The sequence below is a fragment of the Pristis pectinata genome, chromosome 6, assembly GCF_009764475.1.
Source record: "Pristis pectinata isolate sPriPec2 chromosome 6, sPriPec2.1.pri, whole genome shotgun sequence".
Taxonomy (NCBI): domain Eukaryota; kingdom Metazoa; phylum Chordata; class Chondrichthyes; order Rhinopristiformes; family Pristidae; genus Pristis; species Pristis pectinata.
In genome coordinates this window covers 109,421,127-109,493,215 of record NC_067410.1, presented here as the reverse complement: position 1 = coordinate 109,493,215, position 72,089 = coordinate 109,421,127, and the positions used below count along the sequence as shown (strand labels likewise).

Here is a 72,089-nt window from a genome sequence, read left to right as displayed (position 1 = left end):
GGTGTTGGGTGTGTGGGAGTCCTGGCTGTGTGGTGGATTTGGGGTACAGTGGGTTGGTAGGGATGTTTTGGCGTTGTGGGTAGGGGTGCGTGGGAATGTGTTTGTGAGTATGAGGGTGTGTGAGAGTGAGCTGTAGGGTCGTGTGGGAGTGTGTGGGGTGATTGGGAGGGTAGGTCTGTGAGTAATGGGTGGGTTGGTGTATGTGTGGGGCCAGAGGTGTGACTAGGGAGTGTGCGTGGATAGGTGTGTGCATGGGGTGTGTGGGTGTGTAGGGGAGTGTGTGGGGTGTTTCGGTGGGTAAGGGTGTGTGGGGGGTATGTGCGTGAGTAGGGGTGTGAGCGGGACTTGAGTGGCTAGGGTTCTCTGTGTGGGGCGTGGGTGGATATGGGTGTGTGTGTGTGGGTAGGTGTGTGGGGTGTTGTGGGAGGGGTGTCTGGGAGAGCGGATGGGTAGATGTGAGTTGGAGTGTATTGGCGTTCTCACGATGGGTGGTGCGATTGTGTGTGTATGAAGATAGGTATGGGAGGTGGGGGACGGGTGTGTGGGGTATTATGGGGTTGTAGGTGTGTGATGGGCTTGTATTGGGGTGTGTATGGGGTGTGTGGGGGATCGGTATGTCGGTGGGGGGCGGGGGGGAAGAGCTGTGCTGTTTCGCCGGTGGTGCCTGTCAAGTGACCGAAGGTAGACGAACATCATCAGAATAAAGATGCAGTCAAACATTTGACACATTACCAGCGGAATCCCGAAGGATCCGATTGTCCTTGCCGTCACCATGGAGTTTGTGGATATATCGCAGCCAACAATGGCCGCGACGTTGGTGGAACCTCGACATTCCGGGTATTCAATTAATTCTTCTTCTCCGTTGATCAAAGCCAGCGCTGTTTTCGAGGAAATCGCGGAGGACGAGCAGTCATCATGGATCTGATACCCGAGTGTGATCCCCGGCAGGAGGTTTTCATTCTGGTTTATTTCTTCAATGGCAAAAATCATGGTCTGCGCCAATCGGAAGGATGAAAACTCAAAACTGTTGGACAGAACGGCGGGCACTTAATTCATCACTCAATCAGATATTTCACATTTTATTAAAACAGTACTTTCCATATTGTACACAAACCGCAGTCAAATATATACATCCGATACTCTCCGCTGCTTCTCACGCTCACTCTTATTCGAATTGCCGGACCACCGTGATACAATCAGTCAGTGCACTTTCAATAGCAACATCTGTGGATAGTTGTTTGAGTGTTAAGCGACAAGCCGAAACTTCTTAAGCTCCGAAGAAAGTAAAGAAGCGCTGCCTCAAGAAGGCAGCATCCATCATTAAAGAAGCCCACCATCTGAGACATGCCATTTTCGCGTAGCTACCATCGGGCAGGAGGTGCAGAAGCCTGTAGTCCCACACCACCAAGTTCAAGACCAGCTACTTCCCTTCAACCATTCAGTTCTTGAACCAACCACAGAAACCTGATCACTGCAGTTTAGCAAAACTATGACCACCTAGTAACTTTTCACAGAAGTGGACTTTGAATTTTTGTTCCAATTGTGTTGTTTCTTGTAAAAAAAAGTGTATAATTTATGTTTAATTGAAATTTTCCCAGAGAATGCTGCTTAAATGATGCTATGTGCCTGTGATGCTGCTCCAAGTAGGTTTTTGAGTGCAACTGTGCTGACATGTACTTGTGAATATGGCAATATACTCGACTTTGAATTTGACATTGACTTTGATATTCAGACAATAGCTCCCACAGCCTTATGCACTTCTGATTGGGACATCCTAGGGTCATGAGATGCGCTGCATTGATGCAGGTCCAGTCATTATAGAGAAGGACGGTGGGAAACAACATTCCATAAAACAACTTTCTCTTGGAATCATGATACACGCGAACTGTCTGGGACACTGTGTATATATAACCATGGATAGTTTTCAAAGGTTTCACCATTCACATTCAATAAAGTCATAATTTGAATTTGCTCAAGTTGTATGATAGACATGTGAGATATCATTTAAGTTGAAATACATGTTGCCAGAATTAAAGCACTAATGTAAATCGCGATCAAATGTTTTGGATTTCTAGGTAAGATTGGCGCTATTTACTGTTGCTTGTCACTTTCGATCGGACAAAGTAATTTTATAAATCAAGTGTCAGCGTCCATCGTCTGGTTCTCTGTAGCTCATGGTGAAATCGCACGTTTTGACCAAAAGACACAATTATACCTTTTCCCAACAATAATTACATTCCCTAATTGTTACAGCGAAGGAGCTGAGAATAAAACAAGGCATACAAAAAGTGACAAAGTTATCATCACCAAGTAGTTGAGAAGTTAGTGACATGTTCGAAGACACATCTTTGTCATTTATTTTCAAGTCATTGATTTAAATGTCAGCTTAATGTCAACGAACAACCTGTATTTCTATACATTTTACGCAAGATGTCACAGCCAAGACAGGTCATTCACCACATACATGGTTTTATTACAACAGGACCAATTTCATCACATGTTAGAAACATAGAAATATAGAAAAACCTAGAGAACAATTCAGGCCCTTCGGCCCACAAATGTGTGCCAAACATGTCCCTACCCTAGAAATTGACAGGCTTACCCATAGCCCTCTATTTTTTGTTAATATATCCTTGCCAAAAGGTGTCCAATTATTTTCATAAAGACTCACATACAACTGGTATTCAGCATTGGAAAGATGTTATTTAACTGGAAAGAGTGCAGAAAAGATTTACAAAGATGTAGCCAGAACTTTGAGACTGACTTAGAGGGTGAGGTCGTACAGGATAGGACATCTTTCCCCCGGAGCCCAGGAGACTGAGAGTGTTGCGATAGAAGTGGGTGGGGCATCTTGGTTAGCACGGACCAGTGGAGCCGAAGGGTCTGATTCCTTACTGTATGACTCACCTCTAGTTATCTCCGTTAACATAATGCCTGCTGTCCAAGAGGCAATTGCACCTGTAACATAACTGGTCGCTTTACATTTACATCTGCAGTGCATCGCACAACCATCTTATCCAGGAGCCGCTGTCCGTGTCATCCTGTCGTACAGGCATCCGGAGTATCGAGAAGTAACTGAAGAACAGTATTACCTGAAACCACACGATGAGGAGGAGTCCATCTCTCCCCATAGTAACATCCGATTCGGTGTGCTCTACAGCAGGACACTGCTCTCTGACGTGTCAAATAAATCTGCATGACAAGTCTGTTGAAGTCCGAGGGAACTCTATTACTATCACTGATATTTCACCGACAATCTAATCACTCTTTGTGAAGTACAGCCTGAGGGGGATACGTCAGTTAGCAAAGACCTGCCATCCAGGGCAAGTTGAACAACCACCACCGGTAAATACAGGCTATTGAAAAACATCAGCAATCTCTTCACAGACTGGATAACAGAATGTATCTTGTTGGAGGAACATGCCCACAACAAATTGATTTCTTACAAGTGCAACCTGAAGCATTGAACGTTCTCCACAAATGGTGGACAGCCTTAGTTGCTTCATAATCTTCTCTGAGGGGTACTTTCTCCAATGATTAAAGTGCAAAATATCTCCTATAGGATTCAAGATTTTTCTGATCTTTGACTTCAATAAGGTGGGTCGTGCACATACTCCTGTTTACAACAAAGATGCTGAGGCCGAGAGGGTTGAAAGCTTCAAATTCCCAAGTGAACTTCACTAATACCCTGTCCTGATTATACCACGTGGACGCCACAATCAAGAAAGAGCAACTGCACCTCTACTCGCTCAGGAGGCTGAAGAAGTTTCGCATGTCCCCTTTCAAAATCACCTATTTTTATCGATGCACTGTCGAAAGCATCCTATGCGGATGCACCAGGGCTTGGTGTGGCAACTGCTCTGCTCGTGACTGCATGAAACTGCAGAGAGTTGTGGAGACACAAGAAATTCTGCAGATGCTGGAATCTGGAGCAATACACAAAGAGTCCTGGAGGAAGTCCGCAGGTCAGGCAGCATCCATAGAGGGAAATAAACAGTCTGAGTTGTGGACACAGCTCCGCACATCACGGAAACCAGCCTCCGTCGACTCTGTCTACACTTCTCGCTGCCTTGGTAAAGTAGCCTACATAATCAAAGATCCCACTCAACCCGGCCATTTTCTCTTCTCCACCCTCCCATCGGGCAGAAGATACAAAACCCTCAAAACACAAACCAGCAGGCTCAAGGACAGCTTCTATCCCGCTGTTAGTAGACTACTGAATGGTCCCGTAGTACAATAAGCTGGATTATTGACCTCACAATCTTCCTCGCTATGGCGATGCACCTTCTCGTCTCCCTGCACTGCACTTTCTCTGTAACTGTAACACTGGATTCGGCATGCATTCTGTTATTCTATTCCCTTGTACTACCTCATTGTACTGTTGTAGTGAACTGACCTGCATGGATAGCATGCAAAACAAGTTTTTCACTGTACCTCGGTACATGTGACAACAATAAACTTATTCAATTCGAATAATAACAGATTGAAGTAGATCATCGAGCAGTGCTCTCAACAGGGATTCGCGGGAAAACTATGGGATGCACATCGGATTGTATCGCAAACTCTGGCCATTGCTGTTTGATCTACTACATTGAAACCATCTGGAAAATGCAGATAACGTTTATCTATTTGAGTATCTCACAAATAATCAGTGTCGAATACACCATGATATTCCAGAGAGAGGGACATGAGAATGCAGATGCTGGAATATGTAGCAACAAAGAACCTGCAAGAGGAACACAGCGGGTCGAACAACATCTGTGGGAAGAAAGGATTTGTTGACATTTCGACATGGTCATAATGCAAGGATTCGAAACGAAACGTCGACAATTCCTTTCCTCCCAAAGATGCCGCTCGACCTGCCGAGTTCCTCCAGCGGATTGTTTGTTAACCCTAAGAGTGTCTCAAGAAATAACAATATAGTAGCTCAATCACAACTTCCTAAGTTTAATCAGACGTTTTATGTTTCTGTCTATTCTTCAAATTAACTGATCATTCCACGGGGAAATATCTTCCAAATCAAATCATCTACAAATCCAATCACAATGATAAAACTACATATTTTCAGATAATAATTAAGCACCCACTTCCTCCCTTCAAACAAAATTCTGATCTTGGCAAAAGGATGAAATAACCTTCGACCACCTTATACAAGAAATGAAGGGACTGCAGTCTAGCTCTGGAAATGGACTCACCTTTCACACACTGCGTCGGTCGGAGTCAAAGTAAAGGAATGAAAGTCGTGAATTGCATCTTCATGTACTGTAAATATTCCACCAAGAATGATATCCCCATCCTTGGCTAAATCAGCTGAACTGACCTTTGCTCGCCGCTTGCAGAGGACGCCATGAGTTTCCCGCATAACAGTTAGCCACAGGAAGAGCAGCAAATTATACATTGCCTTGGGTAAGAGGTCTGTCGATAGCTTATGGATCAGGAGAAAGAATCTGGGCTTATATAGTCTCCGCCTTCACGTGAAGTCGTCCATAGCGGTTTACAACCGATTAATTAATTTACAGACACAGTGACAGCAGACTTTCCTTGGAGCATCTGTGGAGATCCTCCACACCATCTGTGGAGCACATCTGTTGATGAGGTCGCACCTGACGTGTGGCTGGGGATTTCGTCAGTAAATAGAATTCATAAAAATAACCAAGATTTCACTCCCAAAAGAATTTGAACTTTTTCCAGTCAAAGCAAGAAGCCAGGGAGACGATTAAACATGTGAAGTCGCCAATGATCGGGCAATTTACATCTGTTTCATCTCTCGTGTCAATTGTATATATTTTTTAGAAATGGTAAATTGTCTTATTATTCTCACATTTACCGAGGTACAGCGAAAAACTTTGTTTTGCGTACCATCCATACAGATCTATTCATCACAGCAGTACATTGAGTTAGTACAAACGAATGGCAATGAAAGAATACAGTGTTACAGTTTCAAAGAACCTGCAGTGAGACAAACAATAAGGCGCAAGGCCATAACGAGGTAGACTGTTCGGTCAAGAGTCCATCTTGTCGTACTTGGGGACTGTTCAATAGTCTAATACCAGTGGGACTGAATCCGTCTTTCAGCCTTATGGTACGTGCTTTGGTATCTTCTAGCTAATGGGAGAAACGGGGATGGTGGAGGCGGACGGGAAGTGGGAAGAGAGAATGCAAAGTTTCGGTGGGGTCTTTGTGTATGCTGGCTGCTTTACCGAGGCAGGGCGAAGTGTAAAGCGCTCGGTATGCCATAGAGGGCTTGATATGCTCACTGATCTGCAGTTTCTTGCGGTCACGGGCAGAGCAGTTTCTATGCCAAGCCGGGGTGAATCTTGATAGGATTCATTCTGTGCTGCATCTTGAAAAACTGGTGAGGGTCAACAGGGAAATGGCGGATTTCTTTAGCATCCTGAGGAAGTAGAGGCAATGCTTCCCAATTGCACGTGCATTTGAAATAATTCCAACCTGAATCAGTGTTTCCCAGGCTTCAACTGAGTTACTCAGCATCCACAGCTCGCTGTCATAGAGATTTCCAAAGGTTCACTGTGCTCTGAAAGAAGTAATTTCTTCCAAGCTCTAAACATGAGACCGTGCTGCTTAGCTCTAGATTCCACAACCAGGGGAACATCCCCTCAGTATATATTTGTCAAGTCCCCTCAGGATCTTTTTGTTTCAATGTGTTCAGCTTTCATCCTCTGACTACAGAGAAGAACAAGACCATTCTGCTCAATCTTCGTTCAAGGCCAAATCTTCATCCCAGGATTAAATCTCGTGAAACTTTGTTGCATGCTTCAAAGGCAACATATATTTCCTGAAACAGAATCCACCATAGATGTCCTGCTGTGCCCTCACTGTATTACCGAACTCTGCACAGCCCCCAGCCTCAACAAAACTTTGTTTCTCTTGTGCTTTATCCCCTTTTAATAAAGGACAGCGAGACGTTTTTCTTCTTAATTACGTCCAACATCTGTTGGCTGACATGTTATGATCCTTGCACGAAGGCAGCCCATTCTCTCTAGCCACTATATAAATATTGCACTGCTAGCAAAGTGTATATATATGATAGAGATCATCAGGTACACAGCAGGGAAACAGGCTCCCTGACTCACCAAGGTCCATGTGGCCTTCAAGTATCCATTTACATTAGTCACACCCGAATCCTAATTTGTTCTCCCCACATTCCCATCAATTTCTTCCAGAGCTGCCATCCACCCTCATACCAGGAAGTTTACAGCGGCCAATTAACCTACCAACCCCTATGGCTTTGAAACGTGGGAGGAAACTGGAAACATGTGGGAGAAAATGCAGCGCCCATGCAGACAGAGCCCAAGGTGAGGATCAAACCGGGTTCACTGGAGCTTTGAGCAAGTGGTTCTGCCAACGGCATCACCATGCCACCCATATATCTCACAATTTCTCACAATTGATGGTGAAGATGGTCGTTACTTACCTCAGCTAAGGAACATAATGAAAACCTATATGAAGTGAGACATGTTACCTACGTTAACATGGGTAAAATTAGGCAGGTCCTGAATGATCTTGATCAAAATCTAATTGCTCCATTATCTCTCTCAACCATCTTTCAGCCCTGGGATTCGAAAATAAGCTCCAAAATTAGGTCTACAATTTCTTTTGTCTGTCTTGTTAACTGACCCTCTCACCAAGCTATGTCAATAAACATTGTCTCTCACGAGCACAATGGGATTCTTTTCACACCCCCTCCCATTCCAGCCATGCTTTCATGACTCTTGGAGAATATGACAGAGATGGTGGGTAAGAAATACAGATGGCATGGGAAGAAGAGAAGAAATGAGATCAGACATTTTGGCCAAGAAGGCTGTTTCAACATTCAACTGAGCCACATCCTCCCCTGAAATCCTTTCAAACACCTTCCTTTCACCTAACCAAAAATCCATCAACGTCACTATTGATTGTTTCAATTATCCAAGCAGCCGAAGGGGTGCAATCCCAGATTTTCATTGCCCATTTTGCTTTCACTCCTTAATGATCAAGGTCTCACTTAAAGACAGCGCCCCTTTTTTCCAGCTTGCCCAACTGAAACTAAACAACACTTCAAATAACAGCAGTCAAAATGGCGAAGGAGAAGTATCTGATAGGAATTTGCAGAGAATTGCATAGAGAACAGTCTTGTGTAATCAACTGGATTACCCGTACATAGAGGCAATATGGACTCGATAGACCAAATGGCCTCCTTCCATACTGTAACCATTGCGATTTGGTTTCCTGATTACACTTGACATCTCAGAACAGGTTACTGGGTTTAAAACTGTGAAACAGCATTCTATGCATTAAGAATGCCAATTGTATGTTATTTTACATTTTGATGTCTTTTTATAAAATATGGTGGAAATTGCAGTCGGAAACATTTTATTCACGTATTCCTGAATAAGTAGAAGAACAAGTTTTCGGGTTGTACACCTTTAATGCTTGCACATCAATAGACACCAGGGCCGAGGATGTGGAGTGCACATTCAGGATGGAAATGCATCGGAAGCAGTGCAGCAGCCGTTATGAGACAAATGCCTGGAAAGGGTGAATTGGCTTTTGTTGAAAGGTTAGCCAGACTGGGCTGTGTCCACCAGAGTTTGGAAGAGTGAAACGTTACTTGGTTGAAACATATAAGAACACGAGGAGTCGTGACAAGGTGGAGGTTGAGAGTCTATTATATTGTTGAGAGGTCCTGATGTCTGGTCCCGATCCGAAACGTCAAACATCCCTTTGCCTCCACAGATGCTGCTAGACTCGCTGAGATCCTCGAGCAGGTTGAGTGATTTTCTGACCAACTTGCCGCCTTCCGCTTTAATTATCTATCACACTCTCACTCTGATCGATCTTTCTATCCCCTCTTGAGATGCTACAACCAACCCCAATGCAAGTTTCAGGACTAACGGCTTATAGAACCATAGAACTACAGAACAATACAGGCCCTTCGGCCCACCATGTTGTGCCGCCCTTCAAGCCACACCTAAGACTATCTAACCCTTCCTCCCACAGATCCTCCTATTTTAAATTCCTCCATACGCTTATCTAACAATCTCTTGAACGACCAGCGTATCAGCCTCCACCACCATACCAGGCACCGCATTCCATGCACCAACCACCCACTGGGTGAAAAACCTTCCTCTGACATCTCCCTTGAACTTCTCACCATTCCCTTAAAGCCATGTCTTCTTGTTTTGAGCATTGGTGCCCTGGGTAAGAGGGGCCGGCTGTCCACTCTATTCCTCTTAATATCTTGTATACCTTTATCATGTCTCCCCTCATCCTCCTTCTCTCCAATGAGTAAAGCCCTAGCTCCTTTAGTCTCTCCTCATAATCCATACACTCTAATCTAGACAGCATCCTGGTAAATCTCCTCTGCACCTTTTCCAACGCCTCCACATCCTTTCTATAATGAGGCGAGCAGAAAAACACAGTACTGTAAGTGTGGCCTAACAAGAGTATTGTAAAGCTGCATCATTACTTCGCGGTTCTTAAACTCCATCCCACGTTTTATGAAAGCTAACATCCCATAAGCTTTCTTAACTACCCTATCCACCTGTGAGGCCACTTTCAGGGATCTGTGGATATGAACCCCCAGATCCCTCTGCTCCTCTACATTGACCAGAATCGTGCCATTTACCTTTTACTCCGCCTTGGAGTTTGTCCTTCCAAAGTGTACCGCCTCACACTTCTCCGGATTTTGCTTCATCTGCCACTTGTCAGCCCAGCTCTGCATCCTATCAATATCCCTCTGTAAGCTTCAACAGCCCTCCATACTATCCACAACACCACCGATCTTTCTGTCATCTGAAAACTTGCTAACCCACCCTCCCACCCCTTCATCTAAGTCATTAATAAATATCACAGAAAGTAGAGGTCCCAGAACCGATACCTGTGGGACACCACTAGTCACAGCCCTCCAATTTGAATGCACTCCCTCCACCACAACCCTTTGTCTGCTACAGGCAAGCCAATTCTGAATCCACACGGCGAGGCCTCCCTGGATCCCTTGGCCTCTGACCTTCTGAAGAAACCCACCATGCGGAACATCGTCAAACGCCTTACTAAAATCCATGTAGACCACATCCACTGCACTACCCTCATCAAACTTCCTGGTCACCTCCTCAAAGCACCCTATCAGGCTTGTGAGGCAAGATCTTCCCTTCACAAAGCCAAGCTTGCGCCTGAACACATGGCAGCCTTCTGAACTCAAAAGCGATTTATCCAAATTGAGGTAACATTTCTTTCTTTCTCTCTTCTGCCTCTTTCCTCCCTTCTCTCTCTATCTATCTCTCTTCCCCTCCTTCTCTTTCTTTCTCCCTCTCTCTCTTTCGCTCCATCTCAGTCTTTTCTTTCTTTCTCCCGCCACCCACCCGCTCTGTCTCTCTGTCTCTGTCTGTCTCTCTCTCTCTCTTTTCTCTCTTTCCTCCTTCCCTCCTCTCTCTCTCTCTCTATCTATCTCTCTTCCTCTCTTTTTCTATCTCTCAGAACTGGTCACCTTTGCCAGACATACATCTGCGATTTTGGTTCAATTTCTTTCTATCTATTAATTTCCTACAGCCCAGATATTATCAACGGTTAACAGAGACAAAGAAGCATAATGTGCTTCTAACTGCATGTTTGACATATTTGGTCTCAGCCTGCCTTTGCTTTTGTTCTACTCATCCCGCCACCACTTTCACTCCGAAGGAAAACTTTTCCGGTTCTGAAGAGACTTGGACCTGAAACTTGAATTCGGTTTCTCTTTCCACAGATGCCCTCTGACCTTTTGAGTGTTTCCAGCATTTTCAGTTTTTATTTCAGATTTCCAGAATCTGAAGTTATTGCTTCTTGTTCATTTTTCATGGAATTAGACGAGATAGCTGCAAGATGACAAGCATGGACGAGGTGGGCCGAAGGGGCTGTTCCTCTGGTGTTTGGACCTGTGATCTAAATTTGTTTCGAGTACATCTACTCACTGAATAGATTTCTGATATCATGGCTTCAAGTTTTATCTTGCTACACTGTCCCTGGGTGACCTATCAGTTGATTCTGTTTGGGAGTACCCTGGAATTCTACAACATGCTTCCTCTGGGAAAATCGCATTCCCAAAGGGAGCAGTGAACGACGAATCAGCAAAATTAAACTGTTTCCTTTGGCCATGGCTACGTTTTACATTTATCGAACAGTTCAGCACAGGAACTCGTCCTTCAGACCAACATGTCTGCATCGATCATGATGCCAACTTTAACTAATCCCATCTGCCTGAACTTGATCTGCATCCCTCTATTTCCTGCCTGTTCATGTGCCTGTCTAAATGCCTCTCAAACGTTGCTGTCGTATCTGCTTCCACCACTACCCTTAATAGCGTGTTCCGGGCACTGACCACTCTCTGTATACAAACCTTGCTTCGCACATCTCCTTTAAACTTTCCCCCTCTCACCTTAAACCTATGTCCTTTAGTACTTAACATTTACACCCTGTGAAAAAGACCCTATCTGCCTTATTTGTAGCTCTATTAACTTTATATACCTCAATCAGGTCGCCCCCTCAGCTCCTGACGTCCAAGAGTAAACATTTGTTTAACCTCACCTTATAGATGATACACTATCAACATCTAACTGTCCATCAGCTGTAACTGTGTTCAGCTGATACACAGGCAAAATCCTCCTTTAGGATCTCAGCCATTTCCTCTGGCTCCATGCATTAATTCCCTACTTTGTCCGTGAGTGGATCTCCCCTTTCCCGTGCTACCCCTTGCTCTTGTATATGTATAAAATGTCCTGAGGTTCTTTTTATCCCACTTGGCAAGGACATTTCATGGCACCTTTTAGCCATCCTCATGGCTGGCTTAAATTCTTTCCTGTTTCCGTTATGTTCCTCAAGAGCCTTGTCTATTCGAATTATCCGAAACCTTATATCTGCTTCCTTTTCCTTTGCAACTAAGGTTTGCAATATCGCTTTTCGCACAGGTTTCCTGTACCTTGCCATACTTACCTTTCATCTTCACAGGTATATGCTGTTCCTGAACTCTAATCAACTGGCCTCTAAAACACTCTCTCATCCTAGATGTGGATTTACCATCAAATAGCCACACCTCAATTTACTCTCCCCATTTCCTGTCTAATGCTATTAAAATCATACTTTCCCCAATTTTGCACTTTCCCCTGAGCTATTGTCTTATCTTTCCCCTTAGCTATCTTAAAACTTACAGAATTATGGTCAATGGTCCTTAAATGCTCGCCGACTGAAACTTTATTCACCTGAACAACCCCAGTTGGACAATCTACATATTGTTTAAAGAAACCGTCCTGGATGCACCTAACAAATTCTGCCAATGAGGTCGTCCCAGTCGATACTGGGGAAGATAAAATCACTCACTACAATAACCCTGAAGTTCTTAACTCTTTCCATAATCTGCCTGCATTTCTGTTCCTCCAGCTGTTGATTATTGGGAAGCCTATGTCATAACCCCATTATAGTAATTTCAACTTTCTTATTCCTGAGCTCTACCCATATGGCCTCACTGATTGCGTTCCAAGATGTTCTCTCTAGGTGCAGTTGTGTCATTCTCCGTGATCAGCAGTTCAACTCCCCCACCTCTTATATACGCCTCTCTGTCACATCTGTCAATCAAAAACATCTATACACTGGACAGTTGAGCTGCCAGTCCTGCCTTTCTCGTAGGTAAGTTTCCGTAATAGCTACAATATTGTAGTTCCGTGTACTAATGCATGCTCTAAGCTCATGTGTCTTATCCGTTATTCATCCTGGATTAAAATAAATAAACTACATTTCTGTCATGTTCGTCATCCAGGCCCAATCTGTTTTTGCTACTGGACTTACTTGACTTAATCGCTGCGTTTGCCTTCCCTCTGCTCCAGTTCCCACCCCTTCCTACACTAATTTAAACGCTCTCGAATAGCACTGTCAAACTTCCCTGCGAGGATATTGGTTCCCCTTCAGTTTAGATGTAACATGTCCTCCTTGTACAGGTCCAACCTGTCCTGGAAGAGATTCCGATGATTCAGGTATCTGAATCCTTCCCTCCTAGAGCTCTTTGGCCACACATTGTACCATAGCGTCTTAGTATTTCTGGGCTCACTAGCATATGTTTCTTCTGAGGGCTACATTGTGGCAATGGCAATTGTCATGTTTTATTACAACAATCGAAGGCCATACCGCCCTTCTATTCTTTGCCTCCTCTCGGAGCAATCCTATACTCCTACCCATTTCCCTGTGACCTACTCTCTCCTGCCCGTGCTTATACATTCCACCCTGATTTTTCCTGTGCTGCAGGCAATTTACAGTAGCCAATTAACCTACCAACTCACAGATTGTGGAGATGCGGCAGGAAACTGGATCACTCGGAGGAAACCAAGGCAGTAACAGGAAGAAACCGCAACCTCTGCACAGACAGCATCCGAGGTCGGGATCGAACCTGCATCACTGGAGTTCTGAGGCAATCTAGGTCAGCTGCACCATTGTGGGATTTGGGGAACAAATAAAGGTGGAGATGCTGGACTATGAAACAAAAAATGGAAAAAGCTGGAAGTATCTGCATGAAGAAAACTTTCTGTGTCACGGAAACTTCCACAGAACTGGGGGAAGAGCAGAAGGGTTGGAGTTTTCAAAATAGCGCCGGGAGAATGAGTGAGGTGTGTCACAAACCAGCAACAAAAGAAACACACTGAGCATGATTCAGTGTTAAAAACTATTTTATTAATCACTACTATTGATAATACGTAAAATAAAAGTAAAAATGTTAGTATGTTAGAATTCAAGAATGTTAAACCTCGAACGTTAACCCCAAAACTAAACTCTTCGTGTGTGTGTGTGTGACAAAGTCCAAAACTCCCAGTTCCTGAATGGTTCTTAAAGTTCAGTTCCGCAAGCCATAAGGTGAAACATGAGCAAGGGCTTCTTCAACAACCACCGTTGTCTGAAGATAAGATGTAGATGTAGAAAAACTTAGAGAGAGTACACGAAATCCAAATGTTCCACGATGGAACCCAAACGACACTCCAGTGTTTACTCGGTAGTGACTTCCTCACCCCGAAAAGCATCCGAACCGTGGTCGTCCACACACAAATACCTGTTTCCTTCTACAGGTCAGCAACAAAGTGAACTCCACCGGATTACTTCCAACTTCCATACATGGATTTCAGTGGCAAACACAGTTATTGTTTCTCATCCATCGATAGAGAAAACAAGCAGGCTGGTGTCTCTCTCCCTTCTCTCTCTCTCCTTCTTCTTCTTCTGCCTTCTTCAACAACGTCATTACGTCCTTTATCTTCTATTGACGTAAGCACGCCCCACACACACATACACACACACTCTCTATCTTAAAGGGACTTTCACTGAGTCCATAACACCTCCCACCTAAAAAAAGATTTTCCCAAGAAAATTTTAACCGCGCATAGAGTTAGTAATGTTAATAATTATCATGCTACACAACTACAGACTATCAGATTAGTACAGATACATGTTTCCCATTTAACATCGGGAAAGACAATCAGCAATCACATTATCTTTGCCTTTAATGTGAGTTATCATGAGATCAAACTCTTGCAAAATTAAACTCCAGTTTAACAGCCTTCTGTTCTTGTTTTTGACTCGGCTCAGAAACACCAATGGGTTATGATCTGTATACACAGTCAATGGTTTCTGAGCGGTGCAAACATATACACTGAAATGTTGCAAGGCTAAAACAAGCGACAGTAATTCTTTCTCTATGGTGGAATAATTCTTTTGATGCTCATTAAATTTCTTTGAAAAGTAAGCTACAGGATGGTCAATATCATCAAGGTCACCCTTCTGCAACAACACAGCTCCTGCAGCTTCATCACTGGCATCTACTGCTAATAAAAATGGCTTTTCAAAGTCAGGTGTTTTGAGCACAGGATGGTAGTATAAAATGGCTTTCAGCTTCTCAAATGCTTCTTGACAAGAATCTGTCCAAACAAACTTTACTCCCTTCTTCAGAAGATTAGTTAGGGGAAGAGCAATATCAGCAAAATTTTTACAAAATTTTCGATAATATCGAACCATTCCCAAAAATCTTCTAACAGTCCTCGTACCTGTGGGAATAGGGAACTCAGATATTGCTTGAACTTTTGCCTGAACAGGAGCTTGCTTGCCTTGACCTACAACATAACCAAGATACGTCACAGTGGCATGGCCAAATTCACTTTCAGCCAAGTTAACTGTAAGGTTAGCCCTGGAAAGTCCCTCAAACAACCTCTCTAACGCAGAGATGTGATCTTCCCAAGTATCATTCCCAGTCACTAAGTCGTCAATGTAGGCATCTGTATGTTTTAACCCATGAATCACTGAATTAATCATTCTTTGAAATGTTGCCGGAGCATTTTTCATTCCAAATGGCAAAACATTGTATTCATACAATCCAGAAGGGGTTACAAAGGCTGAAATCTCCCTTCCTCTATCTGTTAATGGAACACACCAGTACCCTTTTAATAGGTCAATCTTTGTAAGAAATTTTGGCCTTTCCCACTCTGTCTATGCAATCATCCACTCTAGGAATAGGGTAAGCATCTGACTTTGTTACAGCATTCACTTCCTGTAATCTGTGCAAAATCTAACAGTTCCATCAGGTTTAGGTACAATAACACAGGGCGAACTCCAATTTGAAGTAGAATGTCTAATAATATCATTTTCCAACATGTATTTTATTTCCTGATCAACAAGTTTACTTTTTTCCACATTCATTCGATATGGGTGTTGTTTGATTGGTTTTGCATCCCCAACATCAACATCATGGGTAATTATCGATGTTCTGTTTGGAACATCTGGGAACAGATTTTTAAATTTTAAAATTAATTCTCTCATCTGTTGTTTTTGTGAAACTTGTAAATGGTCCAACTTCGTTTCAAGGTTCTCCATGATATTTTGGTTTTTCAGTTTCCAGGGAACAATATTTGGTCTAAATTGGCCTTCCTCAACATCAACATCAGGCATTCTAGAAACAACCTTTTCACCATCCACCAAGGCCACAACTGAATCCCTCTCATAATAAGGTTTTAGCATGTTTACGTGACAGAGTTGTGTTTTCTTGCGTCTATCTGGTGTTTTGATTATATATGTTAGATCAGTCACTCGAGATTCAATAACATAGGGTCCAGAAAAACGAGCTTGCAAGGGATTATTTTGGCTAGGGAAAAATACCAACACCTTTTGCCCCACTGCGAATGTCCTAGGCCGAGCACGTCTATCAAAATATGTCTTCATTCTTATCTGGCTTGTTTTCAGATTCTCTCTCGCTAGCTGGCAGACTCTCTCCAACCGAGTTTTAAATTTTTGGACATAGTCCAACAGACTCAAGTGAACTTCCTCATTAACCCATTGCTCTCTTAACAACTCCAAAGGTCCTCTCACCCTATGTCCAAACACAAGCTCAAACGGACTAAATCCGATTGACTCCTGGATCGATTCTCTAACGGCAAACAAAAGTAAATGGATACCTTCGTCCCAATCCTTGGTGTTTTCAAAGCAATAAGTCTTCAGCATATTTTTGAGAGTAGAATGAAATCTCTCCAGAGCTCCTTGAGATTCTGGGTGATATGCAGATGATACAATCTGCTTTGCTCCCAGCTCATAGACTATTTGTTGAAAAATGTTTGACATAAAATTACTACCTTGATCAGATTGGATTTCTTTTGGCAAACCAAACAAGGTAAAAAAATTTACAAGAGCCTTTGACACCGTCTTGGCCTTAATATTTCTAAGGGGTATTGCCTCTGGAAATCTAGAAGTGTCACACATGATGGTTAACAAATACTGATTTCCAGTCTTAGACTTTGGTAATGGAACAACACAGTCCACAATCACCTTCGAAAAGGGCTCCCCAAAAGCAGGAATTGGTTTCAAAGGAGCCACAGGGGGTTTTTGATTTGGTTTACCTACCATCTGACATGTGTGGCAGGTTCGACAAAACATCACCACATCTTTTCTCAAACCAGGCCAATAGAATTGTTTCAAGATCTTCCCTACAGTTTTATTCACCCCAAAATGACCACCCAAAGGCATACTGTGGGCCAGGTTTAAAATCTCATCCCTATAAACCTTTGGAACAACAACCTGATGAATAACTTCCCATTCCTCATTAACAGGAACATGAGGAGGTCTCCATTTCCTCATTAACACTCCATTTTTGACATAGTATCCAGTTGGCACTTTTTAAATCTCCTCACATGAGAGAGCTTTTTCTTTCAATTCTGTCAACTCAGGGTCCTTTGTCTGTTCCACCATAAAATCCTTCCTCGACAAAGACAAATCTTTAAATTCAGGCTCACTGTAAGGATGTTGATCCTCCAGTGAAGACAGAAAAGTCTCAGATAAGGCATCAAAATTTTCTTCCTGTTTAGGACTGTCACAAGGAACCACATCAGACTGCACCGGACTGTCTGTCTTGGCTAATTCTTTAGCTCTAGCTCGAGTCACCGCATATGATGGGTAAACATCTGAATCATCCTCAGACTCATCAATCCTTGGTTTGGTTGTTAACCGTACCACAGGATCACTTTCTCCATTTGCAAGGTCATTTCCCAATAACAAAGAAACTCCTTCCACTGGCAAATTAGGTCTTATCCCTATCTCGACTGGTCCTTCTACGAACTTTGACTTTAAAATCACCCTGTGAAAAGGGACAGACATGGTCTCACCTGTAACGCCTCGTATTAGATTTACCTCACCAGTGTCACTTTCTTCACCAAAATTTAAAACACTGTCCAGCAAGAGAGATTGACTAGCCCCAGTATCTCTAAGAATTTTCACTGGCACCTGGGGTGACTCATCATTCAGTGAAACAAAACCCTCTGATACATACGAACGGAATTCTTTTCTCACCTCCTCCAACTTTTCCGCTTTTCCCTCTTGCAAGGACTGATCTTTAACAGCATCTCCTAAACCCTTTTGATTTTTAATTGCCTGAAAGCAAGCATTGGGCCCAGCATCCTTCTTTTTCTTCAAATGGGCACAATTAGATATCACGTGGCCAGGTTTCCTACAGTAATAACAAGTACGCTCAACAGGTTTCTCCAGCCCTGGCTTCTTTTCATCCTTTCCTTTTTGATTACCTCCCAATTTAATCTCTGGTTTACCTGGATTGTCTTTGTAACTCTTTTGAAAGGTTTTAGGTTGTCCCCATTTGGATTTATGGGTTAAAGCATAATCATCTGCCAACCTAGCAGTTTCTTGTAAAGTTTCCACTGCCTTTTCATTTAAATATGTTGTTAATTCAGCTGGAACACATCTTTTAAAGTCTTCCACCAGTATCAATTCTGTCAATTTATCGTAATCCCCATCTACATTTTTAGCCAGGCACCATCGTTCAAAACATATTCTCTTTCCATTGGCAAATTCCATATAAGTCTGATCTGCAGATTTCCTCAAGTCTCTGAATTGTTGTCTATAAGCCTCAGGGACCAATTCATAGGCCTTCAAAATAGCTTGTTTTACCTTGGTATAATCAGCTGCATCCTCAACAGACAAAGCAGAATAAGCTTTTTGAGCTTTACCTTTAATCACACTCTGTACCATAAGAGCCCATCCTTTCCTTGGCCAGTTTGAACTCACAGCAACCTTTTCAAAATGTTGGAAATACTGATCAACCTGATCGTCTTCAAACGGAAGGACTAATCGAACCTCCCTGCTGGCTGAAAAACCATCATCAGAATCAGATTCCGAACTCCTACGCTTCATTTGTAACTCATGCTGCCTCTGTTTCTCCTTCTCCTCACTATCCAGCTCCATCCTCTTCAATTCCATCTGCTTCATTGCTAGATCAGCCTCTATCTTCATCTGAGTTAGCTTTTGCTCGGCCTCTAATTTCTCTCGCTCGGCCTCTATCTTTAACTGGGTTTGCTCTCGTTCGGCCTCTAATCTCTTTTGTTCTCGTTCAGCTTCTATCTTTAACTGGGTTTGCTCTCGTTCAGCCTCTATCTTTGCCAGCTGCACCTGTGCCTCAGAAATTGCTATTTCACTGCCAGGAAACTGTTTTAACACTTCCTTCTCAAACACCTTCTTTTCCACATAATGGCCAGCTATCAGTCTCTGAATATCTGCCTTTCTCATAGACTGCTTTACTTCTGTAAGGTTTAGCCTTGTAGCAATCTTTATCAGATCATCCTTTTTCGCCACCTCCAATCCCTTTTGGGTTGGTGACTCCAAAAATGCCTTAATATCCATTGCTGCTGGTTTCCACACACACAAGCCAATTAAAAAGAATTTATCAGACCTCCCTCAAAAATCTTTGGATTGAATCTCGAACAAATCTCTTCAATCTGGGGTACAATCCCAGACGACACTCATTAACCTTGGGAACTATCCCGGACGAGCCCCCAATTTTGTCACAAACCAGCAACAAAAGAAACACACTGAGCATGATTCAGTGTTAAAAACTATTTTATTAATCACTACTATTGATAATACGTAAAATAAAAGTAAAAATGTTAGTATGTTAGAATTCAAGAATGTTAAACCTCGAACGTTAACCCCAAAACTAAACTCTTCGTGTGTGTGTGTGACAAAGTCCAAAACTCCCAGTTCCTGAATGGTTCTTAAAGTTCAGTTCCGCAAGCCATAAGGTGAAACATGAGCAAGGGCTTCTTCAACAACCACCGTTGTCTGAAGATAAGATGTAGATGTAGAAAAACTTAGAGAGAGTACATACGAAATCCAAATGTTCCACGATGGAACCCAAACGACACTTCAGTGTTTACTCGGTAGTGACTTCCTCACCCCGAAAAGCATCCGAACCGTGGTCGTCCACACACAAATACCTGTTTCCTTCTACAGGTCAGCAACAAAGTGAACTCCACCGGATTACTTCCAACTTCCATACATGGATTTCAGTGGCAAACACAGTTATTGTTTCTCATCCATCGATAGAGAAAACAAGCAGGCTGGTGTCTCTCTCCCTTCTCTCTCTCTCTTTCTTCTTCTTCTGACTTCTTCAACAACGTCATTACGTCCTTTATCTTCTATTGACGTAAGCACGCCCCACACACACATACACACACACTCTCTATCTTAAAGGGACTTTCACTGAGTCCATAACAGGTGTCAGACAAAAGGCTATATGGCGATTGGGTAAGACAGAACAGGTGATAGGAACATGAGTACTGACTACGAGGGAGGCAGTTTGTCGAAAAAAGGTGAGAAAAGAACCGAAGGATAATGGGAAATGAGAGAGCAGTTTCCGTTAATTCAGTGTTCATTGCAGAAGGTTGCAAAGTGTCAAGATGAAAGATAAGACGTTGTTCTTCTTGTTTACAGAATAGGAGTAGAACTGAGAATTTACCACTTTAAACATCATTCCTGTACCGCCCTTCTGTCGGCGGCCTCCTCCACTGCGATCGTGAGGCGCATCGTTAACTGGAGAAACAGCATCTTATCTTAGTTCTGGGTACTTTGCAAGCCTCTGCAATGAACACTTAATTTTCCACCTGCATGTAAACTGCTGTCGCGTCGTTTCCCATTATCCTGCTTTTTTATTACTTCTTTCTCGTCCTTTTATTAAAATGTCTCCCGAAACGTCAGGGTTCTTAAACCTTATCGTATGAATGTCTTAAACAATCTTCCAGTAGTCTTTCTGTCTCACACCTCACTCCTCCCACCGCTCTGTCATGCAAACTGTAACCCATCCACTCTTGCAGTTCTGAGGAAGGGATGCTGACCCAGAACGTTGACTGCTGTCTCCTTCCACAGATGTTGCTTGACTGTGACTGAGATTTCCAGAATTACCTGGTTTTTTTTGTATTATCTGAGGTGTGTGAGGAAACCCACGGAGGCGCAGTTTGTACTAGCTGCGTTACATTTCTTTCAAGGAATCGTCGGCCACGCTCTTGTGTAACCAGATCTGAGCCAGGTTAATAGGGCGTGGTGTCATCATACACTAGATTAGCCAACAGCGGATTGTCACATGAGGAGTATGGACGTTCTATGTGGAGCTCAGGTCGGAGTTATTGAAATTCAGATGCCACACGATAACCAAATGTGAAAATTGCTCACGCAGCCCCCACCCCTCCCCAAAGAAAAAGCAAACGCAATCCAGTCACTTTAATAAAATATCCAACACCCACCGAAAAGGAAATCAGAATAATGAAAACTGCGGAAAGCCAGCAATACGTTTATAATGGAAGGAAATAGTAGCATGGTGATTGTGGAATGAGTTGCAGTAAACATAAGAAAATCCATTCCTTTCCCTCCATAGCTGTTGCTCGACCACCTGAGTTCCTCCAGCGGTTTAGTTGTTTTGCTCCAGATTCCAGCATCTTCAGTCTCTTGTGCTGAACACGAAGGCGCTGGAGGAACTCAGCGGGTCAGGCAGCATCTGTGGAGGGAAATGGACAGTCGATATTTTGGGGCGAGACAAACGTTTCTGCAGTCGCGTGTGTCTCCTTCTAGTTAACGCAGTTGCTCTGAACCGGGGCCGTCTGTAGGGGGATCTTTAGTTCCCGCCGCCACGGACAAGCCGCCACTGACTACGGCTCCGGTTCGCTCAAAAGTCGTGGTATCAGCGCCGGTAGTGCATTTGGAGCGGCGGGGAACAGCGTCAGAAGCGACCAGGACAATATTAGAGTGATCTGAGCCATTAAAGAATGGTAGAAATTAGAACCCGTTTGTCTTGATTTAACAAAAAGTGATACATAAAAAGTGAAACAAAGCTTCTTTAATAAACAAGGATTACACACACTGACATGACAATGATACAAAGGGACGCGAGTGCTTATAGAGAAGTCGCCTTCGCCATCATATGTTTCTTCGTGTTACTCTCCGGCTTCAGTAAGATAATGTAACATTTCGGTGCAAAAATACAGACGAGCAAACCAAAGCTTGATGCCCAGATAGCAAACACTTCTACAGCCACGGTGTACTTCCCTGGAGAGCTCACATAAACCGGAATAAAAGTTATCCAGACGGCACAAAAGATCAGCATGCTGAAGGTGATGTACTTGGCGTCGTTGAAACTGTCCGGAAGTTTCCGGGCAAGGAAAGCAAGTACTAAACACACAATGGACAACAGGGCAATATAGGCCGACACGAAGTAAAAGGCGGTCAATGAGCCCACGTCACATTCCAGAATGATGATGTCTCTGTAATAGCTCATGTTTTTCAGGGGGTAGGGAGGTGACACACTAAGCCAGACAACGCAAACTACACCTTGCAAAAAGGTAAGGATGAACACGCCCAGGCGTTGCTGCGCGGGTCCAAACCAGTTCATCACGCTGCTGTTGGGGAGAGTTGCTTTAAAGGCAACCACGACAAGAATGGTTTTGCCCAAAATGCAGGAAATGCAGAGGACGAAGACAACTCCGAAAACCGTGCGGCGCAACATGCAAGACCAGCCGGATGGTTCTCCAATGAAGGTGAGCGAGCAGATGAAGCAAAGCATCAGTGCGAAAAGGAGCAGGAAGCTGAGCTCGGAGTTGTTCGCTTTGACCATGGGAGTTTCTCGATACCGGTAGAAAATCGCAGCGGTGGCCAATGTAAAACACACTCCCACTGCAGCAAGAGTCACTAATACAAAGCCCAGAACTTCTCCAAAGGAAAGAAACTCAACCTTCTTGAGAACACATTTGGTTTTCGGCTGATTGGACCAGTATTCGGAAGGACACTTGATACAATCCGTAGAATCTGAAAAATAACCATTTCTAATGTTGAATACACAGTAGTGTTCATCAAATGTAAACTATCAATGACAAGACCCTTAACAGTGTTCATGTGCAGAGCATCTTGGGGTCCAAGTCCATAGCTCCCTGAAAATGGCTGTGCAATTTGATAGAGTGTGAAAGAAGTTATATGGCACACTTGCATTGATTCGTGCAGACATTGAGTTTAAGAGTCAGGACTTTTTGTTGCAGCTTTATCAAACTCTAGTTAGACTGCATCCAGAGTATTGCATATAATTCTAGTTACCTGTTATTGGAAGTATGTGTAGGCTTTCGGGAGGCTATAGAGGAGATTTACCACAGTGCTGCCTGGATTGGAGGTCATGTGCCATAAGGCGATTTTGAACAAACTTAGATTGTTTTCTCTGGAATCGTGGAGGCTATGGGGAGACCTGATGGAGGGTTATAAGATAATGAGAGGTATAGAAAAAGTAAGCAGCCGGTATATTTGCCCAAAGTCGAAATATCCAATACTGGCGGGCGTTAATTGAAGGTGAGGGGGTGAGTTCGAAGGAGATGTGCGGAATAAAGTTTTCTTTACACTGAGAGTAGTGGATGCCTGGAATGCGCTGCCAAGGGTGGTGGTGGAGTCAGGTATGATAGAGGCGTTTACGATGGTTTTGGACAGTCACATGAATGTGCAGGGAATGGATGGATGCGGACATTGAGTCGGCGGAAGGGATTAGCTTAGTTAGGCATTTAATTCCTCGTTTAATTAATTCAGCAAAATATCGTTGGCCGAGCGGTCTGTTCCTGTGTTGTACTGTTCCGTGTCTAATTCAAAAATTCGCGTGCCCACAGAACTGCGGAATTCAGAGACACTGCGGTACATCTGTGTACTTACCAGTGGTGTTGCTGATCTCACCATCGGCGCACTCTGTACAGTCAAAACAACAAATCGGTTGCCCTTTCCGGCTTACTTTTCTTGTTCCAGGAAGACAGGGTTCTGAGCAAAGTGCTCGTGGAATCTGAGGCATATCACAGTCATAGTCACAGAGACACACAGCATGGAGACTGGCATCAGCCACCCATTTGCACTAATCCTGCACGAATCCCGTGTTTATTCACCCCGCTTTCTTCATCAACTCTCCCTAAAGTTTACCACTCGCCTGCTTGGGCAGCTCATGGTCTAAAATACCACACCCAATTCTCCTTTACATCGTTGCTATACAGCACATTAAATAGGGAAACATCTCCCCTGAAATGGATTGAACGAGGGTATCTAGTGATAGGCAGTAGATCACTGCCTCGCCATTGACTCTCGCAGCTCAGGACGGACACCTGCATTTATTTTCCATTTTGACCTCTTCCCATGTTTTCCAGTGAACATCCGAAGGAACATACCTCACTTCCAATGCCATTCCACTCGATCTCCCCAATGTCCAGCACCAACTCACGTCCGAAGGGCGCTGAGCCATCATAATAGCCAATGGTTACAACGTCAACTCCACCCTTCAAATTCGTTTTCAAATTCACTAAATCGTATTTTGGCACCGGATCACCCTTTTCGTCAAAATACACCATTTCTCCAGTCTTGGTAGTAAAGTTGACAGCGTGTAGATAGTGAAGCAGCTACGGAACAATAATACAAGAGACGTTGATCTTTAACTGTGGTGGGGATTCGGTGCACAGAAAAATAGGCATTCAGATTCACTGATCCGAATGGAAACGCAAATGCTTGAAATGCTCGACAACAATAAAGACCTGAAGAAATCCACTTAACATGAGAGGTGGCCCACTGTAAATTATTAAGTTTTAACAGACAGAGATGACAGATACACTTTCCCAGGATCATTGCTGATCATTTCCCTCCTGTGCCACTTTCATGCATTAACCTCACATCCCCCGATAACCTTAATCTCGAACATTCATTCATTTCCATCTTGAAGAGACCGAATCACTGAGTCTCCGCCACTCTTTTGGGGAGAACATTCCAAAGATTCACTGCCCTCTGCATGAAGACACCTCTTCTCGCCTCAGTACCTCATGGTCTAGCCCTTGACACTTTGACCCCCAGTTATAAACACCCCAACAACATCATTCCGACATCTCTCATCTCTGAATCATCTAATCTCTTTGGAGTTTAGGTCCAATCTGTATAAGATCTCCTCATAGGACGAGTCCCTCATTCCAGAGTCGTTTGGTGAACCTGCTATGCCATGCCTCAATTAAATGTAGATCCTTCTTTGGGTACGGAGACTCGACCATTGTATAATATCCTATGCGCAAGCACATCAGTGCCCTATACAAGTAAGATGTCTTATTTTCATATTCAGATCTTCTTGCAATAAGCCACCATATAGTTTGCGTTCTTAAAAGGCACTGATCCCGCGCGCTCACTTTCGGTGATCCTTGTCCAAGGACTCCCAGGTCCGTCTGAACACCAATACTATTCAAACACTCGCCATTTTAAAGAATTCTCTGCATTTCTGTTTACTTTCCACCAAGGTGGATCATCTCACATTTTCCGACATTACATGCCATCATGTCTTCAGCCTCTCTATACGCCATTAAAGCCTCTCTGCATTGCCCTCACTACTCCCACTGCCACCCAGCTCTGTGTCATCACCAAACCTGCATATATCACCAACAACAACTGAGGTAGCCAGCACTGACTTTAACTGATTGAGAGAAATGGTATTTGAAGATCAAGCCATCAGACCTGGCACCAAATTTATGTTCTATATGGCAGTACGCATCCCTGACACTCCATGTACTTCTGAGAGCCGGTGGCGTCTCAAGGCACTGGAAAATAACACCAACTCTTGGCTCAGCAATACCCGCCCAATTCACTGCAAGATCGGCAAAGCAATGTCAGTGCACTTTCCCAGGCTACGAACCCCCAGTCATAGTCCGTTGGTTACACTGGGCAGGCTACATTGTTTGCATATCCATACCAGGTCCTGGTATGGCCATAGCTCAGAGGTTGCAGGATATTACCAGATCGACAAAGCATAAGATTCAAGGATGCCTACATATCTTCCTGAAAGAAATGCAACGTACCTGTTGACTCTTGGGAATCTCTAGCCCATGAGAGTTCAAAATGGAAAAAAAAGTATTCGAGGTCGAAGTAAGAACCTTGAGTCCAGGCACTTAGAGCCTGTTTGTGCACACAGGCCCTGGGTAAGCTCCAGAATATCCCAACTCACAAACTCACCACTTACGTGCCTCATCAACCTCCATCTGTGCTATTTGTGGAGAGGTCTGCAGTTTCTTCATTGGCTTGATCAGCTACCTCATTAAAACCACAGTGAAAGCAAGTCATCCTCCCTCATGATGGGCTGCTTAAGAAGAAGAAGACATTGAACATTTGGTGCCTCATCTAGATCATTCATATCGATAGGGAACAATGAGGGACAAAACACCCCTACTTTTCACAGTCTCCAAACCAGACAATGTACATTGTTTCCTTCTCTCTGTTTTCTCCTCATTGACCAATTCGCAGTCCATGCCAGCATACTGCCCCCATTCCAGTGTGTGTCAGATTTGTGAGACATCACTTCTCTTTCATCACTCCATCCTGACTGCCCCATTCCACTGTATTTCTAAGTGCCCTGTTACCATTTCCTTTCAGAGCAGAATCCTACATCTTACCGATAGCTTACGTCACGTTAACTGGTCTGCCATTTCCATTATTTACTCTTCCTTCTTTTGGAAGTTGTGAGGTTATCTTTGCGACCATTGAGTCTGTGGAATTTTGTAAGATGACAACAAGTGTATCCACTGACTCCGTAGAGACCTCCTTCAATACCTTTGAAAGCAGGTGATCTTGGTCTGGCATTTATTGTCTTTAAAACCCCACTAATTTCTCCAATAAACTTTTCCTGATGTTAATATCTTTTATCTACATATTCACTCCAGAACTGCTATTTTCCACTATATCTTATCTTTAAATGTCAGCCATTTCTTAGCATTATACCTTTTAATGTAGTTTCACAATCTAGCACAGATATCTCCTGCCTTGTACCTTTATATTTGTTCTTTAAGACCCTGGATTTGGATTGAATTGTGTTAGTGGAGATGGAAAAGGGGTGAATTCTTGATTTAACTTTAGGAAGTAAAGCAAGCCAGATGGATGTAATATCAATGCGAGAATATTATTGTGCCATTCCCTTAATTTAGCGCAGCTATGAAAAAGAATATAAAAGCTAAAATAGGAAAAGGTGTTTTAAATCGAGGTAAAACTAATTCTATTAGGCAGACGAGATTTCACATAAGTGGTCTGGAACCAGTTAAATCAGCCTCAGAGTGATGGAGGGCATTGAAGAAGGCACTTGAAGAGATAAGGAGGAAATGTGTTGCGACAAATGTAAAGGGAAAACATACCTGTGGAGCCTGCAGATGAAACAGGCCATACCAAGGATGAGGTATATAAGGCTTCTGACAGATGCTAAGAATTTAATAGCTCAGAAAGATACTAATGATTAAGAGGCATTTAGACAGGCATATGAACAGGCAGGGAATGGAGGGATATAGATCATGTGCAGGGAGATGAGAATAATTTAATTTTGCATCATGCTTAGCAGAGACATAGTTGGCCGAAAGGCTGTTCAAGTGCTGTACTGTTCTAGGTTCTGTTACTAAAGGAAAGCAGAAAGTGTAACATGAAGCAAAGAGAGGCCATGAAAAGGTGCCGCTAGGTAAAATGAAAGAAACTCTAAAGGCATTTCACCTTCATAAATAGCAAGAGGATATCTAGGAAATTGGCAGAGTCCATTAGAAACCAAAAGGTAACCGATGTATGGAGATGGAGGGTGCATGCAGCGTTTCCTACCTGCCACGGCTGAAAATTTGAAATATGTGCGCATGTGTTATTCACAAAGGGCCCGTTGCCTTCAACACACGTCAGCAGATCGTGGAGGGCGTGAGCGATGGAGTAGACCGCTTTATACACGTGGTAAGAAGCCCCGTCCATTATCGCCGGAAGGTAGGCATTTTCTATCCCTTCTGTCTGCTCCTTCCCTGTGCATTGCCGAACTTGAGCTGGGGAATTCCCCGGACTTGTCATATTTTCTGTGGTAAAAGAGCAGGAGAATAAAGTTTCCCAAAACTCCGTCACCAAAATGCTGCCAGGAAAGTTCTTGGGATGGACTTCATGAAGATAATCTCTGAGGTCAGCGATCTCTATCCTACGGGTTGCCGGACCGATTGTCCCGGCGAAATAAATTGCTCTTTCTTCAGGCGGGAGAAGATTTTCTGTCACCCACCCTTCACTTCCAATCCACTGTATACCGGTTACATTTTGACTCCAGATTTCGTTTAGCAGGATTTGCATATCTCTGCCATGAGCAAAGGCCACCACCACTTTAGTGGACGCCTGTTTAATCACCTGGACAACTTTGCTGATTTTCTCTGCCGGGTCAGTCCTGTAAAATGACTCAGAGTAGGCAATGCAAACTCCAAACCTTTCTACGTGTTCCACAAATCCTTGCATTCCGAAATTACCGTAATCGGTGCTACTTCGAATGGTTCCTATCCAAGTCCAGCCAAAGGTTCTCACCAGTTCAGCGAGAATCTGGGACTGATACTCGTCGCTGGGTATAGTTCTAAAAAATGTGGGGTATTCTTGCTTGTCGCTAAGACAGGAGCAGGTGGAGAAGTAACTAACCTGTGGAGAAAGGGGTAAATAAATGAACACCTGGGTCCGGCTTTTAACTGTAAGTGACTGATGTACAGCTAGTGTTTCTTTGTGAATCGTTTTATCTTTGTACAGAACATACAAAATGTGTGTGGTTACGGCTGTGGGTGTGTGTGGGATGGAGTGTGTGGATGTGTATAGTTTTGTGTGTGTGTGTGTGTGTGTGTGTGTGTGTGTGTGTGTGTGTGTGTGTTGGGTTTGTGGACGGATGGGGATGTGTCTGAGTGTGTGGGTGGCGTTAGGCGTAATTGTGGAGTGGGTATTGATGTTTGCGTTTGGATGAGTGGGTGGGTATGTATAGAATGAGTGTACAGGTGTGTGTGCTTGGTCTGGATGTGTGTGGTTATGGGTGTGTGGGTGGTGTTGGGTGTGTGGGAGCCCTGGGCGTGTGGTGGAATTGTGGGGCAATGGGTTGGTAGGGATGTTTTGGGGTTGTGGGTAGGTGTGTGTGGGATTGAGTTTGTGGGTATGAGGGTGTGTGAGAGTGGGTTATAGCGCCGAGTGAGAGTGTGTAAGGTGATTGGGTGGGTAGGTTTGTGAGCAGTGTGTGGGTTGGTTGTGTGTGGGTCTGGAGGTGTGACGTGGGAGCGTGCGTGGGTAGGGGTGTGCATGGGGTATGTGGGTGTGTAGGGGAGTGTGTGGGGTGTTTCGGTGGTTAAGGGTGTGGGGGGGGTATGTGCGTGGGTAGGGGTGTGCGCGGGGCGTGGGTGGATAGTGTTAATTGGGGTGTGTGTGTGGGTAGATGTGTGGGGTGTTGTGGGACGGGAGTGTGGCGGATGGGATGGGTAGCGGTGTGTTGGAGTTTGGCGGTGCGTACATGAGTGTATGAAGATAGGTATGGGAGGTGGTGGACGGGTTTGTGTGGGAGAGGTGTGTGTCGGAAGGGTGTGCGGGGGGTTCTGGGGTGGTAGGTGTGTGATGGTCTTGTATTGGGGTGTGTATGGGGTGTGTGGGGGATCGGTATGTCGGTGGGAGGCGGGGGGAAGAGCTGTGCTGTTTTGGCGGTGGTGCCTGTAAAGTGACCGAAGGTAGACGAACATCATCAGAATAAAAATGCAGTCAAACATTTGACACATTACCAGCGGAATCCCGAAGGAGCCGATTGTCCTTGCCGTCACCATGGAGTTTGTAGATATATCGCAGCCAACAACGGCCGCGACGTTGGTGGAACCTCGACATTCCGGGGATTCAATTAATTCTTCTTCTCCGTTGATCAAAGCCAGCGCTGCTTTCGAGGCAAACGCGGAGGACGAGCAGTCATCGTGGATCTGATACCCGAGTGTGATCCCCGGCAGGAGGTTTTCATTCTGGTTTATTTCTTCAATGGCAAAAATCATGGTCTGCGCCAATTGGAAGGCTGAAAACTCAAAACTGTTGGACAGAACGGCGGGCACTTAATTCATCACTCAATCAGATATTTCACATTTTATTAAAACAGTATTTTCCATATTGTAGACAAACCGCAGACAAATATATACATCCGATACTCTCTGCTGCTTCTCACGCTCCCTCTTATTCGAATTGCCGTGGCACCGTGATGCAATCAGTCAGGGCACTTTCAACAGCAACATCTGTGGATATTTGTTGGAGTGTTAAGTGACAAGCCGAAATTTATTGAGCTCCGAAGAAAGCAAAGAAGCGCTGCCTCAAGAAAGCAGCATCCATCATTAAAGCTGCCCACCATTTGGGCACTGCTGATTGGGACATCCTAGGGTCATGAAATGCGCTGCATTGATGCAGGTCCAATCATTATAGAGAGAGAGAGTCGGGTGGAAACAACAGTCCAAGCACAACTTTCTCTTGGAATGATGATACACGCGAACTGTCTGGGACACTGTGTAAGTACAACCATGGATAGGTTTCAATGATTTCACCAGTCACATTCAATAAAGTCATAATTTGAATTTGTTCAAGTTGTATGATAGACATGTGAGATATCATTTAAGTTGAAATACATGTTGCCAGAATTAAAGCAATCATGTAAATCGCGATCAAATGTTTTGGATTTCTAGGTAAGATTGGCGCTATTTACTGTTGCTTGTCACTTTCGATCGGACAAAGTAATTTTATAAATCAAGTGTCAGCGTCCATCGTCTGGTTCTCTGTAGCTCATGGTGAAATCGCACGTTTTGACCAAAAGACACAATTATACCTTTTCCCAACAATAACTACATTCCCTAATTGTTACAGCGAAGGAGCTGAGAATAAAACAAGGCATATAAAAAGTGGCAAAGTTATCATCACCAAGTAGTTGAGAAGTTAGTGATATGTTCGCAGACACATCTTTGTGAATTAGTTTCAAGTCATTGATTTAAATGTCAGCTTAATGTCAACGAACAACCGGTATTTCTATACATTTTACGCAAGATGTCACAGCCAAGACAGGTCACTCACCACATACGTGGTTTTATTACAACAGGACCAATTTTATCACACGTTTGTAACAGAAACATAGAAAATCCTGCAGCACAATTCAGACGCTTCCGCCCACAAAAGCTGTGCCGAACATGTCCCTACCATAGAAATTACCAGGCTTACCCACAGCACTCTATTTTTTGTTAGTATATCCTTGCCGAAAGGTGTCCAATTATATTCATAAAGACTCACATAGAACTGGTATTCAACTGGTATACAGATGTTATTCAACTTGTATACAGATGTTATTTAACTGGAAAGAGTGCAGAAAAGATTTACAAAGATGTAGCCAGAACTTTGGGACTAAGTTAAAGGGAGAGGTTGGACAGGATAGGACATCTTTCCCCCGGAGCGCTGGAGAGAGAGCGAAGTGATCTGATAGAGGTGGATGGGGCATCTTGAATAGCACGGACCAGTTGAGCCGAAACTTATGACTCCACGAGTCTAGTTAACTCCGTTAACATAATGCCTGCTGTCCAACAGGCAATTGTACCTGTAACATAACTGGTCGCTTTGCATTTACATCTGCAGTGCATCGCACAACCCTGTTATCCGAGCCGCTGTCCGTGTCATCCTATAGTACAGGCATCCGGAACATCGAGAAGTAACTGAAGAACAGTATTAGCTGAAACCACACGATGAGGAGGAATCCAACTCTCCCCATAGTAACATCCTATTCGGTGTACTCTACAGCAGAGCACTGCTCTCTGACGTGTCAAATAAATCTACATGACAAGTCTGTTGAAGTCCGAGGGAACTCTATTACTATCACTGATATAACACCAACCATCTAATTACTCTTTGCAAAGTACAGCCTGCGGGGGATACGTCAATTAGCAAAGACCTGCCATCCAGGACAAGTTGATCAACCGCCACCAGTAAATACAGGCCATTAAAAAAATATTATCGATCTCTTCACAGCCTTGATAACTGAATGTATGTTGTTGGAGGAAGATGCCCACAACAAATTGATTTTTACAAGTGCAACCTGAAGCATTGAACGTTCTCCACAAATGGTGGACAGACTTAATTGCTTCATAACCTTCTATGAGGGATACTTTCTCCAATGATCAATGTGTAAAATATCTCCTGTAGGATTCAAGATTGTGCTGATCTTTGACTTCAGTAAAGTCAATCGTGAACATACTCCTGTTTACATCAACGATGCTGAGGCCGAGAGGGTTGAAAGCTTCAAATTCCCAAGTGAACTTCACTAATACCCTGTCCTGATTATACCACGTGGACGCCACAATCAAGAAAGCGCAACTGCACCTCTACTCGCTCAAGAGGCTGAAGAAGTTTCGCATGTCCCCTTTCAAAATCATCTATTTTTATCGATGCACCGTCGAAAGGATCCTATACGGATGCACCAGGGCTTGGTGTGGCAACTGTTCTGCTCGTGACTGCATGAAACTGCAGAGAGTTGTGGAGACACAAGAAATTCTGCAGATGCTGGAATCTGGAGCAATACACAAAGAGTCCTGGAGGAAGTCCGCAGGTCAGGCAGCAGCCATAGAGGGAAATAAACAGTCTGAGTTGTGGACACAGCTCAGCACATGACGGAAACCAACCTCCGCGGACTCTATCTGCACGTCTCGCTGCCTTGGTAAAGCAGCCTACATAATCAAAGATCGCACTTATCCCGAATATTTTCTCTTCTCCCCCCTCCCATCGGTCAGAAGATACAAAAGCCTCAAAACACAAACCAGCAGGCTCAAAGGCAGCTTCTATCCCGCTGTTAATAGCATATTGAATGGTCCCGTAGTACAATCTTGGATTATTGACCTCACAATCTTCCTCGCTATGGCGATGCACATTATCGTCTCCCTGCACTGCACTTTCTCTGTAACTGTAACATTTGATTCGGCATGCATTCTGTTATTCTATTCCCTTGTACTACCTCATTGTACTGTTGTAGTGAACTGACCTGTATGGATAGCTGGCAAAACAGGTTTTTCACTGTACCTCGGTACATGTGACAACAATAAACTTATTCCATTCCAATAATAACAGATTGAAGTAGATCATCGAGCAGTGCCCTCAACAGGGTTTCGCGGGCAAACTATGGGATGCACATCGGATTGTGTCGCAAACTCTGGCCATTGCTGTTTGATCTACTACATTGAAACCATCTGGAAAATGCAGATAACGTTTATCTATTTGAGTATCTCACAAATAATCAGTGTCGAATACACCATGATATTCCAGAGAGAGGGACATGAGAATGCAGATGCTGGAATATGTAGCAACAAAGAACCTGCAAGAGGAACACAGCGGGTCGAACAACATCTGTGGGAAGAAAGGATTGTTGACGTTTCGACATGGTCATAATGCAAGGTTTCGAAACGAAACGTCGACAATTCCTTTCCTCCCAAAGATGCTGCTCGACCTGCCGAGTTCCTCCAGCGGATTGTTTGTTAACCCTAAGAGTGTCTCAAGAAATAACAATATAGTAGCTCAATCACAACTTCCTAAGTTTAATCAGACGTTTTATGTTTCTGTCTATTCTTCAAATTAACTGATCATTCCACGGGGAAATATCTTCCAAATCAAATCATCTACAAATCCAATCACAATGATAAAACTACATATTTTCAGATAATAATTAAGCACCCACTTCCTCCCTTCACACAAAATTCTGATCTTGGCAAAAGGATGAAATAACCTTCGACCAACTTATACAGGAAATGAAGGGACTGCAGTCTAGCTCTGGAAATGGACTCACCTTTCACACACTGCGTCGGTCGGAGTCAAAGTAAAGGAATGAAAGTCGTGAATTGCATCTTCATGTACTGTAAATATTCCACCAAGAATGATATCCCCATCCTTGGCTAAATCAGCTGAACTGACCTTTGCTCGCCGCTTGCAGAGGACGCCATGAGTTTCCCGCGTAACAGTTAGCCACAGGAAGAGCAGAAAATTATACATTGCCTTTGGTAAGAGGTCTGTCGATAGTTTATAGATCAGGAGAAAGAATCTGGGCTTATATAGTCTCCGCCTTCACCTGAAGTCGTCCATAGCGGTTTACAGCCGATTAATTAATTTACAGAGACAGTGACAGCAGACTTCCCTTGGAGCATCTTTGGAGATCCTCCACACCATCTGTGGAGCACATCTGTTGATGAGGTCGCACCTGACGTGTGGCTGGGGATTTCTTCAGTAAATAGAATTCATACAAATAACCAAGATTTCACTCCCAAAAGAATTTGAACTTTTTCCAGTCAAAGCAAGAAGCCAGGGAGACTATTAAACATGTGAAGTCGCCAATGATCGGCAATTTACATCTGTTTCATCTCTCGTTTCAATTGTATATATTTTTTAGAAATGGTAAATTGTCTTATTATTCTCACATTTACCGAGGTACAGCGAAAAACTTTGTTTTGCGTACCATCCATACAGATCTATTCATCACAGCAGTACATTGAGTTAGTACAAACGAATGGCAATGAAAGAATACAGTGTTACAGTTTCAAAGAACCTACAGTGAGACAAACAATAAGCGCAAGGCCATAACGAGGTAGACTGTCCGGTCAAGAGTCCATCTTGTCGTACTTGGGGACTGTTCAATAGTCTAATACCCGTGAGACTGAATCGGTCTTTCAGCCTGGTGGTACGTGCTTTTGTATCTTCTAGCTAATGGGAGGGACGGGGGTGGTGGAGGTGGACGGGAAGGGGGAAGAGAGAATGCAAAGATTCGGTGGGGTCTTTGTGTATGCTGGCTGCTTTACTGAGGCAGGGCGAAGTGTAAAGCGCTTGGTATGCCATAGAGGGCTTGATATGCTCACTGATCTGCAGTTTCTTGCGGTCACGGGCAGCGCAGTTTCTATGCCAAGCCGGGGTGAATCTTGATAGGATTCATTCTGTGCTGCATCTTGAAAAACTGGTGAGGGTCAACAGGGTAATGGCGGATTTCTTTAGCATCCTGAGGAAGTAGAGGCAATGCTTCCCAATTGCACGTGCATTTGAAATAATTCCAACCTGAATCAGTGTTTCCCAGGCTTCAGCTGAGTTACTCAGCAACCACAGCTCGCTGTCATAGAGATTTCCAAAGGTTCACTGTGTCTGAGAGAAGTAATTTCTTCCAAGCCCTAAACATGAGACCGTGCTGCTTAGCTCTAGAATCCACAACCAGGGGAACATGCCCTCAGTATATATTTGTTAAGCCCCCTCGGGATCTTTTTGTTTCAATGTGTTCAGCTTTCATCCTCTGACTACAGAGAGAACAAACCCATTCAGCTCAATCTTCTTTCAAGGCCAAATCTTCATCCCAGGATTAAATCTCGTGAAACTTTGCTACATGCTTCAAAGGCAACATATATTTCCTTAAACAGAATCCACCATAGATGTCCTGCTGTGCCCTCACTGTATTAACGAACTCTGCACAGCCCACAGCCTCAACAAAACTTTGTTTCTCTTGTGCTTTATCCCCTTGTAATAAAGGACAGCGAGACATTTTTCTTCTTAATTACGTCCAACACCTCTTGGCTGAAATGTTATGATCCTTGCACGAATGCAGCCCATTCTTTCTAGCCACTATATAAATATTACACTGCTAGCAAAGTGTATATATCATAGAGATCATAAGGTACACAGCAGGGAAACAGGCTCCCTGACTCACCAAGGTCCATGTGGCCTTCAAATATCCATTTACAGTAGTCACACACGAATCCTAATTTGTTCTCCCCACATTCCCATCAATTTCTTCCAGAGCTGCCATCCACCCTCATACCAGGAAGTTTACAGCGGCCAATTAACCTACCAACCCCTATGGCTTTGAAACGTGGGAGGAAACTGGAAACATGTGGGAGAAAATGCAGCGCCCATGCAGACAGAGCCCAAGGTGAGGATCAAACCGGATTCACTGGAGCTTTGAGCAAGTGGTTCTCCCAACGGCATCACCATGCCACCCATATATCTCACAATTTCTCACAATTGATGGTGAAGATGGTCGTTACTTACCTCAGCTAAGGAACATAATGAAAACCTATCTGAAGTGAGACATCTTACCTACGTTAACATGGGTAAAATTAGGCAGGTCCTGAATGATCTTGATCAAAATCTAATTGCTCCATTGTCTCTCTCAACCATCTTTCAGCCCTGGGATTCGAAAACAGGCTACAATATTAGGTCTACAATTTCTTTTGTCTGTCTTGTTAACTGACCCTCTCACCAAGCTATGTCAATAAACCTTGCCTCTCACGAGCACAATGGGATTCTTTTCACACCCCCTCCCACTCCAGCCATGCTTTCATAAATGTTGGAGAATATGACAGAGATGGTGGTTAAGAAATACAGATGGCATGGGAAGAAGAGAAGAAATGAGATCAGACATTTTGGCTCAAGAAGGCTGTTTCAAAATTCAACCTAGCCACATCCTCCCCTGAAATTCTTTCACACACCTTCCTTTCACCTACCAAAAATCCATTAACGTCACTATTGATTGTTCCAATTATCCAAGCAGCCGAAGGGGTGCAATCCCAGATTTTCATTGCCCATTTTGTTTCACTCCTTAATGATCAAGGTCTCACTTAAAGACAGCGCCCCTTTGTCCAGCTTGCCCAGCTGAAAATAAACAACACTTCAAATAACAGCAGTCAAAATGGCGAAGGAGAAGTATCTGATAGGAATTTGCTGAGAATTGCATAGAAAACAGTTTTGTGTAAACAACTGCATTACCCATACATAGAGGCAATATGGACTCGATAGACCAAATGGCCTCCTTCCATACTGTAACCATTGCGATTAGGTTTCCTGATTACACTTGACATCTCAGAACGGGTTACTGGGTTTAAAACTGTAAAAGAGCATTCTATGCATTAAGAATCCCAATTTTATGTTTTTTGCATTTTGCTGTCTTTTTATAAAATATGGTGGAACTTGCAATTGGAAACATTTTATCCACATATTCCTGAATAAGTAGAAGAACATGTTTTCGGGTTGTACACCTTTAATGCTTGAATATAAATAGACACCAGGGCCAAGGATGTGGATTGCACAATCAGGATGGAAATGCATCGGAAGCAGTGCAGCAGCAGTTATGAGACAAATGCCTGGAAAGGGTGAATTGGCTGTTCTTGAAAGGTTAGCCAGACTGGGCTGTGTCCTCCAGAGTTTGGTAGAGTAAAACGTTACTTGGTGGAAACATATACGAAAACCAGGAGTCGTGACAAGGTGGCGGTTGAGAGTCTATTATATTGTTGAGAGGTCCTGATGTCTGGTCCCGATCCGAAACGTCAAACATCCCTTTGCCTCCACAGATGCTGCTAGACTCGTTGAGATCCTCGAGCAGGTTGAGTGCTTTTCTAACCACCTTGCTGCCTTCCGCTTCAATTATCTATCCCACTCTCACTCTGATCGATCTGTCTATCCCATCTTGAGATGCTACAACCAAGCCCAATGCAAGTTTCAGGACTAACGGCTTATAGAACTATAGAACCACGGAACAATACAGCACAATACAGGTCCTTCGGCCCACCATGTTGTGCCGCCCTTGAAACCACACCTAAGACTATCCAACCACTCCCTGCCACAGATCCCCCTATTTTAAATTCCTCCATATGCTTATCTAACAATCTCATGAACTTCCCAACGTATACGTCTCCACCACCACCCCAGGCACCGCATTCCATGCACCAACCATCCACTGGGTGAAAAATAATTCCTCTGACATCTCCCTTGAACTTCGCACCCATTCCCTTAAAGCCATGTCTTCTTGTTTTCAGCATTGGTGCCCTGGGTAAGAGAGGCCCACTGTCCACTCTATTCCTCTTAATATCTTGGATACCTCTATCATATCTCCCCTCATCTTCCTTCTCTCCAATGAGTAAAGCCCTAGCTCCTTTAGTCTCTCCTCATAATCCATACTTTCTAATCCAGACAGCATCCTGGTAAATCTCATCTGCACCTTTTCCAATGGCTCCACATCCTTTCTATAATGAGGCGACCAGAAAAACACAGTACTCTAAGTGTGGCCTAACGAGAGTTTTGTAAAGCTGCATCATTACTTCGCGGCTCTTAAACTCCATCCCACGTCTTATGAAAGCTAACATCCCATAAGCTTTCTTAACTACCCTATCCACCTGTGAGGCCACTTTCAGATTTCTGTGGATATGAACCCCCAGATCCCTCTGCTCCTCTTCATTGACCAGAATCCTGCCATTTACCTTTTACTCCGCCTTGGAGTTTGTCCTTCCAAAGTGTACCGCCTCACACTTCTCCGGATTTAACTTCGTCTGCCACTTGTCAGCCCAGTTCTGCATCCTATCAATATCCCTCTGTAAGCTTCAACAGCCCTCCACACTATGCACAACACCACCGATCTTTCTGTCATCTGCAAACTTGCTAACCCACCCACCCCTTCATCTAAGTCATTAATAAATATCACAGAAAGTAGAGGTCCCAGAACAGATCCCTGTGGGACACCACTAGTCACAGCCCTCCAATTTTATTGCACTCTCTCCACCACAACCCTTTGTTTTCTACAGGCAAGCCAATTCTGAATCCACACGGCCAAGCCTCCCTGGATCCATTGGCCTCTGACCTTCTGAAGGAACCTACCATGCGGAACCTCGTCAAACGCCTCACTAAAATCCATGTAGACCACATCCACTGCACTACCCTCATCAATCTTCCTGGTCACCTCCTCAAAGCACCCTGTCAGGCTTGTGAGGCAAGATCTTCCCTTCACAAAGCCAAGCTTGCGCCTGAACACATGGCAGCCTTCTGGACTCAAAAGCGATTTATCCAAATTGAGGTAACATTTCTTTCTTTCTCTCTTCTGCCTCTTTCCTCCCTTCTCTCTCTATCTATCTTCCTCTCCTTCTCTTTCTTTCTCCCTCTCTCTCTTACGCTCCCTCTCAGTCTTTTCATTGTTCACCCCCGCCCACCCGCTCTGTCTCTCTCTCTCTCTTCTCTCTTTCCCCCTTCCCTCCTCTCTCTCTCTATCTATCTCTCTTCCTCTCTTTCTCTCTCTCTCAGAACTGGTCACCGTTGCCAGACATTCATCTGCGATTTTGGTTCAATTTCATTCTATCTATTAATGTCCAACAGCCCAGATATTATCAACGGTTAACAGAGACAAAGAAGCATAATGTGCTTCTAACTGCATGCTTGACATATTTGGTCTCAGCCTGACTTTGCTTTTGTTCTACTCATCCCCCCACCACTTTCACTCCGAATGAAAACTTTTCCGGTTCTGAAAAGACTTGGACCTGAAACTTGAATTCGGTTTCTCTTTCTACAGATGCCCCCTGACCTGCTGAGTGTTTCCAGCATTCTCAGATTTTATTTCAGATTTCCATAATCTGAAGTTATTGTTTCTTGTTCATTTTTAATGTTATTAGTCGAGATAGCTGCAAGATGAAAATCATGGACGAGGTGTGCCGAAGGGGCTGTTCCTCTGGTGTTTGGATCTGTGATCTAAATTTGTTTCGAGTACATCTACTCACTGAATAGAGTTCTGATATCATGGCTTCAAGTTTTACCTTCCTAGACTGTCCTTGGGTGACCTATCAGTTGATTCTGTTTGGGAGTACCCTGGAATTCTACAACATGCTTCCTCTGGGAAAATCGCATTCCCAAAGGGAGCAGTGAACGTCGAATCAGCAAAATTAAACTGGCCATGGCTACGTTTTACATTTATCGAACAGTTCAGCACAGGAATTCGTCCTTCAGACCAACATATCTGCATCGATCATGATGCCAACTTTAACTAATCCGATCTGCCTGAACTTGGTCTGCATACCTCTATTTCCTGCCTGTTCATGTGCCCGTCTAAATGCCTCTCAAACGTTGCTGTCGTATCTGCTTCCACCACTACCCTTAACAGGATGTTCGGGGCACTGACCACTCTCTGTATACAAACCTTGCTTCGCACATCTCCTTTAAACTTTCTCCCTCTCACATTAAACCTATGTCCTTTAGTACTTAACATTTACAGTGAAAAAGACCCTATCTGCCTTATTTGTTCCTCTCATAACTTTATATACCTCAATCAGGTCGCCCCCTCAGCTCCTGACGTCCAAGAGTAAACAATCCAAGTTTGTTTAACCTCACCTTATAGATGATACACTATCAACATCTAACTGTCCATCAGCTGTAACTGTGTTCAGCTGATACACAGGCAAAATCCTCCTTTAGGATCTCAGCCATTTCCTCTGGCTCCATGCATTAATTCCCTACTTTGTCCGTGAGTGGATCTCCCCTTTCCCGTGCTACCCCTTGCTCTTGTATATGTATAAAATGTCCTGAGGTTCTATTAATCCCACTTGGCAAGGACATTTCATGGCACCTTTTAGCCCTCCTCAAGGCTGGCTTAAGTTCTTTCCTGTTTCCGTTATGTTCCTCAAGAGCCTTGTCTATTCGAAGTATCCGAAACCTTACATCTGCCTCCTTTTCCTTTACAACTAAGGTTACAATATCGCTTTTCGCACAAGTTTCCTGTACCTTGCCATTCTTACCTTTCATCCTCACAGGTATATGCTGCTCCTGAACTCTAATCAATTGGCCTCAAAAAGACTCCCTCATCCTAGATATGGATTTACCATCAAATAGCCATCCCGCAATTTACTCTCCCTATTTCCTGTTAAATGCTATTGTAATCATACTTTACCCAATTTTGCACTTTCCCCTGAGCTCTTGTCTTATCTTTCCCTTTAGCTATCTTGAAACTTACAGAATTATCGTCAATGGTCCTTAAATTCTCCCCGACTGAAACTTTATTCACCTGAACAACCCCAGTTGGACAATCTATATATTGTTTTAAGAAATCGTCCTGGATGCACCTAACAAATTCTGCCAATAAGGTCGTCCCAGTCGATACTGGGGAAGATAAAATCACTCACTACAATAACTCTTTCCATAATCTGCCTGCATTTCTGTTCCTCTAGCTGTTGATTATTCGGAAGCCTATTTTATAACCCCATGATAGTAATTTCACCTTTTTATTCCTGAGCTCTACCCATATGGCCTCACTGATTGCCCTCCAAGATGTTCTCTCTAGGTGCAGTTGTGTTATTCTCCCTGATCAGAAGTTCAACTCCCCCACCTCTTTTATGCGCCTCTCTGTCACATCTGTCAATCAAAAACATCTATACACTGGACAGTTGAGCTGCCAGTCCTGCCTTTCTCGTAGGTAAGTTTCCGTAATAGCTACAATATTGTAGTTCCGTGTACTAATGCATGCTCTAAGCTCATGTGTCTTATCCGTTATTCGTCCTGGATTAAAATAAATAAACTACATTCCTGTCATGTTCATCATCCAGGCCCAATCTGTTTTTGCTATTGGACCTACTTGACTTAATCGCTGCGTTTGCCTTCCCTCTGCTCCAGTTCCCACCCCTTCCTACACTAATTTAAATGCTCTCATATAGCACTGTCAAACTTCCCTGCGAGGATATACGGTTCCCATTCAGTTTAGATGTAACATGTCCTCCTTGTACAGGTCCAACCTGTCCTGGAAGAGATTCCAATGATTCAGGTATCTGAATCCCTCCCTCCTAGAGCTCTTTGGCCACACATTGTATCATAGCGTCTTAGTATGTCTGGGCTCACTAGCATATGTTTCTTCTGAGGGCTGCATTGTGGCAATGGAAATTGTCATGTTTTATTACAACAATCGAAGGCCATACCGTCCTTCTATTCTTTGCCTCCTTTCGGAGCAATCCTATACTCCTACCCATTTCCCTGTGACCTACTCTCTCGCCCGTGCTTATACATTCCACCCTGATTTTTCCTGTGCTGCAGGAAACTTACAGTAGCCAATTAACCTACCAACTCACAGATTGTGGAGATGCGGCAGGAAACTGGATCACTCGGAGGAAACCAAGGCAGTAACAGGAAGAAACCGCAACCTCTGCACATATAGCATCCGAGGTCGGGATCGAACCTGCATCACTGGAGTTCTGAAGCAAGCTGGGTCAGCTGCACCACTGTGGGATTTGGGGAACAAATAAAGGTGGAGATGCTGGAATCTGAAACAAAAAATGGAAAAGGCTGGAAGTAACTGCATGAAGAAAACTTTCTGAGTCACGGAAACTTCCACAGAAATGGGGGAAGAGCGGAAGGGTTGGAGTTTTCAAAACAGCGCCGGGAGAATGAGTGAGGCGTCAGACAAAAGGCCATATGGCGATTGGTTAAGACAGAACAGGTGATAGGAACATGAGTTCTGACTACGAGTGAGGCCGTTTGTAGAAAACAAGTGAGAAAAGAAGAGAAGGATAATGGGAAATGAGAGAGCAGTTGCAGAAAGTTGCAAAGTGTCAAGATGAAAGATAAGACGTTGTTCTTCTTGTTTACAGAATAGGAGTAGAACTGAGAATTTACCACTTTAAACACCATTCCTGTACCGCCCTTCTGTCGGCGGCCTCCTCCACTGCGATTGTGAGGGGCATCGTTAACTGGAGAAACAGCATCTTATCTTCCGTCTGGGTACTTCACAAGCCTCTGCAATGAACACTTAATTTTCCACATGCATGTAAACTGCTGTCGCGTCGTTTCCCATTATCCTGTTTCCTTATTACTTCTTTCTCGTCCTTTTATTAAAATGCCTCCCTAAACGTCAGGGTTCATAAACCTTATCGTCCGAATGTCTTAACCAATCTCCATATAGTCTTTCTGTCTCACACCTCACTCCTCCGCCGGCACTGTCCTGCAAAATGTAACCCATCCGCTCTTGCAGTTCTGAGGAAGGGATGCTGACCCAGAACGTTGACCGCTTTCTGCTTCCACAGATGCTGCTTGACTGTGGGTAAGATATCCAGCATTTTCTGCTTTTTTTTTGTAGGATCTGATGTGTGTGCGGAAACCCACGGCGGCGCAGTTACTACTAGCGGCGTTACATTTCTTTCAAAGAATCGTCGGACAACCTCTTGTGTAACCAGATCTGAGCCAGGTTAATGGGGCGTAGTGTCATCATACAACAAATTAGCCAACAGCGGATTGTCAGTTCTGGAGTATGGATGTTTTATGTAGAGCTCAACTGGGTGTTATTGAAATTCAGATGCCACACGATAACCAAACGTGAGAACTGCTCACGCAACCCCCCCCCCCCCAAAGAAAAAGCAAACGCAATGCAGTCACTTTAATCAACGATCCGAGACCCACCGAAAAAGAAATCAGAATAATGGAAAACTGCGGAAAGCCAGCAATACGTTTATAATGGAAGCAAATGGTGGCATGGCGATTGTGGAATGAATGGCAGTAAACACAAATAAAATCATTCCTTTCCCTCCGTAGTTGCTGCTCGACCATCTGAGTTCCTCCAGCGGTTTAGTTGTTTTACTCCAGATTCCAGCATCTTCAGTCTCTTGTGCTGCACACGAAGACGCTGGAGGAACTCAGCGGGTCAGGCAGCATCTGTGGAGGGAAATGGTCAGTCGATATTTTGGATCGAGACAAAAGCTTCTGCAGTCGCGTGTGTCTCCTTCTCGTTAACGCAGTTGCTCTGAACCAGGGCCGTCTGTAGGGGGATCTTTAGTTCCCGCCGCCACGGACCACCCGCAACTGACTACGGCTCCGGTTCGCTGAAAGGTCGCGGTATCAGCGCCAGTTGTGTATTTGGAGCGGCGGGGAACAGCGTCAGAAGCGACCAGGACAATATCAGAGTGATCTGAGCTATTAAAGAATAGTAGAAATTAGAACCCGTTTGCCTTGACTTAATAAAAATTGATACATAAAAAGTGAAACAAAGCTTCTTTAATAAACAAGGATTACACACACTGACACGGCAATGACACAAAGGGACGCGAGTGCTTATAGTGAAGTCGCCTTCGCCATCATATGTTTCTTCGTGTTACTTTCCGGCTTCAATAAGATAATGTAACATTTCGGTGCAAAAATACAGACGAGCAAACCAAAGCTTGATGCCCAGATAGCAAACACTTCTACAGCCACGGTGTACTTCCCAGGAGAGCTCACATAAACTGGAATAAAAGTTATCCAGACGGCACAGAAGATCAACATGCTGAAGGTGATGTACTTGGCGTCGTTGAAACTGTCCGGAAGTTTCCGGGCAAGGAAAGCAAGTACTAAACACACAATGGACAACAGGGCAATATAGGCCGACACGAAGTAAAAGGCGGTCAATGAGCCTACATCACATTCCAGAATGATGATGTCTCTGTAATAGCTCATGTTTTTCAGGGGGTAGGGAGGTGACACACTAAGCCAGACAACGCAAACTACACCTTGCAAAAAGGTAAGGATGAACACGCCCAGGCGTTGCTGTGCGGGTCCGAACCAGTTCATCACGCTGCTGTTGGGGAGAGTTGCTTTAAAGGCAACCACGACAAGAATGGTTTTGCCCAAAATGCAGGAAATGCAGAGGACGAAGACAACTCCGAAAACCGTGCGGCGCAACATGCAAGACCAGCCGGATGGTTCTCCAATGAAGGTGAGTGAGCAGATGAAGCAAAGCATCAGTGCGAAGAGAAGCAGGAAGCTGAGCTCGGAGTTGTTCGCTTTGACCATGGGAGTTTCTCGATACCGGTAGAAAATCGCAGCAGTGACCAATGTAAAACACACTCCCACTGCAGCAAGAGTCACTAATACAAAGCCCAGAACTTCTCCAAAGGAAAGAAACTCAACCTTCTTGAGAACACATTGAGTTTTTGGCTGATTGGACCAGTATTCCGACGGACACTTGATACAATCCGTGGAATCTAGAAAAATAATGAGATCTAATGTTTAATACGGAAACGCTCGCGCCCACAGAACTGCGGAATCCGGAGACAACTGCTGTACAGCTGTGCACTTACCAGTGGTGTTGCTGATCTCACCATCGGCGCACTCCGCACAGTCAAAACAACAAATCGGTTGCCCCTTTCGACTTACTTTTCTTGTTCCAGGAAGACAGGGTTCTGAGCAAAGTGCTTGTGGGATCTGAAGCAACAGAAAACATCCTAATGGTATCCATTTCACAAGCCCATAATATGACTGTGCACAGGAATATCTGTTCCAAGATTATTCCCAATCCACAGTTTTCCGCCGAACACGGCAAGTGTTTCCTTCAAAGCGTTACGAAATTGTAAAGGTCTATCAAGTTTGGTTCAACATTGACTGGACATTTGATATATTCCCGCTCAAAATTATAAATTTTGAGAGGCATAGGGCAGACAGTCAGAATATTTTTCCCAGGTTAGACCTGTCAAATACTGGACGGCATGCATTTAAGTTGAGAGGAGGGGAGTTTAAAGGGGATGTGTGGGTCATCTTGTTTTATATAGAAATCAAGTTCAAATTCAATTTCACGTTTATTTTCATGGGCATATGTACCCAGTCAATAAATGTTCTAAAAATTAGCTTTATGTAGAAGCATCACAGTACATTACAAGCCACCATCAAACGAATAACTTTGTTTATCTTCCCACATTCCCATCATCTCTGCACCCGCATTCCAGCACTCACCCACACACTGGGAGCAATTTATCAAACAAACTGCACATTGTAAAAAAAACCGGAGCACGAACCCACGTAGTGACAGGGAGAACGTGTAAACTCCACACAGTCAGCACGGGTGGTCAGCATTGAATCCGTGTCGCTGGATCTATGAGGAATCAGCTCCACTCCTCGCGCCACATTGTCGTTCCTTATTCATTTATCTTAGGTGTATGATTCTTGATTTCGAACCCAAGGATTCATCTTCTCTGCTGTGAGGAGAAAAGCCCCAAGTACCATTTCTATCAACCCCCTTTTGTGGCTTCACTTCCTTCATATAAAATGTTTCCCAGAATTATCTTAGTTCAACATTCACTGGACACTTAGATTTTCTTTCATTCCCAATCTCACATTTAGAGATTTTTTGTAAGCTGTTCAGCCTCCTTAACATCCAATTTGGGCCGGTGAGGTGGCGGATGTCAGAAGAGTTAGCAACAACTTCACGTATTTCGAGCACTTTGCATGGAATTACACAGACTGTCAGGTACCGAAACGGTCCAGACCGCTCCATGAAGCTCTTAATGTTCCACAACAACCTCTTTTTATATAATGTTGATGAAGCTCGATGAGGAGAACAATTGAACACATTAAATAGTTCGTCTCACCTATTACTTATCATAGCGAGTTCCACTTTCTAGATCGGCCTTGACTTAGATATCTCCCACCAGTACATAGACTCTATCTACAGGAGGAGTACCTCACGAAGACAACATCCATCCACAATGCGTGGAATAGGCTGCCGGAAATGGTGGTGGAGGTTGATACGATAGGGTCTTTCAAGAGACTGTTAGATAGGTACATGGAGCTGAGTAAAATAGAGGGCTATGGGTAAGCCTAGTAATTTCTAGGGTAGGGACATGTTCGGCACAGCTTTGCGGGCCAAAACGCCTAAATTGTGGTGTAATTGTTCTACGTTCTATGTTCTACAAAGATTCCCCATGCCATCGTCTCGCAGGAGGTGCAGAAGCCTGAAGTCCCACACCACCAGCTTCAAGAACAGCTGCCTCCCTTCAACCATTCGTTTCTTGAACCAACCGTCAAACCCTAATCACAACAGTTCAGCAACAATATGACCACTTCAGTCACTTTGCACAAAAACGCACTTTGTTTTTTTTTGTTCTAATTTGGTTCTTTCTTGTAACGATTGTGTATCATTTATGTTTAATTTATATTTTTCTTGTGAATGCTGCTTATCTGATGCTATGAGCCTGTGATTCTGCTGCACGGAGATTTTTCATTGCACCTGTGTATACATGTACTTGTGCATATGACAACAAACTCGACTTTGACTTTTAACTTCGACTTTGATCCATTTCACAACCTGACGCTCGTGCATTGTCTCCTCTGTTTTTATACGAAGACTCCCCTTCGCAACGAAGCCCCTCATCTCCCACCCATTACCTGGGTTTATCGTGACATGAGGATACATCTAAAGTCGTCTAAAACTGAAAAAAAAACAGTTGACAAAGTAATGAGCGCATTCCTGTGGAACTGCGACTATATTAGAAGCGGGGAGTGTAAGTCATGTGTACTGAATGCCTCATCTTCAATATCATCCATATCCCAAGCATACAACTATGTTCCATTTTACCGACGCAAATCCATGGTAAACGAAGAGGCATACCGTATTTTCCGTCGTGCTCCACACGATATCCCTGATATTCATCGTTAGTTCGCGCCCTGGCGGAGCCGAACCATCATAATACCCAATGTTTACAATGTCAACTGTACCCTTCAAATTCTTCTGCAAGTTCACGAATTCGTATCTTGGCACCGGGTCACCATTTTCATCAAAATATACCGTTTCTCCTGTCTTCGCTGTGAAATTCACCATGCGGAGGTAGTGGAGCAACTAGCGAGGAATAAAGCAACGGAGACCAGCCTTTAGCTCGGCCCGTGGATTCGGTGCACACAAATACAGACGTTCAAATTCACTGTGAACGTAAATGATTGAAATCTACTGCGGGATATTTACCCACTTTAAAAGTATATTGGAGACGCAAGAGATTGTAGATGCTGGGATCTAGGTTAAAAAAAAATCAAACTCCTGGTGGAACTGAACGGGTCAGGCAGCATCTGTGGAGAAAAATGGATCGACCTTCTACTTCCATCCACAGAAGCTGCCTGACCCGTTAATTTCCCCCAGATATTTTTTTTTGTTATTGATATTGGAGGAGGGGCATCAGTATAGTGTATATTTTCTAGAAGGAGTTTCAAGGACTGATATTGCGCCATGGCTCACTGGGTACCACCACTGAATAAGAATCTGTTCGTTGAATATCCAGTCTAGAGACACGAATACGTCATCTAGGCCTGCACTCCACTGAAAACCGAGTGAGTGCTACCCGCTCGGATGTACAGCCTCTCAGAAGGTGCCGTCCACCAAATTAAACAGGAATAAAGGCCACATGTAGTTATTATACGGAGGGCAGGAGAGTTATACCCGCACCCCTGCTTCATATTTCGGCCAACACCCTCTGCAAATGATCCAAACAAGAATCACTCCGTTATTGGCGGAGTTTTAATCCGTGCATATTAGAGACCACCCCCCCCCCCGCCCCAGCTTTTCCCATTGACATGTTAAACATTTTAATCCATTCTCTGAGAATAAAGTTTTGACTACCACAAACAGGGTTAGGTGCTAACATATACTGGCCGGTAGTTGATTACTCGCACATGAAAATGAGCAATGTAAGTTTCAAACTGTAGTCATACTGATCCGCATTGTCAATGAGGTGCTTGCTTCAGCAAAAGAACTACATGCCTACCTGCCACGGTTCAAAATTTGAAATATTTGCACATGTGTTATTCACAAAGGGCCCGTTGCCTTCTACACAGGTCAGCAGATCGTGGAGGGCGTGAGCGATGGAGTAGACCGCTTTATACACGTGGTAAGAAGCCCCGTCCATTATCGCCGGAAGGTAGGCATTTTCTATCCCTTCCGTCTGCTCCTTCCCTGTGCATTGCCGAACGTGAACTGGGGAATTCCCCGGACTTGTCATATTATCTGTGGTAAAAGAGCAGGTGAATAATGTTTCCCAAAACTCCGTCACCATACTGTTGCCAGGGAAGTTCGAAGGATGGACTTTATGAAGATAATCTCTGAGGTCAGCGATCTCTGTCCTGCGGGTTGCCGGACCGATTGTCCCGGCGAGATAAATTGCTCTTTCGTCAGGCGGGAGAAGATTTTCTGTCACCCACCCTTCACTCCCAATCCATTGTATACCGGTTACATTTTGACGCCAGATTTCGTTCAACAGGATTCGCATATCACCAACATGGACAAAGGCTACCACCACTTTAGTGGACGCCTGTTTAATCACCTGGACAATTTTGCTGATTTTTTCTGCCGGGTCGGTCCTGTAAAATGACTCGGAGTAGGCAATGCAAACCCCTAACTTTTCCACGTGTTCCACAAATTCCTGCATTCCGAGATTACCGTAATCGGTGTTACTTCGAATGGTTCCAATCCAAGTCCAGCCAAAGGTTCTCACCAGTTCAGCGAGAATTTTAGACTGGTACTCGTCGCTGGGTATAGTTCTAAAAAATGTGGGGTATTCTTGCTTATCGCTGAGGCAGGAGCAGGTGGAGAAATAACTAACCTGTGGAGAAAGTGGGAAATAAATGACTTCCGGCATCAGTTTTTAACTCTAAATGACTATTGTACCGCTGGCGTTTCCTTGTGAATAGATTTATGCTTGTACTTAACTGTAACATTGAATATACAACAGAGATGAAACAGTCTTTCGCTCAATGTCAGCAAAACAAAAAATATGGTCATTGACCTTAGGAAGCGGGACGGTGAACATGCCTCTGTTTACATTAATGGTGCTGATGTTGAGATGGTTGAACGCTTCGCGTTCCTGGGAGTGAACATCACCAATAGCCTCTCCTGTTCCAACCACATTGATGCTATGGCCAAGAAGTGCACCAGAAACTGTAATTCCTCTGGAGGCTAAAGAAATTTGGCATGTCCGCGCTGAACCTCACCTATCTCATGCATCACGACTTGGTGTGGAAAATGCTCTGCCCGAGACCATAAGAAACTGCAAAGAATTGTGAACGCAGCTCAGCACAACACGAAAACCAGCCTCCCGTCCATGTCTACACCACTTGCTACATCGGTAAAGCAGGCAATAAAATCAAAGACCCCATCATCCCAGACCTTCTCTGTTCTACCCCTCCGATCGGGCTGAAGATACAGAAGCCATTCCACCAGCTCAAAGACAACTTCACCCGCTGTTTTAAGACTATTGAACGGAACTCTTGCACGTTAAGATGCACTCTTGCCCTCACAATCAATCTCGTTGTGGCCTTGCACCTTATCGCCTGCCTAACTGCTTTTTCTCTGTAACTGTAACACTTTATTCTGCATTTTGTTTTTGATTGTTCCCTTGTACTACCTGGATATTCATATGCATACATTACTGTATGGATGGCATGCAAAACAAGGTTTTTCACTGTACCTCGGTACATGTGATTATAATAAACCAATTTACCAATTTACATCATTAACAGGAATTATTAGCATAATTTGCAAACGGTGCATTAAATACTTACCTATTACAACAAAATTTAACAAAGGCTAGTTTAAAATCTCCACAGTTCATTATATTGAATGGCGTTCTGGCGGCATTCAGCTATTGTAAAATCACAAGATCTACAATAGATATGACTTTACTATTACCTTAAAATAAGACACACCCTTATTTCAACTCAGCCCTGACATAGGATTGTACGTTTGTGTCCGTGCTAATGAGGTGACCTTATCGCCATAATGAAAATGCAGTCAAATATCTGACACATTACCAGCGGAATCCCGAAGAGTCCGATTGTCCTTGCTGTTACGATGGAGTTTGTAGAAAGAGCACAGCCAACAATGGCAGCGACGTTGGTGGAACTTCTACATTCCGGAGATTCAATTAATTCTTCTTCTCCGTTGATCAAAGCGAGAGCTGCTTTCGATGCAATTGCTGAGGACGAGCAGTCATCGTGGATCTGATACCCGAGTGTGATTCTCGGCAGGAGGTTTTCATTCCGGTTTATTTCCTCAATGGCAAAAATCATGGTCTGCGCCAATCGGAAGTCTGCAAACTCAAAACTGTTGGATCAATAAAAGAGGATGTGAAAAGAGTTTGCAGATTCCTAATCAAACTGCTATCACATCAAATATTTAAAATGTAATCATTTTCTTATTGTTGATGATCAATAAAAAAACACTCCAATCCCCCGTTATTCGCGCAGAAAATGGTACATACCCCGCGGATAACAAAAACGCGTATATCACGGAGGATATAACAGCATCTCTGTAGGTTTCAGCCTCCATGTTTCAGCTCCGGCTACACCCCTACCCACCTTCCTGCCCTCCGGTTTTCCCAGCACTGACCTGGGCTCCGGACGCACACTGAGAGTTGATATTTCACCACCTACCTGCGTAAGAAATGAAATGCGATCCAACTCACAGTACAGAGGATTCACCGGACCCCACAGGAGCAGGATAGGTAGGAAAGCCCAATGATTGTCAAAATAATTAATGTAATTATCAATGTAATATACAGCCGACCTCTCAAGTACGGGGATGGTATTTTCTGTTCTCAGACGATAAAGATCGCTTTAGACGTTTTGTCTTCGCTCTGTAATAATCGTAGTGACCTTATTGACAGCAAAGTGATCGGAAACATCCTTCAGAGGTGTAATATTCCGGTGACGTTGACTGCAGATCATATGCACCCAAATATAATAATTTAAAGTGTCAAGGATGGACACTCCATAGATTATAATAGAAATATACTTGGCCATCTTCCACTAATTTTCGCCAATATTTTTGAACATTTTCCTTCAGACTGCATTACATTTGGGTGATGTTATTTAAATTTAAATACAGATAGTCGCAACAAAAGGAATCAGATAAAAGCATATTAATGTGCAAAGAGTGATGCACGTTTTAAGCAGCCTACTCTCCACCAATAGCATCAAATAATCTGAAAATAAAAAGACATGTTAAGGCCATCTGGTTCAATGTTCTTTGTAGCTGATACTGCCTTTCATAATCATGAAGAGGAATTGTATGAAACAGATACATTTACAACGTTTGAAATGCATTCAGACAGGTACTTGAATGGAGGACACAGAAGCTAATGGGATTACGTGGATAGACACCGCGATCCGCATGGAAAAGGTGGGCCGAAAGGCCTCTTTTCTCCACTGCGACTTCCAATGATTCCATGATACTACGACTTGCAACAAAGATTCCATTCCCGGCCAATTAAAATGGAAGGTGAAACGGTAATGTAAACTATTCAGAAACTGACACAATTATCAGGCAATATAATTATGAAGTAATTGATAATTTAGAAAAGCGCAGACAACGGAATCTGCAACAAAAGCAAAAAATGCTGGTAACAATCAGCAGGTCAGGCAGCATCTGTGGGTAGAGAAACTGGTTCGGGTTTCGGGCTAAAGACCCTTGATCAGAATTAGTTTGCATTTTTCCATCCACATCCATAGGCTTTCAGTTCCAAAATAGTGGCTAGGATGTGTGGAACAATGAGTCACAATCTCAAAGTAAGGGACTGGCCTTTCATTACTTAGATAAGAGGATTTTTCGCAAAGGGTGGAGAATCCTTAGAAAGCTGTCAATACTGAGCTCCTGACTATATTCAAGCCGGAAATGGACACATTTTCAGAAATTCTAGATCACTTCGGAAAGAGGTGCTGAGATTAAAAAGTCAACATTATTCCAATGAATGGCGGGGGTAGACGCGATGGATCGAATGGCCGACTCTTGTTTCTTTTTCTTATGTTTTTGTGTTGAATGACTTAATTGGCAAACAAACAAGAATCAATCTAACGTGGTGAGAACATCAGATATTTCCACATGAAAAGGGGACACGTTCTTTCGGATTCTCATTCGGTTTTGCCAGATAATTGGCATCATGTCAATAAAAACAGACGATCGTTGATGCTTTAGTGTCCCATTGCCAAAGCGAATTCAGTTCATATTTATAGGAGAGCACGTAAACTTGGTCTCCGCTTTATATTTACATTTTGTAGCCCCGAATAAAATCGTTACAATAGCCCTCGTATTTCAGAATCAATGCTGTAGAGTCTTGCCTTGTAGTCACCGTCTCCACAGCCTCAGGAAGTAACTAACGAATGAGATTACAGGTCCTCCCCGGGTTACCACAGAACCCCGTTCCTGTGAACTGTTCGGCCCTTTTAGATTCCACCGAAGCGCTGTTGAAATCTCTCCCATATACCTTGATGAATGGCATCGTTATTTAACAAATACGAACTGCTGGAGGAACTCAGCGGGTCAGGCAGGATCTGGTACAGATGAAGGGTCTCGACCCCAAACGTCGACTGCCCATTTCCATCCACAGATGCTGCCTGACCCCTTGAGTTCCTCCAGCCCCTCGTTTTATTTTCACTCCAGATTCCAGCTCAGATAGTGTCGTATTTGCAATATACAAAACACTCCTCATAGAAAACCCAGCATTACAGTGAACTAGTTCAGAACCGACCATTGCAGAACCTTCTGTTAGGCAGACGATTGAATATCCTCTTTCATATGACTACAGAGTTCCAAATCAGGCGCTGGGGGACCTCAGCAAGTCCGATCCCCGGAGAAGGTGCAATGCCAGCCTGCAAAATATTCATAGTGTTTTACCTGGATTTCTGAGCTGGAAGCCTGAATCAGTCATTTGTGGTCATGTTGTTTCCTGCAACCTTATGATGGAGAAAGATAACATGTGTACTCTTCCGTTCTTTGTGCCGCGAATTTTGAAATCGAAGAGTGACAATCAAAGAGCAAAAGAACAAACACATATTTTTGTGAAGAGAAGAGTCCGTCAGTGAACGTTAATTCAACCATTTCACGTTGATGTACAATGTTAAAAGTACTATTCCACCACCCTGCAACAGTAATACTAAAGGACAAATATAAACAAGACGCAAACTTGTCAGATGATAATTGGCTCTCGAATTCAAAGATCTACTCAATGGGTAACAGCGCTGTCTACGACACTGGGTGATAAACAAGTGCTAGTCTACATGATCTAGACTCACCTTTTGCACCCAGTATTTTTCGGGGTAAAGGTGAATGTATGGAAGTCGTAAATCGGATCCAAATGCACGGTAAATATTCCGCCAAGGATGATGTCTCCATCTTTGGCTAAATCAGACAAACTGGCTCTTGCTCGACGCTTACAGATGAGTCCGTGCGTTTCTCCCGTAGCGGCTAGCAACATGAACAGCAGAAACGGAGACATTGCTCTGTTGCAGGGGATCTGTCAGTATTGAAGGGAAGGTGTGGATTTATATTGTTTCTGTCACGATCTGAAGATGTCCCAATGCGGTTTACAATTGCGGCCACTGTTGTAATCTAGTAGTTCTCCAATGATGACATGGTATATGCACGACACATGTGTTGATGGGGGTGCATCTGGCTAATAGCTGGGAATTTCACAGAGAATCAAAATTACATCTGGTAAAAGTAGTTAAATTTGCACTCCCAGTAGAGTGTAAACATTTTCCGACCAATGAATTAAGCAGGAGCTCCAGAGATTACGAAGGTTCGGTACCGTTGATGATTGACACCAGATGTGTAATTTCGTCATTAGTTACTAGATTCGTCAAGGATAACTGAAATCAATGCTAAATTAAACGATATGTGCAGAAAAAAAACAACTAAATTTATGCATTTCAACAATGGAGAGATTGATGTTCAACTTAAAATCGGTTTGTTTCAGTGTGTCTCTTTGCCTCCAGAAGACAACAGCATTCAAGCTTCCACGATGCCGTCAAGCACTTGGGCAGAATTGAACATATCTCACGATTATGACATTCTGAGGAACTGGAGTGGTTGGCTGATACTGAGCACAAATCCTATTGCGTCTAATGAATTTGTTAGGTACCGTAAATGTTAAATAATAATCGCATTGTCTTATTACATACATTTGAATACGAATATGTGTGCCAACATTCCATTTTCCTTCATAATCATTTGACTTTCCACATACAAATGTTAACTTTCTTTTATGAGGGCAGCACAATCCCCCTGAACACCACAGCTACATCGTCCCATACAATCCATGTTGTTGACTTTCCATCCTTCCTTCCAAAATGAAAAGCCTCCACATTTTCACTCATTATATTCACTCTCCCGTCTTTTTATAGCTTTGTGTCCTCCTCAACAACATACCTTCCAACCTGCCTTAATGTTATCTGTAAACCTGGATGCAACACCAATGGTCCTTCAAACAGACTGCCAATAGTTAAAGCACCCTCACTTATCTATGAGGGGTCGCACTGGAAAATCATGCATTTATCGCTACCCTTAATAATGGCAGACAACCAAATGCTAACATATTATCTTCGATGCTATCTTTCATGCAGAATTTACTGAACGTCTTTTGGAAATCCTCATACATTTTGTCGACTGACTCCCATTTAGCGACTTTGTTGTTTAGATCTTGAAATATCCAATACGGCGCATCACGGAAACCAGCCTCATGACTATACCTCTCGATGCCTTTGTGAAGCAGCCAGTATAATCAACGACACAACCCACCTGGGTCATTCTCTCTTATCTCCATTCCCATCAGGCAAAAGATAGAGGAACCTGAGGGCACATTCCACCAGGCTACCACATTGAAGTGAATGACTTCACAGTTTATTCACGGCAGATTCCATCTGACGCCTTTCTGCCAACTCACTCCGCGTGATAAGACTATTGAATGGTTCCTTAATATGATGAGATGGACTTTTGACCTCCCAATCTACGTTTTTTGACCTTGCACCTTATTGTCTACCTGCAATTCACTTCCCTGTAGCTGTGACGCTTTGCTCTATGTTCTGTTATTGTTTTTCCCATGTACTACCTCATTGCACTCTGTACTACCTCAATGCACGGTGGAATGAGTTGATCAGTATGAAAGGTATGAAAGACAAGTTTTTCACTGTACCTCGTTACAAGTGACAATAATAAATCAATACCAATACATTTGTTAAGCCAATCCCCTATCATGAATACGTATTGATTCTGCCTAATTATGTCTACCTGGTCTGTTATCACAATTTTATTTAACATATTCCAGCATTTGCTCAACAACTGGTGTGAGGTAGTTGTTCCCCGTTTTACCTTTCTCGCGCTCGCTCTCTCTCTCTCTCTCTCTGTGATTTGTCGTTTTAGATTTACTGTTCCCCAATTCACTCAGACTTATGGAAGATTGCAACCAAGGAAATTGCTGTCTCTTTTCAAACCCCAGGAAAACACCAAAGGATTTCAGAGGCCTTAGTCCCGTCATTGTGCCTAACATTTTTCTTTAGTGATATCAAGAGTTTTAATTTCCTCAATATCTGTTCGCCTTTAGTTAGCTTGGGTTTTTGTAACTGTTTCAGTAATTTACAGCGTGGAGGTAGATAAATAACCTTCGTTTAACATCTCAAACTTCTCGATAAATCAAAATAACGCGGCAGCTTTTTGAAAACATGAAAATTAGGAGCAGGAGAGGGCCATGCGGCCTTAGCAGTTCGATTTGCCATTCATATATACCACGTTAATATTCTCCCATGGTGAATTTTCCTACATTATCCCCAAATTCCATTTCTGTAACATCCAGAAATGCATGAAACATACGACTGCTTACACTCTGACTTTGGAATTTTCCGACAGATCCTCTCACCTTCTCTTAAAATACGGAAAAAAAGAGCTAATCTACTCAATCCAGAACTTATAGAGCGAATCTACTCCCAGTAAAAATGTTGGCAAATTTTTGCTACACTTCCTCAAAGATAAATATATCTTCCTTTGGGGAAGGAAACCAACACTGATCATAACACTCACCTGTGCCCTATGCAATTGCAGTAAAATGTCTTTATTACTGTACCCAAATCTTTTCTGTCCATTGAAGTGAATGACTTCACAGTTTATTCACGTCAGATTCAATCTGACACATTTCTGCCAACTCACTCAGCGTGTCCAGATGCTTTTGAAGCCTCTTTAAATCCTTCTCCCTACTCATAACCGCGCCTAAATTTGTATCATCATCAGAACTGGAAATATCACATTTGGTTCCGCTCAGCCACCTCACTGATATAGATCAGCAATAGCAGTAGTCCAAGCACTAACCCATATCACACTCTATAAATTGCATCTTGACCACTTGAGTGATCGACAATTTTATACTCATTCTTTATATCTCTCTGTTAGGCAATTCGCAATACATGACAGTGTATTATCCTCAATTCCACATGTCCTAGCCTTGCCCACCAACTTCCTGTATGAAACCTCATTGAAATCCTTCAGAAAATCTAAACACACCACATCCTCCTTATCAATTATAATAGTCACAGCCTCCAAGAACGCTAATCGATTAGTCAAAAATTATTTCCTTGTTATAAATCCATGCTGACACAATTAATTTATTGATATACTGTTATTACATCCTTGATTATACATGCCAACTTTTTCCCAAATGCTGATGTAAGGCAAACATTTAATTCAAATTCTCTGGGTGCATAGTTTATTATTGGTAAATTGGTAATTAGATTGGTAAATTGGTTCATTTTAGACACATGTACAGAGGTACACTTGAAAACATGCATACCGCCCATACAGTTGAATTTATTGCAACAGTGCACTAAGGTAGTACAAGTTAAAACAATAATAGAATGCAGAACAAAGTGTTTCATTTACAGAGAAGGTGCAGTGCAGGTTCAAAATAAGGTGCAAAGCCATAACGAGGTAGATTGTGAGGTCAAGAGACCGTTTTATTACACTAGGACCCCGTTCAATAGTCTTATACAAGCGGGATAGAAGCTGTTCTTGAGCCTGGTTGTACGTTCTTTCAGGCAGTTGTATCTTCTGCCCTATGGGGGGGGGGGGCAGAGGATGTCCGAGTTGGGCGGAGTCTTTACTGATGATGGCTGCGTTACGGAGGCAGCGAGAAGTGAAGACTGAGTCCATGGAGGGGAGGCTGCTTTCCGTGGTGTGCTGATCTGGGTCCACAGCGCTGTGCAATTTCTTGCGGTCACGGGCAGAGCAGTTGCTTACCATGCCGTGATGCATCGGATTGGGATGCTTTTTATGGTTCATCGATTTTTAAAAATGGTGAGGGCCAAAGGGGACATGCCAAAATTATTTAGCCTCCTGAGGAAGTGGAGGCGCTGGTGAGGTTTCTGAGACGTAGCGTTTACGTGGTTGGACCGGGACGGCTATTGGCGATATTCGCTCCAAGGTACTTAAAGCTCTCAAACCACTCGACGTCAGCAAACTTGATGCAGACAGGATGATATGCACCGACCCACTTCCTGAAGTCAGTGACCAGATCTTTGGTTTAGCTGATGTGGAGGGAAAGGTTGTTGCCATGACAGCATGTCACTAAGCTCCCTAACTCCTTCCTGTACTCTGATTCATCGTTGTTTGAGATACGGCCGATTATGCTAATATCATCTGCAAATTTTTAGATGCAGAATCTGTGAAGGGGTGCAGCTAGAGTTAGCAGGTCATAGGTGGGTCCCGCTGAAGGGGAGAAAGGCCCCCCTCACCTAGATGATAGCCCCCTTCCACATCTCCTGTCATCCAATATGGTTCAGCGGAATGTCACTTTGGGAGTCCGTAATTCGATATGGAACTCAAGTCGGAGTTAATTGAGACTTAGATGCCACCGAGTCAGTAAATGTGAAAATCTGCTTCCCGTCTCCACCCCCCCCCCCCGCTAAAAACACAATGCAGCCGCTTTAATCAAAGATACAAGACACACCTTAATGGAAAGCAGAATAAGACAAACTGCGCGACGTCAGCAATACTTATTGGAAGAAATGGGAGCATGGTGATTGTGGATTGAGTTGTACATAACTCAAATAAAAACATCCTTTTCCCTCCACAGATGCTGCTCGACCCTCTGAGCTCCTCCAGCAGTTTAATTTTTTTTCCTGAAGATTCCAGCATCGACAGTCGCTCTTGCATCACACAAAGGCGTCGGAGGAACTCCGCGGGCCAGGCAGCATCTGTCAAGTGAAATGGACAGTCGACATTTGGGGTCGAGACAAAAGTCATTGCAGTCTCTTGTGTTTGCTTGTATTTAACGCAGTTGCTCAGAACCAGGGCCGTCTGCAGACGGGTATTTAGTTCCCACCGCCACGGACCAGTAACCACTGACAACGGGCTGAAACGCTGTGGCATCAACGCCGGTAGTGCATTAAGAGTGGCGGGGGCCACCGTGAGCAGCGACCAGGAGGTATAGTGCCATATCATAGAAATCCGACCCATTAAATAATGGTAGAAAATTGAACCCGGTACATAAATAGTGAATCAAAACTTCTTTAATAAACAAGAGATGAGATAAGATATAAGATATCTTTATCAGTCACAGTTGCACTGGCAGGTAAACGTTTGGACACCGCTGGTCAAAATTTCTGTTACTGTGAATAGTTAAGTGAGTAGAAGATGAACTGATCTCCAAAAGTCTTAAAGTTAAAGATTAATCTTTCTTTTCAACATTTTAAGCAAGATTAGTGTATTATTTTTATTTTGTACAATTTTAGAGTGATAAAAGGAAAGGAGCACCCCAATAGAATTGAGCTCTAAGATAACTTTTACCAAGGTCTCAGACCTTCATTAGCTTTTTAGGGCTGTGGCATTTTCACAGTCATCGTTAGAAAAGGCCAGGTGATGCAAATTTCAAAGCTTTATAAATACCCTGACTCCTCAAACCTTGTCCCAACAATTAGCAGCCATGGGTTCCTCTAAGCAGCTGCCTAGCACTCTATAAATTAAAACAAATGATGCCCACAAAGCAGGAGAAGGATATAAGAAGAGAGCAAAGCATTTTCCGGTAGCCATATCCTCAGTTCGTAATGTAATTAAGAAATGGCAGTTAACAGGAACGGTGGAGGTCAAGTTGAGGTCTGGGAGACCAAGAAAACTTTCCTGGAAAACTGCTTGTACGTTTGCTAGAAATGCAAATCAAAACCCCCGTTTGACTACAAAAGGCCTTCAGGAAGATTTAGCAGACTCTGGAGTGGTGGTGAACTGTTCTACTGTGCAGCGACACCTGCAAAATATGACCTTCATGGAACAGTCATCAGAAGAAAACCTTTCCTGCGTCCTCACCACAAAATTCAGCTTCAGAAGTTTGCAAAGGAACATCAAAACAAGCCTGATGCATTTTGGAAACAAGTCTTGTGGACTGATGAAGTTAAAATAGAACTTTTTGGCCGCAATTAGCAAAGGTATGTTTGGAGAAAAAAGGCTGCAGAATTTCATGAAAAGAACACCTCTCCAACTGTTTAACACGGGGGTGGATCGATCATGCTTTGGGCTTGTGTTGCAGCCAGTAGCACGGAAAACATTTCACTGGTAGAGGGAAGAATGAATTCAATTAAATACCAGCAAGTTCGGGAAGCAAACATCACACCGTCTGTAAAAAAAGAAAGCTGAAGATGAAAAGAGGATGGCTTCTCCAACAGGATAACGATCCTAAACACACCTCAAAATCCACAATGGACGGCCTTAAGAGGCACAAGCTGAAGGTTTTGCCATGGCCCTCACAGTCCCCTGACCTAAACATCATCGAAAATCTGTGGATAGACCTCAAAAGAAGGCCCAAGAATCTCACAGAACCAGAAGACTTTTGCAAGGAAGAATGGGCGAAAATCCCCCAAACAAGAATTGAAAAACTCTTAGCTGGCTGCAGAAAGCGTTTACAAGCTGTGATACTTGCCAAAGGGCGTGTTACTAAGTACTGACCATGCAGTGTGCTCAAACGTTTGCTTGGGGCCGTTTTTCATTTAAAAAATGTATATGATGGAAATAAAAAAGTAATCCTGCTTAAAATATTAAAGAAATGTGTCATCTTTAACTTCATACCTTTTGGAAATTGGTCATCTTTTACTCCCTTAGCTATTGACAGTAACAGAAATTTTGACCAGTGGTGCCCACGCTTTTGCATGCCACTGTACGTCGAAACGCACAGTGAAATACATCTTTTGCGTAGAGTGCTCTGGGAGCAGCCCGCAAGTATCGCCACGCTTCCGGCGCCAAATTAACATGGCCACTGACGAGACAATGATACAATCGGAAGCGACTGGTTACAATGAAGTCCCTTTCGCCATCATATGTTTCTTTGTGTTACTTTCCGGCTTCAGTAAGATAATGTAACATTTCGGTGCAAAAATGCAGACGAGCAAACCAAAGCTTGATGCCCAGATAGCAAACACTTCTACAGCCACGGTGTACTTCCCTGGAGAGCTCACATAAGCTGGAATAAAAGTTATCCAGACGGCACAAAAGATCAGCATGCTGAAGGTGATGTACTTGGCGTCGTTGAAGCTGTCCGGAAGTTTCCGGGCAAGGAAAGCAAGTACTAAACACACAATGGACAACAGGGAAATATAGGCCGACACGAAGTAAAAGGCGGTCAATGAGCCCACATCACATTCCAGAATGATGATGTCTCTGTAATAGCTCATGTTTTTCAGGGGGTAGGGAGGTGACACACTAAGCCAGACAACGCAAACTACACCTTGCAAAAAGGTAAGGACGAACACGCCCAGGCGTTGCTGCGCGGGTCCGAACCAGTTCCTCACGCTGTTGTTGGGGAGAGTTGCTTTAAAGGCAACCACGACAAGAATGGTTTTGCCCAAAATGCAGGAAATGCAGAGAACGAAGACAACTCCGAAAACCGTGCGGCGCAACATGCAAGACCAGCCGGATGGTTCTCCGATGAACGTGAGCGAGCAGATGAAGCAAAGCATCAGTGCGAAGAGGAGCAGGAAGCTGAGCTCGGAGTTGTTCGCTTTGACCATGGGAGTTTCTCGATACCGGTAGAAAATCGCAGCGGTGGCCAACGTAAAACACACTCCCACCGCAGCAAGCGTCACTAATACAAAGCCCAGATCTTCTCCAAAGGAAAGAAACTCAACCTTCTTGAGAACACATTGGGTTTTTGGCTGATTGGACCAGTATTCCGACGGACACTTGATACAATCCGTGGAATCTAGAAACATAACCAGATCTAATGCTTAAAACGAAATCGCCCGTGACCACAAAACTGCGGAATCCAAAGACACTGCTGTACAGATGTGCACTTACCGGTGCCGTTACTGATCTCGCCATCGGCGCACTCTGCACAGTCAAAACAACATATTGGCTGCCCCTTTCGACTTACTTTTCTTGTTCCAGGAAGACAGGGTTCTGCGCAAAGCGCTCTTGGGATCTGAAGCAACAGAAAACATCCAGATAGTATCCTTTTCACAGGCCCGTGATATGACAGTGCTCAGAATATCTGTTCAAAGATTATTCTCAATCCACAATTTTCCCCCGAACACTGCAAATATTTTCTTTGAAGCGTTATGATATTATAAAGGCCTATAAATTTTATAAAACTTTTGTTTCCCAAAATTAATTTGGTTCAACGTTGACTGGACATTTAGATATATTCCCGCTGAAAATTATGAATTATGAGAGGGATAGGGTCGACAATCAGAATGCTTTACCCAGCTTAGAAATGTTAAATACTCGAGTGCATGCATTTAAGGTGGGGGGGGGGGGGGGTGGAGTTTAAGAGGGATGTGTGGGGCAAGGTTTGTTGTACAGAGATCAAGTTCAAATTCAAGTTCAAGTTTATTGTCATGCCCATACATACCCAGTGTACAAATATTATAAAAATTACCTTTTGCAATAGCATCACAAGACATTACCAACGTAAATTACAAAAATGTAAATTAACGTTAAGTATACATAACTTAAACGGCACAATCAACAAACATAACACAATGACGTTAGTGTAAATTGAATGAACTATAGTCCGAGGCAGAATTAGGGATTTTCAGGTTGTGGTAATTGCCCGGAACAGGCTGCCAGGGGCATTGGGGAGCAGCTGATGCGAAAGTGAAGTTTAAGGGACTGGGCAATAGACACATCAATATGCAGGATTGGAGGGATATGGATCATATGCAAGCAGAAGAGACTTAGTTTAATTTGAAATCGTGTTTGGCACAGACATCGTGTACCGAAAATCTTTTTCTTGTACTGTACCTGTTCTATGTTCAATGAATGTTACATCCAAAATTGCCGGCAGTCCATTTGTCATGACAGAACTCCCCGGGTCAATTTACTTTCAGAATCAAGTTCACGTTTATTGTCATTGGCATGCATACACGGGGTATAAACGCCTCGAGAATTAGGTTTTTTTTGTAGCTGCGCACAATATTACACACCTGACAAACATAAGTTAACATAAACTTAAATTACGTAAATTATAGATAAACGACACGAACAAATAAACATAACGACTTTCCCTACAGTGCTTCTTGTTCACATTGAAGCTGTGCTTCTTGCAAATTCTTCTACTAAGTAAATGGTTCATGGGCTCAGACAACATAGATGTCTTCAGCTCAGCAAGCCATGGCCGACCATCGACCACCCAGTCAAACCAATCCCTGTGTTTATCTCCCCATATTCCCATCAACTCTCCACCTGCATTACACCACACCTCACACACTGGGAGCAACTTATCAAACAAACTGCACATTGGAAAAAAAACGGAGCACGAACCCATGTGGTGACAGGGAGAACGTGTAAACTCCACACAGACGGCACCGGAGGTCAGGATTGAACCCGTGTCGCTTGATTTATAAAGGATGCTCTACTCGCTGTGCCACTTTGCTGCTCCTTATTCATTTACTTTAGACGAACAATTCGTGACTTCGAACTCCAGGATTCATCTTCTCTGCTGAGAGGAGAAACGTACCTGTTTCTCCAGTCTTGCCAAGTACCCATTCTAGCAACCCCCTTCTGTGGCTTCACTTCCTTCATATAAAATGTTGCCCAGAATTAATTTCGTTGAACATTCACTGTCACTTAGATTTTCTTTCATTCTCAAGATCACATTTGGATATTTTTCGTAAGCTGTTCAACATCCTTACGGGTGCAGCCACACATCCAAGTTGGGCGGTGAGGTGGCGGATGTCAGAAGAGTTAGCAACAACTTCACGTATTTCGAGCCCTTTACATGGAATTACACCGACTGTCAGACACCAAAACGGACCAGACCCCCTCATGGCTCTTAATATTCCACAACAACCCCTTTTATACAATGTTGATGAAGCTCTGTGAGGAGAACCATTGAACACATTAAATAGTTCGCCTCACCTATTCCTTATCATAGCCAGTTCCATTTTCTAGATCGGCCTTGACTTAGATATCTCCCACCCTTACATAGACTCTATCTACAGGAGGACCTGCCTCAAGAAGACAACAGCCATCATCAAAGATTCACCACCATCCGGGCCATGCCATCTTCTCGCAGGAGGTACAGAAGCCTGAAGTCCCACACCACCAGCTTCAAGAACAGGTAATTCCCTTCAACCATTCATTTCTTGAACCAACTGTCAAAACCCTAATCACAACAGTTCAGCAACACTATGACCACTTTAGTCACTTTACACTAAAATGGACTTCGATTTTTTTGTTCTAATTGTGTTCTTTCTTGTAAACCAAATTGTGTATTGTAGCGGCTAGCTACACACTACCAAATGAGGACACAAGAGTCGCTGGTTTGAAATCCGAAGTGGAATGAACTACAGGGGCGCGGTGCGCCTTTAATATCCGAAAACTTCCCGCGCTACATTTCCCGCGCTACATTTCCCGCGCTGACGTCACGCGCGGGTCACCTGACCTTCCCGCGCGCGGGCTTTCCCAGCCCGACGATGGGGAAGAAGGAGGGCCCCGCACCATCTTGGATCGGGGCCTCCGACGACGTTTGCGATGTCGGTAGCCGATTCGATGCCGGTGCGGTGAGTCGCTACACTTATCATTTTTCTTTGAATGCCGCTTCTATGATGCTATGTGCCTGTGATGCTGCTGCAAGTAAGTTTTTCATTGCATCTGTGCACACATGTGCGTATGACAATAACCTCGACTTGCACTTTTGATTTTGACGTTGATCTATTTCATACCCTGATGCAAGTGCATCGTTTCCACTGGTTTTGGACGAAGACTCCCCTACCCCCGGACGCCCTTCACCTCCCACCCAATATCTCTCCTCCTTGGGTAACCGTGACATGAAGATACAGCTAAAGTCTAAAACTGAAGAAAAGGAACAGTTGAAAAAGCAATGAATGCATGCACGTGAAATTGCGACCATAGTAGAAGTGGAGAATATAAATAATAGGAACTGAATGCCTGTATCTACACTGTCAGCCATGTCCTAAGCATGCAACTATGTTCCATTTTACCGAAGCAAATCCATGGTAAAAGAAGAGGCATACCGTATTCCCCGTCGTGCTCCACACGATATCCCCGATATTCATCGTTAGTTCGCGCCCTGGCGGAGCCGAACCATCATAATACCCAATGTTTACAATGTCAACTGTACCCTTCAAATTCCTCTGCAAGTTCACGAATTCGTATCTTGGCACCGGGTCACCATTTTCATCAAAATATACCGTTTCTCCTGTCTTGGCTGTGAAATTCACCATGCGGAGGTAGTGGAGCAACTAGGGAGGAAAAACCAACGGATATCAGCCTTTAGTTCGGCCGTGGATCCGGTGCACCACAAATACAGACGTTAAAATCCGTAAATGTTTGAAATCAACTGCGGGATATTTCGCCACCTTAGAAATATATTGTAGACGCCAGAGACTGTAGATGCTGGGATCTGGGGTAAAAATCAAAATTCTAGTGGAACTGAGCGGGTCGGGCAGCATCAGTAGAGGAAAATGGATCGACAGTCAATTTCCCTCCACGGATGCTGTCTGACCCGTTGATTTCCTCAAGCAGTTTGTTTTATGTTTGTATTGATATTGGAGGAGGGTCATCAGTATAATGTACATTTTCTAGACGGTTGGTCAAGGACTAATGTTGCGCTCTGGTCTACCGGGTAGCGCCACTGAATGAGAAGCTGCGGGTTGAAGATCCAGTGCAGACACTGAAGCTCGTCATCTAGGCTTGCAGTCCACTCCAGAATTTAACTCCACTCCAGTGCACTCAGTGCTACCCTCTGGGATGTGCAGTCACTTTGAAGGTGCCCACACGCCCGCACCCCTCCAAATTAAATAGGAATAAATGCCGCATGGAGCGACTATACGGAAAGCAGGAGAGTTCTAACAGCACCCGCGCCAACATTGATACTCCGGCCAACACACTATGCAAATGGTCCAAACAACAATCACACCGTTAAGAAGGGAGTTTTAATCCGTGCCTATGAGCTGCCCTTTTTCCAATGAGATGTTTAACCTTTGAAGACATTCTTTGAGAATAAAGGTTTGACCACCACAGATACAGTTGGTTGCCAAAAGATAGTGGCCGGTGGTTAATTACTCGCACATGAAAATAAACAATATCAGCTTCAAATTTTATTCACACCTGTACGCATTGTCAATGAGGTGCTGGCTTTAGCAAAGGAGGTACATGCCTACCTGCCACGGCTCAAAATTTGAAATATTTGCACATGTGTTATTCACAAAGGGCCCGTTGCCTTCTACACAGGTCAGCAGATCGTGGAGGGCGTGAGCGATGGAGTAAACCGCTTTATACACGTGGTAAGAAGCCCCGTCCATTATCGCCGGAAGGTAGGCATTTTCTATCCCTTCCGTCTGCTCCTTCCCTGTGCATTGCCGAAAGTGAGCTGGAGAATTCCCCGGGCTTGTCATATTGTCTGTGGTAAAAGAGCAGGAGAATAAAGTTTCCCAAAACTCCTTCACCAGACTGTTGCCAGGAAAGTTCTTGGGATGGACTTTATGAAGATAATCTCTGAGGTCAGCGATCTCTGTCCTGCGGCTTGCTGGACCAATTGTCCCGGCGAGATACATTGCTCTTTCTTCAGGCGGGAGAAGATTTTCTGTCACCCACCCTTCACTCCCAATCCACTGTATACCGGTTACATTTTGACGCCAGATTTCGTTCAGCAGGATTCGCATATCACCAACTTGAACAAAGGCCACCACCACTTTAGTGGATGCCTGTTTAATCACCTGGACAATTTTGCCGATTTTCTCTGCTGGGTCAGTCCTGTAAAATGACTCAGAGTAGGCAATGCAAACTCCAAACTTTTCCACGTGTTCCACAAATTCCTGCATCCCGAGATTACCGTAATCGGTGTTACTTCGAATGGTTCCAATCCAAGTCCAGCCAAAGGTTCTCACCAGTTCAGCGAGAATTTTAGACTGGTACTCGTCGCTGGGTATAGTTCTAAAAAATGTGGGGTATTCTTGCCTATCGCTGAGGCAGGAGCAGGTGGAGAAGTAACTAACCTGTGGAGAAAGGGGGAAATAAATGAATTCCGGGGTTCGGCTTTTAACTCTTAATGACTATTGTACCGCTGGCGTTCCTTTGTGAATAGTTTTATGCTTGTACTTAACTGTAATATTGAATATACAACAGAGATGAGAACAATATTTCCCTCAATGTCAGCAAAACAAAAGATCTGGTCATTGACTTCAGGAAGCGGGGCGGTAATCATTCCTCTGTTTACATTAATGGTGCTGATGTTGAGATGGTTGAGAGCTTCGAGTTCCTGGGAGTGAACATCACCAATAGCCTCTCCTGGTCCAGCCACTTTGATGCCATGGCCAAGAACGTGCACCGGCACCTCTCATTCCCCTGGAGGCTAAAGAAATTTGACATGTCCGCGTTGACCCTCACCTATCCGATGCATCACGACTTGGTGTGGCAACTGCTCTGCCCGAGACCACAAGGAACTGCAGAGAGTTGTAGACGCAGCACACCACGAAAACCATCCACCCCTCCATGTCTACACTACTTGTAAAGCAGACAACATAATCAAAGACTCCATCATCCCAGATCTTCTCTCTTCTCCCCCTCCCATCGGGCTGAAGATACAAAAGCCGAAAGCACGTTCCACCATGCTCAAATACAGCTTTTACCCGCTGCTTTAAGACTATTGAATGGAACTCTTGCACCTTAAGATGCACTCTTGATCTCACAATCAATCTCGTTGTAGTTTTGCACCTTATCGCCTGCCTGAACTGCACTTTCTCTGAAACTATAACACTTTATTCTGCATTCTGTTTTTGATTGTTCCCTTGTATTACCTCGATGCACTGTTGTGGTGAAAATTCCTGTATGGATGGCATGCAAAACAAGGTTTTTCACTGCACCTCAGTACATGTGATTATAATAAACCAATTTCCCAATTTACATCATTAACAGGAATTATTAGCATAATTTTCAAACGGTGAATTAATTACCTACTTATTACAACAAAATTTTAAAAAGGGTAGTTTAAAATGTCCACAGTTTATTGTTGTGAATGGCGTTCTGGCGGCATTCAACTACAGTAAAATCTCAAGATATAAAATATCCTTTCGTTCTGATTTTACGATTACCTTAAATTATGACACACCCCTATTTCAACTCATGCCCGACCAAGGATTGTATGTTTGTGTCCGTGCTAATGAGGTGACCTTATCGCCATAATGAAAATGCAGTCAAATATCTGACACATTACCAGCGGAATCCCGAAGGGTCCGATTGTCCTTGCTGTTACGATGGAGTTTGTAGAAAGAGCACAGCCAACAATGGCAGCGACGTTGGTGGAACTTCTACATTCCGGAGATTCAATTAATTCTTCTTCTCCGTTGATCAAAGCGAGAGCTGCTTTCGATGCAATTGCTGAGGACGAGCAGTCATCGTGGATCTGATACCCGAGTGTGATTCTCGGCAGGAGGTTTTCATTCCGGTTTATTTCCTCAATGGCAAAAATCATGGTCTGCGCCAATCGGAAGTCTGCAAACTCAAAACTGTTGGATCAATAAAAGAGGGTGTGAAAAGAGTTTTCAGATTCCTAATCAATCAGATATCACATCAAATATTTAAAATGTAATCATTTTCTTATTGTTGATGATCAGTAAAAAGCACTCCAATCCCTCGTTATTCGCGCAGAAAATGGTACATACCCCGCGGATAACAAAAACGCGTATCCCACTGAGGAAATAACAGCTTATATGTAGGTTTCAGCCTCCATGTTTCAGCTCTGGCTACACCCCTACCCACCTTCCTGCCCTCTGGTTTTCAAAGCACTGACCTAGGCTCCGGACGCACACTGAGAGTTGATATTTCACCACCTACCTGCGTAAGAAATGAAATGCCATCCAACTCACAGTATAGAGGATTCACCGGACCCCACAGGAGCGGGATCGGTAGGAAAGCCCAATGATTGTCAAAATAATTAATGTAATTATCAATGTAATATACAGCCGACCTCTCAAGCACGCGGATGGTATTGTCTGTTCTCAGAAGATAAAGATCGCTTTAGGCGTTTTGTCTTCTCTCTGTAATAATCGTAGTGACCTTATTGACAGAAAAGTGATTGTAAACATTCTTCAGAGGTGTAATATTCCGGTGACGTTGACTGCAGATCATATGCACCCAAATATAATAAAGTGTCAAGGATGGACACTCTATAGATTATAATAGAAATATACTTGGCCATCTTCCACTAATTTTCGCCAATATTTCTGAACATTTTCCTTCAGACTGCATTACACTTGGGAGATGTTATTTAAATTTAAATACAGATAGTCGCGACAAAAAGAATCAGATAAGCACCTATCTAATGTGCACAAAGTGATGCAAAATTTCAGCAGCCTACTCTCCACTTTAAAAGCATCAAATAATCTGAAAATTAAAGAAAAAGATATGTTAAGACCATCTGGTTCTATGTTCTTTGTAAATGATACTGCCTTTCATAACCACGAAGAGCAATTGTATGAAACAGATACAATTACAACGTTTGAAATTCATTCAGACAGGTACTCGAATGGAGGACACGGAGGCTAATGGGATTACGTGGATAGACACCGCGATCCGCATGGACAAGGTGGGCCGAAAAGCCTCTTTTCTCCACTACGACTTCCTATGATACTATGACACTACGACTTGCAACAAAGATTCCATTCCCTGCCAATTAAAATGGAAGGTGAAACGGTAATGTAAACTATTCAGAAACTGACACAATTATCAGGCAAAATAATTATTAAGTAATTGATAAGTTACAAAGGCGCAGACAATGGAAATTGCAACAAAAGCAAAAAATGCTGGTAACAATCAGCAGGTCAGGCAGCATCTGTGGGTAGAGAAACTGGTTCGGGTTTCGGGCTAAAGACCCTTGATCAGAATTAGTTTGCATTTTTCCATCCACATCCATAGGCTTTCAGTTCCAAAATAGTGGCTAGGATGTGTGGAACAATGAGTCACAATCTCAAAGTAAGGGACTGGCCTTTCATTACTTAGATAAGAGGATTTTTCGCAAAGGGTGGAGAATCCTTAGAAAGCTGTCAGTACTGAGCTCCTGAGTATATTCAAGCCGGAAATGGACACATTTTCAGAAATTCTAGAGGATTACTTCGGAAAGCGGTGCTGAGATTCAAAAGTCAACATTATTCCAATGAATGGCGGGGGTCGGCGCGATGGATCGAATGGCCGACTCTTGTTTCTTTTTCTTATGTTTTTGTGTTGAATGATTTAATTGGCAAACAAACAAGAATCAATCTAACGTGGTGAGGACATCAGATATTTCCACATTAAAAGGGAACACGTTCGTTCGGACTCTTATTCGGTTTTGCCATATAATTGGCATCATGTCAATAAAAACAGAAGATCGTTGATGTTTTAATGTCCCTTTGACAAAGAGAATTTAGTTCATATTTATAGGAGAGCACGCAAAATTGGTCTCCGCTTTATATTTACATTTTGTAGCCCTGAATAAAATCGTTACAATAGCCCTCGTATTTCAGGATCAATGTTGTAGAGTCTTGCCCTGTAGTCACCGTCTCCACAGCCTCAGGAAGTAACTAACGAATGAGATTACAGGTCCTTCCTGGGTTACCACAGAATTCCGTTCCTGTGAACTGTTCGACCGTTTTAGATTTCACCGAAGCGGTGTTGAAATCTCCCCTGAGCCTTGATGAATGGCATCGCTATTTAAAAAAAAACCGAGATGCTGGAGGAACTCAGCGGGTCAGGCAGGATCTGGTACAGATGAAGGGTATCGACCCGAAACGTCGTCTGCCTATTTCCCTCCACAGATGCTGCCTGGCCCGCTGAGTTCATCCAGCCGCTCGTTTTTTTCACTCCAGGTTCCAGTTCAGATAGTGTCATGTCTGGAATAGACCAAATACTCCTCATAGAAAACCTAGCAGGTCAATCCGCAGCATCAAAGTGAACTAGTTCAGAACCGACCATTGTAGAACCTTCTGTTAGGCAGACGATTGAATGTCCTCTTTTATGTTACAACAGAGTTCCTAATCAAGCGCTGGGGCACCTCAGCGAACACAATCCCCGGAGAAGGTGCAATGCCAGCCTGCAAAATACTCGCAGTGTTTTACCTGGATATCTGAGCTGGAAGCCTGAATCAGTCATTTGTGGTCATGTTGTTTCCTACAACCGTATGATGGTGAAAGACAACATGTGTACTCTTCCGTTCAAACCTGAATTCTTTGTGCAGCGAATTTTTAAATCGAAGAGTGACAATCAAAGTGCAAAAGAACAAACATATTTTTGTGAAGAGAAAAGAATCCGTCAGTGAACGTTAATTGAACCATTTCACGTTGATGTACAATGTTAAAATTACTATTCCACCACGCTGCAACAGTAATACTAAAGGACAAATATAAACAAGACGCAAACTTGTAAGATGATAATTGATTCTCAAATTCAAAGATCTATTCAATAGGTAACAGCGCTGTCTACGATGCTGAGTGGTAAACAAATGCTAGTCTACAAGATCTGGACTCACCTTTTGCACCCAGTGTCTTTCGGGGTAAAGGTAAATGTATGGAAGTCGTGAATCGGATCCAAATGCACGGTAAATATTCCACCAAGGATGATGTCTCCATCCTTGGCTAAATCAGACAAACTGGCTCTTGCTCGACGCCTACAGGCGATTCCGTGCGTTTCTCGCGTAGCGGCTAGCAACATGAAAAGCAGAAACGGAGACATTGCTCTGTTGCAGGGGATCTGTCAGTATTGAAGGGAAGGTGTGGATTTATATTGTTTCTGTCACGATCTGAAGATGTCCCAATGCGGTTTACAATTGCGGCCACTGTTGTAATCTAGTAGTTCTCCAATGATGACATGGTATATGCACGGCCCATGTATTGATGTAGGTACATCTGGCTAATAGCTGGGAAATTCACAGAGAATCAAAATTACATCTGGTAAAAGTAGTTAAATTTGCACTCCCAGCAGAGTGTAAACATTTTCCAACCAATGAATTAAGCAGGAGCTCCAGAGATTACGAAGGTTCGGTACCGCTGATGATTGACACCAGATGTGTAATTTAGTCATTAGCCATCTGGTTCCGTCAAGGATAACTGAAGTCAATTCTCAATTAGACGATATGTGCAGAAAAAAACAACTAAATTTATGCATTTCAACAAGGGAGAGATTGAGGTTCAACTTAAAATCTCTCTGTTTCAGTGTGTCTCTTTGCCTCCAAAAGACAACAGAATCTTGGCAACAAACAGAATCCAGATTCCAGCATCAGCAGTCTCTTGTGTCTACATCGCAGTTCAGGCATCCTTGATGCAGTCACGCAAGACGAGCCCTTGGGCAGAATTGAAAATATCTCACGATTATGAGGAACTAGATTAGGAGGCTGATTGTGATCAGAAACGCTGTTGTGTCTAATGGCCCTTTTATGTAGCGTTAAGGTTAAATAATAATCGGCATCGTCTTTCCACATTCATTTGAATGTAAACTTATACTGATTGCGTATACTCAATCGGTTTATCAGTAAATCCAACATTCAATTTCGCTTCATAATCATTTGTCTTTCCATACACAAATTTTATCTGCTTTTTTATGACAACAAAATCTCTCTCAACACCAAAACTCTATCGTCCCATATAATCCACCTTTCTGTTTCTACCCTTCCTTCCAAAATGCAAAGCCTCACATTTTCATTAAACTCCGTCCC

The 72,089-nt window shown here is 43.5% G+C and overlaps 4 protein-coding genes across 4 annotated transcripts in view; all 4 read right to left on the bottom strand.

The window, feature by feature from the left end:
• The window catches only part of LOC127571181 (extracellular calcium-sensing receptor-like), a 9,427-nt gene extending 8,410 nt beyond the window's left edge, over positions 1-1,017 (bottom strand). The window contains exon 1 of the mRNA XM_052017305.1: positions 733-1,017. Within this exon, the coding sequence (XP_051873265.1) occupies positions 733-990 (258 nt within the window). The 5' untranslated portion in view covers positions 991-1,017. The remainder of the gene's footprint in view (positions 1-732) is intronic.
• Positions 1,018-21,715: 20,698 nt separating this feature from the next.
• LOC127571182 (extracellular calcium-sensing receptor-like) lies at positions 21,716-29,660 on the bottom strand. Its single transcript, XM_052017306.1, has 5 exons — positions 29,376-29,660; positions 27,433-28,266; positions 24,003-24,230; positions 23,503-23,626; positions 21,716-22,623 (listed from the first exon to the last, which is right to left on the bottom strand). Exons 1-5 carry the CDS (start codon positions 29,631-29,633, stop codon positions 21,716-21,718), a joined length of 2,352 nt encoding a protein of 783 aa, XP_051873266.1. The 5' UTR covers positions 29,634-29,660.
• A 13,801-nt stretch (positions 29,661-43,461) lies between these two features.
• Positions 43,462-50,238, bottom strand: LOC127571273 (extracellular calcium-sensing receptor-like). Its single transcript, XM_052017513.1, has 5 exons — positions 49,954-50,238; positions 47,913-48,746; positions 46,769-46,996; positions 44,466-44,589; positions 43,462-44,369 (listed from the first exon to the last, which is right to left on the bottom strand). Exons 1-5 carry the CDS (start codon positions 50,209-50,211, stop codon positions 43,462-43,464), a joined length of 2,352 nt encoding a protein of 783 aa, XP_051873473.1. The 5' UTR covers positions 50,212-50,238.
• Positions 50,239-60,237: 9,999 nt separating this feature from the next.
• LOC127571214 (extracellular calcium-sensing receptor-like) lies at positions 60,238-67,904 on the bottom strand. Its single transcript, XM_052017371.1, has 5 exons — positions 67,620-67,904; positions 65,569-66,402; positions 64,420-64,647; positions 61,241-61,364; positions 60,238-61,145 (listed from the first exon to the last, which is right to left on the bottom strand). The coding sequence occupies exons 1-5, from the start codon at positions 67,875-67,877 to the stop codon at positions 60,238-60,240; spliced, it is 2,352 nt and encodes a 783-aa protein (XP_051873331.1). The 5' UTR covers positions 67,878-67,904.
• Positions 67,905-72,089: the final 4,185 nt, after the last annotated feature.

Coding starts and splice junctions, on each gene's coding strand:
- LOC127571214 (XM_052017371.1), bottom strand. CDS start 67,877: ATGATTTTTGCCATTGAGGAAATAAACCGGAATGAAAACCTCCTGCCG. Junction 61,365..64,419: donor GGAGCACGACGGGGAATACG/GTATGCCTCTTC, acceptor CTGTTGCTTCAG/ATCCCAAGAGCGCTTTGCGC. Junction 61,146..61,240: donor CGAGATCAGTAACGGCACCG/GTAAGTGCACAT, acceptor TTATGTTTCTAG/ATTCCACGGATTGTATCAAG.
- LOC127571273 (XM_052017513.1), bottom strand. CDS start 50,211: ATGATTTTTGCCATTGAGGAAATAAACCGGAATGAAAACCTCCTGCCG. Junction 48,747..49,953: donor GACTCTTCGGGATTCCGCTG/GTAATGTGTCAG, acceptor CTTTCTCCACAG/GTTAGTTATTTCTCCACCTG. Junction 46,997..47,912: donor CAAATTTTGAACCGTGGCAG/GTAGGCATGTAG, acceptor ATTCCTCGCTAG/TTGCTCCACTACCTCCGCAT.
- LOC127571182 (XM_052017306.1), bottom strand. CDS start 29,633: ATGATTTTTGCCATTGAAGAAATAAACCAGAATGAAAACCTCCTGCCG. Junction 28,267..29,375: donor GCTCCTTCGGGATTCCGCTG/GTAATGTGTCAA, acceptor CTTTCTCCACAG/GTTAGTTACTTCTCCACCTG. Junction 23,627..24,002: donor GGAATGGCATTGGAAGTGAG/GTATGTTCCTTC, acceptor GATATGCCTCAG/ATTCCACGAGCACTTTGCTC.